The following is a 68,076-nucleotide window of genomic DNA, read 5'->3' on the forward strand; positions in this document are numbered from 1 at the left end:
TCCTCTAATGGCCTTGTTACTGGGCTGCTCTGTTAAGATAATTTTCTGTTATTTATTGCTAGGGAATTATCTTTCTGTGCCATTGTGTCTGTTGCCTTTACCTCATCATGTCGAGGTTTGATGTGACCCCTTTTACACAGCAGTAGCTGCTGCTCTTACTTGTTGTGTTGATGGGATAATGGGAGGAATTATGGCGTCAGAGGGCGAGAAGGAAAGAGATGTGAAAAAAGTAATGAGAACAGACGGAGGGAGGCTGGGGGGGGGGAGGTGTCTGTGCCAGCTTTCTCTCTTTATCCGATATTTATATCATCTAATTTCAGCTCCTTTCACTGCACCACAGACCCTCCAGTGCTCCTATGTAATGCATTACATGTCCCACTATGCAAACTGTGAACTAACGTTATAGATGAGTAAGGTAAGTCCTATACTAATGATTAAACAATAGTGATACAAGTAACACTGTTATTGTTCGATACCACAGCTCTGTCTTTCCCCTTCCTGTTCTGTGGGGCACCCAAGGCTCTTCACCTCTTCAGTGAGGTAGGTCCTATGCTAATGCTTAAACAATAACAACACAAGTAACATTGTTACTGTTTGATACCACAGCCCTTTCTTTCCCCTTTCTGTTCTGTGGAGCACCCAGTTCTACTGACTTCTCCAATGAGAGGCCAGTTGTTGTCCATCCACTCCTCAAGATCCTCAACTGAGGGGTTGGGGATTTAGCTCCAGGGTAGAGCACTTGCCTAGCAAGCTCAAGGCCCTGGGTTTGGTCCCCAGCTCCGGGGGAGAAAAAAAGATCCTCAACTGAATTAAGCTGATCAAAAATTATGTCTTAACCTGATTATCTATGTACTCGTGGCTGATTCTGAACTCTTAGCACTCTTGTTTCTGCCTCCCAAGTGCTGGGACTGCTGGTGTGTGTCACTGTGCCCAGCTTAAAAGAATGCATTAGGGGGCTGGGGATTTAGCTCAGTGGTAGAGCGCTTACCTAGGAAGCGCAAGGCCCTGGGTTCGGTCCCCAGCTCCGAAAAAAAGAACCAAAAAAAAAAAAAAAAAAAAAAGAATGCATTAAGGGTTGGGGATTTAGCTCAGTGGTAGAGCGCTTGCCTAGGAAGCTCAAGGTCCTGGGTTTGGTCCCCAGCTCCGAAAAAAAGAAAAAAGAAAAAAGAAAGAATGCATTAAGTGGTAGTGATACCAAGAACACTGTCCTTTATTCACTGCATCCAGCTTTCCTGACAGGCGTGTTCAAATACACAGTTGTGCCTACTTGTCAACCACAAAGTAGAGAAGAAAACCAAGATCTTTTACTGTCATTGTGGAATCTATAGCTGTATTATTTACTAAGGCACCCCAGCTCTTAAGAGTGTTTTTAGCTTCTGACATTTCCTAAACACTGAAGTTTAAGGAAGGGTCATTAGTCCTTGTGGCACAACACCTCAAGCTAGTAAGTAGGTGGTAGTGTTGTACTGGCAGAAAAGCCAATGCAGCATACCAGGGCAAAGTGTTTCCTCACAAGTCAAGATGGTGAAAGAACAGAGAAACCACTGTCCTGGTGTGTGAGGCAGCTCCAGTTGCAGCGAGAAGAGAGCTTACCGGAGTGATGGGTTGTGTTGAAGCTTAAAAGAGTTTCAGTTCACAGTTGATTGGCCTTGTGGCTTTGGGGCCTCCAGTGAGGCAACCCATCGTGGTAGAAATATGAGACAAGGAGAAGCTACTCACATCATCATGTGGTGACATCAGGAAAGAGGAGAAGAGGAGGGAGGAGGAGGAAGAGAGGCAGAAGTGAGATATTGGCAGAGAGGAAAGATAACAAGAGACAGAGTGACAGAGAGGTAATCAGACTGAGAGAGAGAAAGAGAGAGAGAGAGAGAGAGAGAGAGAGAGAGAGAGAGAGAGAGAAGAAATATGGGGTGAGCATGTAGATCAGGGAGAGACATACATAGAGATATCCCCCTATTTAAAGACTATGAGTCTTTAAATGGATGTATCCACTGGTTTGGTCTGAGCCACCATGCTCCAATTACGTCCCAAAGACCCCATCTCTGAACTCTGTTGCATTGGTTCCTGAAAACTACCTGTGAGCTTTCAGGGTCATTTAAGATCTACCCATAATGCCCATTTGACTCTGATGTCACTGTGGGCATGGGCTCTAAAACCTCATCCTAGCTGCCTGGAAGCCAGTCTTCCACTAGCAGCCTTCAGATGAAGATGTAGAACTCTCAGTTCCTGCCCCATGCCTGCCTGGATGCTGCCATGTTCCCACCTTGATGATAATGAACTGAACCTCTGAACCTCTAAGCTAGTGCCAGTTAAATGGTGTCCTTTATAAGACTTGCCTTGGTCATGGTGTCTGCTCACAGCAGTAAAACCCTAACTAAGACAGCTGGGGTTATTAGTGAGTGCCAACCTACTAATAGGAGAAGCAATAAAAAGGTCACTCTATGGAGTGCACAGGGTTTAAGGAGAGAAAACACAAAGGCAGAGGGTACATGCATTTTATGTGTCTTTGCCATGAATGGAAGCTATTGGCTTACTAATCTCATATGCACATACATATGTGGACGTACAAGAAGCTTATAAAGGCAGCTTGGCTTTTCTGTTTACTATGTTCCCCTTATCTACAACTTGAATAGAAAAACTGCTCACCGGTGCAAAATGCTTAATCATTACTTAGTCCTCTTTGAGTGGCTTTTGTTGACACAGATGAATACATACCTGAGCCCAGATGCATACAGGGGACCACTTTTCCTGACTCTCATCCAAAACCCTAGGAAGATCCCTGCAGGCTGAGACAGGCGGATCACACCATGCTGAAGAGGAGAGCTATTTCCCCCACTGCAGATGGAGACCTTCCTTCCCAAACAGAAGAGCTGCTCTGAGACCACTGCTGGGCTCTGCTCCTCTCAGAGCAAGATTTGGAGTGATAGCGCCTCACCTGGGGCTTCCCCAAGCAGGAGCAATAAAGGACAAAATGAAGTCCTAAGGACCAATGACATGCCACCATCATCCCAGACGAAATCCCGCAGGTGCCGGCAGCGTTTTGTTGGGGGGTTGCCTTCTGAGAAGGGAAGTCTTCTGTTATTTGTTTTAAGAACTTAAGATCGATAAAGCAGACAAAACTTTATCGGCTCTTTCACAGCTCGTAGGGGTTTAGCAATCGCTCTGTAAACTTGGCTCTCTTTCTGTTCCTACCTTCCCTTAAGCAAACAAATTCTGACCCCACAGATCCTGGGCTTAATCCCAAACAGTAGCATTTTCTAACTTTTATCCTCAGAGCTTTCAATAAAATCTTTTTTTTTTCGGAGCTGGGGACCGAACCCAGGGCCTTGCGCTTCCTAGGTAAGTCAATAAAATCTTAGAGTGCTGTCCCCAAAGTGAGTTTACTGAAGGAGGCAGGATTTTACTGGAGCCAGACAAGGAAGAGCAGCGCCCCCTGGAGGACGATGTGGACATGCAGCTGGCTGGGAAAATACACAGGTTTTAAGGCTTGAGGACCTCCTTAACATAGCTTGGACGGAGTCTAAAATAACATACAGATTTGAGTTCCTCAACTACTTTTATCTAAATCTGCATTCGTGTCCATATTTGGCTTGGCTCTTTATATAACCGGTGAGAACCAGTGCAGACGTTGGAATTGTGACGCTACGTAATTAAAATTAATCTCAGCGGTTTATGCTGACTTCGTGGGAAGAAGGAAAAGGGTATCACTCTCTTACCACCCAGAGCAGTTGCCCCTGGGTCTGTGCAGCCCTCTTGGCCTTCCTGTAAGGTGGCCTCTCGCCTAATTACCTACGATCTGTGGGTGGCAAGTAGTACTACTGAATAACTGAGAACTAGAAAGTGTATTGCTGAAAACCTTTAATTATACTCATATTTTTATAAGTGTTTAAGGACTGGCAATCCCTTATTTTCACCCATTGCAGCCAATAGAGGGTGTCAAACCCCCTTGAACTGGATTACAGATGTTAGCCGTCACGTGGGTGCTAGGAATCAAACCTGAGTCCTTTGTGAGAGCAGCCAGTGCTCATAACTGCTGAGCCGCCTCTCCAGTCCTTATTTTTATTAGGTTTTAAAAAGCACACAATGGAATGGGCTTTGCTATAGCGTGAGACTGCATTTTTAAATCCCAGTTCCTCGAGAACTGATTCATGTAATCTGCCTGTATTTATCGCTTTTATCCTCCATGTAATATTGACGTTGTTTCTAGTTTTGTACATTAGCAACTTCCTCAGAGTCACCACATTGGTTTTTCTCCCCATACAAAAATATTTAGGGGTGGGGTGTCACCCAGTGGTAAAATCCTTGGTTAGCATGTGTTAGCTCTGGGCTCAATCTCCAGCACCATATAGATAGGATAAACATTTGTGACCTAGCAGCTGGTGTAACATGAGTCCCTGCTGGTCTCTCCTGCCAATTTGGCCGAGGCCTGGATGTCTCTGCTAGGACGTGCTACTGCTGCTGATTTGTGTTTGCTATCCCCACCCACTGAACTGGACTGCTGGTGTTTTCATGAAGTGTTTGCGAGTGGATCGAGCTGCCGCTGCCTATTCCTGTGAACCAAACTGCTGATTTCCTGACAATGCAGATTGGATTAGCTCCAAAGAACCATTTCTACACAGGTCCACTTCTCCCGTATCTTGACCTTTCTTTCCCACTACTTCTGGTCAGTGGTGGGCTAGAAGGGCAGTTAAAGCATTTAAGAACCCATATTAAAAGTGGGTTTTGAAAAAAAATCTAAGGCAGAGTAGGAGAGGCATCGGCACTGAGAAGCAGTTGCTGCTGTATTGAGCACAATATGGGTGGGAGCAGCTGGACAAATCAAGGATGGAGGAATTCTGAAGAGCACGAAACAATCATGGGCATTATAGGAGATTCTTGAACAGGGGGTGTTCTGAGAGAAGGTGGTCCATAGAGGCAGCTTCTGTCTTCTTAGACAATATACCACAAAACTTGAGGCCTGGAGAAAGCTCAGTGACTAACAGACTCTGCTATTCTTGTAGAGAACCTGAGTTCAGTTCCCAGATGTTAGCATCAGATGCTGTTTACAGCTAGTCTCCGAATCCAGCGATGACGTCACCCCTAGGCAACAAGGACCCTCCTGGGTCTGTTGCCATGGTAACCACCACACATTCCCTGCACATGCCTCACCCACATCACCTGTGCTGTGCCAGTCATTACCTGGGTCACCTACCTGGGTCAAAAGACAGAGACCCTGACCCATCGTTCTCCAACTCCCCAACCCCCATCCCTCCTCCCCCGCCTTGCTTCTTCTCCGGCTTCCAATAAAGGTCCTCTTTCCTGGGAACTGTGCTGGTTTGGCATAATCTGTCCAGTAATAAGTAGCTTTTCAGCTAACACCTGCACCCACACTATGGCTCATAACCCTCTCTGTAACTCCACTCCCAGAGGATCCAATACCCTCTTCTGGCACCTATACATACATACATGTGGTACACACACACACACACACACACACACACACACACACACCTTTTAAATAAAATAACAAAATATGGATAGGAGGAAAAGTGGTGTCAAGGCCATTCTGGGGTGATGTCAAGGCCATTCTGGGGTGGTGTCAAGGCCATTCTGGGGTGATGTCAAAGCCATTCTGGGGTGATGTCAAAGCCATTCTGGGGTGATGTCAAGGCCATTCTGGGGTGGTGTCAGAGAGAGGTCAGGAGCACAATGTTAAAAAGAGGACATTGTATGCAGTGGTAAAGAACCTGGATGCAGCGCATCTGTCTGGGAGCTTTTGGTGGCAAGTAGAACTTGCAAGGAAACAGATCAAATATTTTGCTAAAATTTCTGGGCAGAGTGCTGAAGGGGTGGTGTGGCTTCTCACCGTTTTTCATACAGACGGTTTCTGACTTAGGACTTTTTTTTTTTTAACCTACGATAGATATTTTTGACTTAAGTCTTTTTGGTGGGAATTGTGCTTTGAATTTTGATCGTTTACCTCAGATGAGCAAACTGAGGTGCCAAGCAGTAGCAGTGAGCCTCCAGATGGCCAACGACAAGAGCGAGAACCGATGCCCCACTGTGTGCTGTGTTCCTAAGCTAGCACGCCCATGGCTAACAGACTCTGCTATTGCAGAGGACCTGAGTTCAGTTCTTCAGCATCAGAAGCTGTTTACAGTTAGCCTCTGAATCCAGCGATGACTTCGTCCCTAGGCAACAAGGACCCTCCTGCATCTGTTGCCATGGCAACCACCGCTCATTCCCGGTGCGCACCTCACCCACATGGGTGGATACCGGATGCTTTTGTGACTCAGGGTATTTTCATCTTTCAATGATCAGGAAGTGTCCATTAAAACCTGAGGAGCAGCTGTGTGGTAAAGGTGAGCACAGAGAGAATTTTAAGGCTTAGCTGTTAAGCAGAAGGTACCAGAATATGAAGGCTTTGGACATTCTCAGCCTATCAAGATGGCAAGGAATGGGAGAATACATCGCAGAAAATAATGGTGTGGCTCCTCAACCGTGGCGTTCGTGGGGGTGTGAGCTCTGGTCCTAAATCAGTCCTTTCTACAGCTCTGCATCTCTAGAGCTATTCTTGGCTGCCATCTTGACTACATCCGAATGAATTAAGACCCAAGCAGCTGGGCACACCACTGAGGGATTTGTCTTAATTTAATCTGTATCTTTGAAGTAAAAAGTTCCACTTCAGTCTGGGCCACATCTTTCCTGCTGGTAACCTCCATAAAGAGCATAGGAGGAAGCTCACTCTCTTTGCCTGCTTGCTCTTTCTGGCAAGACCATTCCTCTGTGGCACTAGAGCCTTCTTCAGGATTCTTCCCCAAACTAGATCAGCTGAGGTATCTGGCCTCACACACTGAACAACTACAGGTAGATAACCACTGCTGGAGTAGCGGGACCATAGTTTGTAAGCCATGCTAGTAAATCAACTTTCCATATTTATGTATGTGTGTATGTATATATGTACATATGTGTGTATATACTCTATCCATATATCCACACATAATATGGATATGTTGTTGTGTATACATTGTCTATATGTGTATATATGTCTATATGTGTCATATATATATATGGATAGAATGTACATACACATACACACACATTCTCATACATATATAATATACCCACATATAATGCACACACATACATATATGGATAGAATGTACACACACACACACACACACACACACACACACACACACAGAACAATATCCTTCCCATCAGTTCTATTCCCCTAGAGAACCGACTAATACAGAGGTCAGGAACAGAGATAAAACTGCCTGCTAGCCTCAATGGAAACAGACAAAACCAGGCCAGAGGGGAAAAGGCAGGCTGCTGCAAACAGCTGGAGTGCATTGAGGAAATCAGGGGCCCCACAGATCGGAGCTGCTTCTTGTCCTGCGGCCACAGAGGAACCAGCGGAGGCTGCCAACACCAGAGGGCAAGACCAATGGCTTATAGTCTTTCATGCACTTTCCAAAGCTTTAAGCTGAAGCCGAAGGGGATAGGTCCATCCTCAGGGCTGTGAGGGTGACTCTACTTCCCCAGTGAGTCTATGAGGTGGGTGCACTGCTCCCTTCCTGAAAACGATGGCTTCTCAGCCACCAGACCCCGTTAGATCTGGTGTGAGGGTCTGATGAGAAGTCTGAGGTCAGGCTGGGGGGTGCAGTGCTCCCTCTGTGCTGCCTCTGAGCACTGTGGGAAGCAGAGTAGCCAAAGATTGAATTTGGCCATGGTCCAAGAGCCCGGAGAAAGGATGCCCTTTCTCGAATGAAGAGGAAGAGGAGCATGATTTTCCAAGACCTTGGGAGAGGGGTATCATGTTGAACCACTCTGGGGATGTTGGCTGTTTGGGTTCAGGAGCCATGGTGTGTGGAGGTGGCCTGTTCCAGACGTACGTATGTGGTAGAAATATTTACTTGTTTGGCAAAGTTTGTTAGGAAAATGACCAGAATGCCAGAAAGAGTAAAGAAAGACAAAACCAAAAACAAACCAACCAACCAACTAAACAAACAAACAAACAAAAAAACCCCGAACAAATGCTGCTTTAATCAAGACTAACTTGAAGGCCTTAACTCCATACACACACACACACACACACACACACACACACACACACACACACACACACACACACATTATTGACACTGTCGCCTGTCAAAAACAGGAGATTGCTGATCAGTAATTCAGGCCTGGAGTGATTTTCAAAGCTTTGCTAAAACTTCACGAACAAATAACCCAGCATCATGTTTGTGGCTATGTCAGTTCACCAGGAAGGGTTGAGCCTCCTTCCAGTCCATAGCCCCTTCCCTGGTCCCTTCCTTGGCTTCAGGCATTACCCGTGGCCCTGGAGACCCCTCCCCTGGGAATCATGGGTCAGATTTGGCACACATTTTAAATTTTATTTTACTTTCACATTTACAAGTTCAGGAAAGGCTTTTTGAGAGTAGGGCTGTCACCTCTAGGAAAAACTGGCACAATTCCTCTCAACCCCAGGCAGATGCATGTGCCAGGGACTTACTCAGAGAAACTGTCCCTCCATCTTTAATAGCCCTTTGCTGCTGGTTGGCAGCTGTGACAGCTGCTGTGGCTTTCTTGCTGGGGCTGGCCTCAGTGCCACGTTAGGTGACTTGTCACCTGGGGCGACATCACCGGAGGCGGCCTCACCCAGGATTTTATTGCTGACGAATCTGATTATCCAACTTGCGGGTCTTTCAGTCGAGGACAGTGGCACTATTAGATTCAGGACCGTAGGATCCCGTCTGCCGACATGAACGGACTTGACAGTCTGCAGACAGCACTGGACTCCGCAATGCAGGCACTGCACGCCTGTGCGTCATCACGGCACGTCGGCATGCGCTCGTCTCTGTCCACCGGAAATGCTTTGTCTTCTCTCCCCTCTCAGGACAGGGAGGTGCGTTCAGGAGAGAGGTGGAAACGCCCCTGCTGCTCGCTCCCTTGGGGCCGTCGAAGACAAAAGCAGGTGTCAGAGACAACGGTGCACCCAGAGTTCCCAGGACCGGCTGGTTCCTCCTTGCCCATGCCAAGTTCTAGGTCGTCAGAGATGTTCTGATAATGCCCTCACTTTCCAGAAGGGATCTCTTCTGCAGAATTAAGCAGGTACTTGTGGGGTCAGAGGTCCGGAAAAAAGAGCTAGCCTGGGTCCCGAAAGATCAGAGCTTCCAGATTGTTCTGTGATTACCACCACCCAGTGTCACAGGGCCTCAAGCTCAAGAAGTGACTGATCTGTGGCTAGTGTCAAAATGGAAGGAAGAGGTATCATTCTGGCTTAGATTCGACTCTGCATGGGCCCCAGTAACCTTTGCAGCCGTTCAGTATCCCCATCTCTCTTGAAAGCGCTGGGTCTGTGCAGTCCACAGGTCATGGGTGACACCACCCGACTACAGGCAAGCTGACACAGCACCAAGGACAATGTGACAGTTGAAGGAAGCAGGCTCCTCTGGGTCTGTCTACCTGTCTGCACACGTCCAGTCTTTCCTAACCTTTCGTGGGGGTGACACAGGCTGGGGAGGGGAGTCATCAGAGCATTTGTCACCCGAGTGAAGCAGGTAATCAGCGCCCAACATCATCCATGCACGGAACCATGGGACAGGGTAGAGGTCCCATGTTCTCACATCTCCACCTAGCCATCCCCGGAACTAGCAATATTCAGGAGTCTGATGCCTTAATTTAGCAAAAAATCTGGTTTCTGATACCCAAAGAGCTTGAAGTCCCCTTCAAAACGTGCATAGAGACGCCGGATGTCTCGTTTGCTGATGCCCAGGAAGTACTGCTCCACCTTGGTCCTGTTGTACATGGTGATGCCGGGAGGGATAGTGGGGTACGACACCAGGTGGTCAATGCCAGCTTCTTTTAGGATGTACGGGGCATCTGCCTCCAGGGTCTCGTGGTGTCCAATCACACTGTACTTTATCTCACAGGGTGCACAGAGTTTTACGTAGGTCACCCAGTGGATGATATGGTCCCCAAACTGAAGGTCTAACCACCTGCGGTTTGGATCACCCAGGTAGCGCACAAAATCTTCAAACTGGATACCCCGGGTCTCTGTCCGGTTCTTCCGGTATTTCCTAATAATGCCCGGGGCTATCTCGTGCCTGTACCAAGGTTCAAATCGAGGATTGTGAACAAACTTATCCTTAAAGGCAGAGATCAGTCTTTCAAAGGGATCCCTCACAATAAAAAACTTGAAGTATGTTTTCAATCTGAGGAAGGAAAAAAAACAAGGTCAGAGATGAGACAGATGCTCCAGCAGGTAATGGACGAGAGGGCAGGAGAGGGAGTAACACCAGGCTGGGCCCTGAGGAGCAGAGCGTGTCTCATACACGCAGTGCACTCTGAGTGCCGTGAGCTGAATGTTGCTATCAACCCATTCTCGAGGTGAGGAAACAGAGGCTTAGCAAACTAGACTGCTTGAAGACTCCGAGGTTGGTGTGAAACTGTTGAACCTAAGGTTTGTTTTTCTTGGCTAATTCAAAACTTCAAAACCTTTTACAAGTTTGGTTCCTGGGCAGGAAATCGCCCGGGCTGGAACTGTGAGTCTGTATTTACTGAGGCTGGAGGCTTACTTTATGGGCATAGCTTTAAAGATTCCATCCCAAACTCTCAGGGGGTAAAAGCCAGGGTGCACACTTCCAATAGAAAAGTGCCCAGGGTGAACTGCAACACGGTAGGGGCATGGGCTTGAAGAACATGTGGTGGCATGATGGGGACAACGGTGAAATCACCACGTCTGTGGCAATACTAACCCCACAGGGCGCTTACCTGAAAGCCAGAACTGTTTGTTGTCCATAAGCTGCCTGTCTTAATTCATGGAGTCTCACGAAACCCCATGAAGATTCCCTGAGAGCCCAGTCCACACCCAGGACAATTTCTGGCATAAGTTTGTAGAGTTGTGAAGACTGAGTTACCCAAGGCCAGGAGGGCCAAGCCCAGGCTGGACCTGACACTGTGGGGCAGCTCTTGTATTCTTGTATCCCTCAGTCTGGCTCTGAAAAGCCACCTAACGGCTAAAAGGAAGAGCTCTGCCTCTCATTAGTTGCTGACTACACTGCCATAGTCAAAGGGGCTTGTCTCCTTGTGAGGGACCTGCTCATACTACTACCCTAGTGGGAAGTACATGCAGAAGTGGGCGTGGCACCTTGGTAAAGTGTGCAGCACTTTCTTTATAATGGAGAAATGATCCTATTTAGTAAGGAACCCATAACAACTTAACAAAACCAAAACACAAAGTGCTACTCACTCCTGGCAATAGTCTGATGCACACTTCAAGGGCCTTTCTGACAAGGTGGGGAAAGGAATGCTGAGGTTCTCAGGAGGCTGAGATTTGCAGTGAGCAGCACACGAAGGACAACATTGGCGCTGCATGCCAACACAAGAGCTGACCCTGTGGTCCCTGGAGCCATGAGGACCACACAACAAGCACAGACTGAGCCTGGAGCCCTGTGGACCACACAGCAAGCACAGACTGAGCCTGGAGCCCTGTGGACCACACAGCAAGCACAGACTGAGCCTGGAGCCCTGTGGACCACACAGCAAGCACAGACTGAGCCTGGAGCCCTGTGGACCACACAGTAAGCATAGACCAAGCCTGGGTTTTTGCTAAAAAACACCCTCCCTTCTTCCCCTCTGAAGAAGTTGCTCTTACCGCTTCTGAATTCCTATTTTGCTGAAGGAAGAGAGACGTGGAAGGCCATTTTTCTCATGGTCATGAACCACGTTTTCTGGGATCTCTTCAATAGAAGAAAATGCTCCTGGGGGGACAAGAGGAGACGGTGCATGGGCTACCGCAGTATGACCCTTAGAGATGCCCACCGGTGACATCCCAGGCCCCACAATCTCCACAGCACACACGAGAAGCCCACAACCAATGTCCACAGGCACACCCCTGAACTCCTGCTGGTCTGTGACAGAATGGAGAGCAACTCTTTTATCCCTCAGCTGACTGGAGGAAAGAAAGTTCTGTTGGGGAAGGGGAGGAAACAGAATACTGAGCCCACAGTAGACCTGTATCTAGGAGGCTAAGTCTTCCTAAAGTCAGCATTGCTTGTTCTATCAGCTCTCTCAGACGGCAGGAGATGCTGCAGGGATGTGACATGGAGCAGTGTCTTCCCATGCCCCCAGCACTGCCAAGGTCTCCTCTCCATGGCAGACAGTGTGTCTCACGAACCCCATGGCAGCCAACATGGCAAATTACAAAATCTCTTGATTTGTAGGGGCAGTTCTGACACTAAGGTCCTGCTCTCCAATTGGCTTTTGATCTGTCAATAAAGAAGCCATGGGCCAATTGCTGGGCAGGAGTGATGGGCGGGACTTCCGGGTCCCCAGAGGCAAACAGAGACAAGCAAGGAGAGAGATAAGAGTTCGCCATGGGGCTGGGGATTTAGCTCAGTGGTAGAGCGCGTACCTAGGAAGCGCAAGGCCCTGGGTTCGGTCCCCAGCTCCGAAAAAAAGAACCAAAAAAAAAAAAAAGAGTTCGCCATGCTTGCAGCCATTTGAGATCTCGGGCAGAATGGCCATTCATGCCGCTCCTACAGGAGGGAGGTCAGGGGTGTTTAGCTGGGACTAGATGTAACCAAGTAACTAAAGTTGAGGTCAGGTGGAGAGATGCGGAAATAAGAATATTGATAAGGGCACGCTTCTCCAAGTGGAAGATAGTAGAGCCCCTAGATCTCTCCTTAAAAGGCAAGTTGAACCAGAACAACTACATGTGTCTTTTTATCTGTCGATTCTAGGGAAGCTACGTGGGGGACAGTAGTGCAATCCATTCCTGGAGCTTAGGCAGGGTAGCAAAAGCTACATGCAACACTTGAGAAGAACTCCTAGCTGGCATCAGAGCCAGGGAGGACATGTCTGAGGAGGCAGGGACCAGGGTTCTGTAGAGGATGGGGGAGGGGAAGACTTTTCTTTTCCCGATGGAGACAAAGGGTGATGGGGCCCTGAAGGGCTTAGCCAGCTTCTATGACATGTTACATCTGTCCTTACCCTGATGCAGTGCTGTCAAGCATTGAGTCCCCACAAGGAGAAAGCTCTCTTGGGCCACCCATGCAAGAGGCACAGTCTCCACTCACTCACTCACTCACTCACTCACTCACTCATTCATTCATTCATTCATTCATTCATTTCTCTTCCAACCACTTAAGCCCTGGTCCAGAGCACTGTGATGTGCTGTGGTTGGCACACTTGACCATGATGAGGGATATCAGATCCTGAGGAGATTTTGATTTCTCCAAATTCTGGTGGTTAGAAAAAAAAAAAAAAAGTCAGCACTCCTCAGGAACTTGTGGAGTCATTCCCTTACTGCACACAGGAGGGACAAATGGCTATTCGTGGTGCGCTTTAGGAAAATCTGTTAACATAGCAAAGCACAAGCTACCTCCAGGCTCCCTAAGTGGTACAAGAACCTGTCGTATGTTTCAGAGTCCATGCTGGGATCATAGTTCTTCTTGCCTCCTCCTGACCCTAAACTGCCCCCAGCTCACAGACTCTCTGCCCCCCCTACCCCAGCTACTCAATTCTCCTTATAACTCTGCTATTCCTTCAAGATGCCCTCTCTCTTGTCTTCTCTTTGGCTCCCTCTCTTTGCCCCTATCCACCACCACCCTTACTCTTCCCCTGCCTCTCCCATTGCCAGGTCCAGTCTACTGGCCATAATCAGTCTACTATTTCCTCTTTCTGCTCTGGATTCTTCCACATGCCTCTGGCTGTCCCCTCTCATATCCATAATAAAACCTCCCCTTAAACATCCCCAGGAGCCACCATGCCATCAGTTTATACAAGGAGAGAATGGAAGACCCAGTGGCTTGGACCTGTGCCTGGGTCTGCTGACTGTCCAAGCACAGTGGGGGCTGAGAGGTCAGCCGAGGCCGGCCACGAGGACCTCCTTGCTTTACATGGCCTGGCCAGCCATGACTAGACTTTTAGCTCTAGTTTGTTTTCCTCTTCTTCTGTTTCAGGAGACAGCACTGGGTGAGTCCACATGGTTTTACAAGCCAACGAGCTGACTTTTCCTGCTAGACAAAGCAATGAGTCGGATGACAAGAGGAGCTTTCCTAATAATAAATTTAATTTTTCTTCTCGCTGATCATTTCGAGGGGTGTCGATGTCAAGAAGGGTTCTTTGTCTTCAGGTTAGAAAACTTTGCAACTGCACACGCACCTGCTGAGTGACTCTGACCCACTCGGGACATTTGCTGTGCGTTTACTTGTGAGTCCCAGAGCTGTTGAAAGAAGCTACGCCTGTAGGGTGTGTTGACACACATATTTCCTGTAGCCTTCTTCTATTCTTCATCCCGCCCTTGTGAGTGAGTTATGATGCTTCCCAATGCCATGGTCCGTATGTGAGCCTTTCTGTGCTCTCTTTGTTTTCGATTTACCTTGTAGCCTTGGTTTCCCATTCAGAGATCCAGCACACTGGCATACTATTCTGGGGCACATTAACTTCATGTATCCAGAAGGCGAGACCTTGTCCTTTTTGCCCTGTGACTGACCTGGACAACGTGCAAACGGCAGCCAACACTGGCCAGTAATGCCAGGAGAGGGCTTGGGAACTGTAGGCACAATGCTGAACCCCAAGAACCTGTCCCACGGTACCCAGGGTGTCACTTCCGCACGTTGGGATTCAGTGAGTTGGAGCTGAGTTTTAACAGACACCCTGTGATCATTTTTGGCCAGTTTAGACTAATTGGGATAGAAACAAACCTGGTGTCTAAGCAGAGCAGTGAGTAATCAGAACCACAGCATATGAACTCATTTTCTTCTACGATTTTACTCATTCCCTGGTAAACATCAGATTTCCCTGAAGCTACCTACCTTAATGTTTTGTCTACAGCAGAAAACATGGTGTAGCTTCTCTCTCTCAGTCAACCCAGAAAGATTCAGTGTACAAGTGAGGCTGCCTGAGGCCCAAGAGGCAAGAGTCTCTTCCCAGGCTCTGGCTATGGGTTCTTTGACTAGAGGGTTCTTCATGGAATGTGGGAGCCTTGCAGTACTCAAGACAGACCCCAGCATTACCACAGAAAAGAAAAGGACTGACAGGGTGGGCAAGCTGAGTGAGACTGGCCAGCTATGTCTGTGAAAACCCAGGAAATCCTGCCCTTGGTTCTGACTGAAACAGCTCAGTTAGAGCCACCCGTGGACCAGAGCTCAGTGGTAGAGAGCTTGCCTAGCATGCACACAGCCCTAGGTTTTGTGCCCTGCACTGTAAAAACAAAACCAAGTTAACCCCACCGATTCTTACAGCGTAACAGGAGTATGGAAAACAGCACAGAGAACCTTCAGGAAGGTCGAGCATCTTTTCAGAAGAAACCACCCTGTCCTCCGATGCCAGCCTCTACCCCTCTCTCCCATCGCAGAGGGACCCCCCCACATGCCACACGTACCATTTAAGACGATCAGCACTTTCTTCCACTGGGTGTTGCCCACTTTGGGGGTCTGACAGAAAAGAATCTTGTGCTTGTCACAGACAAAGATTCGATCCAGGACAAACTTAGAGACCTCGGTGTGGGAGAGGTTCCGCAGAGCCTCCTCCTTGCAAGCGTTTCTGATGAGCTCCAGCCGCTCCAGATAAACCGGGGGCTGATCAGGATGGCTCTCCGAAAGCATCTTCCCAGTTGGCTGTGAGAGGGATGGGGAAGACAGAGGGATTATGGGTATGAAGCAGGAGGAGCCCCCAAAGTCCCCTTCTCTTGCTTTCCTCCCATCTCTACTGGGACAAACACCATCTCCTGCCATTTCACAGAGTTCCCCCTCTACAGCTGTGCTGAGTTCAAAAGACAGATGGGGACAGGTGCCCAGGAGAACTGATGTCTACTTGGTTCCTGTGGACCTCCTAGGAGACTGATCTGATTAACTGAAGAGATAAGTTAGCTGGAGTTCCGAGTGAAGAGACAGCCTAAGGAGCTTACTTCACAACGGGAAGAACATCCCTGACAGGAGCAGTCCTGGACCCAAGCCCTCGCCCATCTCCCATGTCTCTGAAGGCCAGCAGGACCATTCATTCCATAGCTGCTGAGTCTTGAATGGGTATGAGACAGCAAGGTCTGACGGGGATACCCAAGAAAGCCTTAGCTGGCTCGAGTGTGTAGCATGGAAAGAGTGTGTTCCTGTCTCCCTGTCTGTCTGTCTGTCTGTCTGTCTGTCTGTCTGTCTGTCTGTCTCTCTCTCTCTCTCTCTCTCTCTCTCTCTCTCTCTGTGTGTGTGTGTGTGTTTGTGTGTGTGTTCTCTAAGAGGCATTTTGAATTTGCGAGCGGCCACTACAGGGTAAGATGTATTTTCCCTGATGCAGTGTCTTTTCAATGGGGGCCCTCACCTTGAACTGCTTTGCCAATGGCTTACCCACCCTTGTGGTATTCTCTATTCATGTATTTAAAGACTTCCCTGCCCTACTCCCCCAAGTTATCTCCAAGGAGCTTTGCAGACCTGGCCTTTCCTACGTGAACATCTTGCTAAGAAACCGCAACAGTGCCTTTGCCTCTGACTATGATGCTTCTGCTCTTACTGGGTTCTAACTTGCCATTTTTCATGCTGTGAACCAGGCAGCACCTGCCCTTTGCCCCAGACTAGTCCAGAACTGACAAACACCATTAGCGATGGACACGTCATCCTTTCTAGCCAAAGTGTGATCTGCACTTTCCAGACCCAGCATGAGGATTGTCAAAGGGAGGGACATTCCTGAGTGTGCCCCTCTCCCTGGACAGAGAACAAGGAGAGTTATGTGTAGCAGCCCTGCAGAGGAATACATGGAGCCAGAACCAGGCATTGAGGACTCCATGTAAGCTGATGGCTGGGCCTGTTATCTGCTATGGCATCTGGGGGCTTCTCTCTTGCCTTGGACTCAGCTGCTAAGCCATAGAGTTGGAATCTGGTCCCATGTTCCTCCGACCCCAGAATTCCACTCTGGGTCAGAATTCTTTTCACACTCCCAGTTTCTTCCTGACTCTGTTCAACACTCTCCATGCCCCAGTGAAGCCCAGACTTCATCTGTCAGGAAGGGATTCTGCACAAAGGACACCTATAGAGAACCCGTGATGGGGGATGTAGCATAAACTCACTAAATCCAAGCTAAAGCAAAGAGCGGAAACAAAAAAAATAAAGGAACTCCAACTTGAATAACTCTTGCTGTCCCATTTACAAAATGAGATATTTTAGGGACTCAGGTCCAACCCTGAAATTCATTTGTTTAATATACATAGCACGGTAATTGTATACAATTACTGGGGATTACTGGGGATTGAGACCTGGGCCTCATACACATTAGACAGTAGCTGTGGCTACTGTACAGCCCTAGTCATACAGAATATTTCAAATAATTCAGTGCATGTGACAAAGCTTTGCGGCGTGGAAATTTCTGCTGCAGCACCATTTCTGATTGTTCGCTTCTCATATATTGGATTTTCAGATTTGGAATTCTCAACTGGTACCATAAACGAAGCTGCAATGACACAGCCAGGAACCTGGGAGAGCCACTGGGGAAGCCACTCCCACGTGCGGTGTTCCCAAAGGAAAGCAATATATATCCCTGTCGGAGGACAGACCTTGTGCTCACCTTCATGACTTCAGAAAAATGCTTCTCTCCTCTTAGCTTCTCTGCTTCTGGCATGGCCGTCAGGAACACAAACTCCTGTTTGGCACTATACCCTGGAGGATAGATTCACATATGGTCTCACAGAGGGCAGGGCACAGCAATCAGTGGAAAAAAAAATGCTACCCCATCCAGCCATGTCCTGCTGGCTTCTGGCAAAGGCTACCCAACTCGAAGGTCAGTCTATGTGAGAAAGAGAAATGGAGCACGTGGACCTCAATGGACAGAATGAGCTAACACCTAATCCTCACTCACACCTTTGAAAAAGAACTCAAAACCATCCAGGGTCTTACCTGTAAAATACGAAGCCGTGAAAGTTTAAGAAGAACAAACAGGACAGAAGCCTTTAGAAAACTGAATTTCATTCAAACTTAAAACCTGGGCTCTGCAAAGGTCTATCTGAAGAGGAGGCAAAGATTAGCTGAGGACCGGGAGAAAGCATTTCCAAGCCTCATGCTTAACAGACAGCTTGTATCTAGAAGACTCAAGGAAGTTAACAGATGAGACACCTAAGAATCAAGCAAGCCAATGTGCACAGGAGCGAGACATGCGGAGACGGCTCACTGAAGATGACCACCAACACTGGCCACAAGGCAAACAAATCAAAGTCACAGGAAGAAGTAGCGGAGACCCATCAGAATGTGTGAGAAAGAACAGGGACGGAAAGCTGGTATGTGGAGGAGCCTGCTCATGTATACACTGTTGCAGTGCGATAGGTGGAAAGGGGTCTGGTAATTTTCTTGAAAGGAAAAAAAAAAATCAATATGGTAACAAGACCTAGCAATTGTGTTTCAATGCATTTAATCCAGACAAATTAACATTTAGTTATATGGAAACAAAAACCCATATGCAAATGTTCATAGCAGCTTCGGGGGTAGCAACCTCAACCTGGGAAGAGCCCATACAACCCTCAGTGGGTGCACGGTTAACAAAAAGCTACATCAATACAGCAAGACACAACTGAGCAGTGGAAACCCAAGAGTCCCAGCTAACACTTCAACCATGCTGGGTGAACGCTCAACTGAGTCAGAAAAGGCAACCAGGTCCCCGGTACAAGATGTTCCTGAAATGACACAATTGTATAGAGGCTTGGGAGCTGAGGCTAAGGAGGGGGCTTGGATACACTAGAAAAGACAACACAGGCACATATACTGCTACAATTCCTGCACTCCAGAGGCCGAGGCAGGAGGAATGCAAGTTTGTAGTCAACCGGGGCTATGAGACTTGAATTTAGATTGCAAAAAAATCTAAACCAGTACCAAAAGACAACAGTCACCAAGGGTGATATGATGAATCCTCACAGTGACATAGGTTGTTCTGTGCCTGGCCCATGTCCCAACTGTGACAGTGTAGTCAGGTCCGTGTGCAGTTATCATGTGGGCCAGAGGGTAAACAGAACACATGATTTCCCAGACACACACACACACTCTCTCTCTCTCTCTCTCTCTCTCTCTCTCTCTCTCTCTCTCTCTCCCTCCCTCCCTCCCTCCCCCTCCCTCCTTCTCTCTCTCTCTCCTCTCTCTCTCTCTCTCTCTCTCTCTCTCTCCCTCCCTCTCTCTCCCTCCCTCCCTCTCCCCTCCCTCTCTCTCTCTCCTCTCTCTCTCTCTCAACTATAGTATGATTTTTCTGCTTACACGAGTGTTTGTGTACCATGTGTGTTCCTGGTACCCAAGGATCAGAAGAGGGCATCTCGTGCCCTGGAAACTGGAGTTATACATGCTTGTGGGTTGCCAATGAGGATGCTGGGAATTAAATCTGGGACCTCCTATAGAGGACGCACTGAGACAGCCCTCCAGCCCTTTTGTGGTATTTCCTACAACTGCATGTCACTCCTCAGCGATCTCCAGACAGAAAAATTAATTTACAAACAAAAAGACAAAAACAGAACTCCAGCAGTCAGGTTATAATTTCCATGTTCACACCAGACATCATGTGGACTGTAAGTCAGACCAGGGGGCAGTTTACAAGCCACTCAGTCAAGCAAATCTTGAAAAGATCTTGTAGGAACTATTCAGGTACAACCTGGACAGAATCTATCACTTTCTGAAAACAAACATGCACTTAAAAATTTTTTTCAAAGTCCCACAGAAGCACAAATATACAATAAAAGCACATAAAATATATAAAAGTGTTCTTTAATTTAATAAAAACTTCCCCCTCTTGAGGAACACCTATATGGTGCCTGCCTTACTCTAGCCCCAGGCCACCCCAGTCTAGCTATTTTTTGAAATTTATTTTATTATTTTTGTCTTTATTTGATTTTACTTTGTATGGATGGATGTTTTGCCTACACATGTATCCGTACCACATCTGTGCCTGTGACCCAAAGGCCGAAAGAAATGGTGTGAAGAAATGGTGAGCTGAGGCAGTACTGGTGTTGGGAATTGAACCTGGATCCTCTGGAAGAGTGGCTATGCTATTAACTGCAATACCTTCCCAACTGAGCCAGTCACGCTAGCTAACAGCTGCCTCTGGTTTGGTTCTTGCCTGCACAGTGAGTTAGAAAGCTCCCTACTGTGCCTCTCTGCTCCATACCTCAGTTACTGGGCTCTCCTACAATCCCTGCTGCACAGCCTCAAAAACCCCACAGCCAACTTTTGAGTGAAAGGATAAACCTGCTTGGAGCTACAAGCACAAGCTGTTCTGAGCCTGCCAAAGGGTAAAGTGTGTGATGCTTGGTGGAAGGCGGCAAGTAGCCACCCAAACAGGGCTCCTGGCTCCCTGCAGTGGCCCTGACCCCTAAGCTGACTGGTCCAATCTCCACTGACTCAACCTGTCACCTTTGGAAGCTGACATGCTAAATGGCTCTGTGGAACCTGTGTTCCCTTGTTCTGTGCATAGGGAAATGTGTTCTGTATGCTGAATAACCGACTTGCCAGTAACTTATAGAAGGCAACGTAATTCCCATGCTTGGGGCACTGGGAAGTCACTACCCTGGTGTGAACATTTTCACAGTTTTAAGCTCCACAGATCTCTTCTAACCCTATCTAACTAGAGACAAAGGGGAAACACAGCATGGCCTAGTTTGTCTTTCAGAAGCTTAGCTGGTGGGGGGTTCTCTTCAGCAGCTGCCAGCACCCCTGCTGTGGTCAGATGCCAGTCCCTCCCACCTCTCTGCCTCTCAGAAGTAAGTCTCTGGCTTCAGGGTGGAGGGCTGAGAGGCTGAGGCATGGCTGGGCATCTTCATGTCCAAGATGAGGTCTGTTAACAGTCACAACGATGGCTGTTTATGGGTTTGTACCTACAACTGTAAATGGAGGATGGCTTTGCTTCCCCTTTCTAAAAGTTGTCACAGTCATCTCCTCACTGCCTGGCATGCTATTTAGTGACACTGCACTCTGGCTAGCAGCTCAGCCACAAGCCCATGCTACAGGCAGAGTGTGGAGATAATCAAAGTCATGCTTTCTGCCCCTCTGCCACTTAGAAGCAACCTGAGGGGCTTCTATCAGCCCAAGGACTGGCTGAAATAGAAAGTCCAACAGATAAAGAAAACAACGTATCCAAGTATCCAAGACCGGCTCAAGGGTTGGTTCGTATTTCCTTTTTTTTTTTTTCGGAGCTGGAGACCGAACCTAGGGCCTTGAGCTTGCTAGGCAAGCACTCTACCACTGAGCTAAATCCCCAACCCTTGGTTCGTATTTCAAATCTTGACAAATCACCACACTAAATATCTATCACTGGGTTGGATTATTTTTTTTGATACAATCTGGTTATTGATGCCAGATTCTTGTTCAATAGAAAAAGAAATTTGCTAAGGATAGGTTGTTGCACAAATGTATCAGCGTGGCTTTACTGCTGAGCAGCAAAAGTAGCAAGCTCTGAGGTGACAGCATCCTCCACTGAACTTCATGTTGGGTAAACAGAGGCTAACAGAGCTCTTGGCTCCGAGGGTGCCCAGGAGCACCCTGGGCTACCCAAATGTCAGCGCATAGAGGAACTGCCTCCTATCATTAACCTTAAGGTAGAGCTGTTTGGTGAGTTGAGTTAATGAGTTTTGCCTCAGTGAAAACATTGAAGGCCAGGCCAGCAAGGTGGCTTGGTGGGTAAAGGTGCCTGCTGCCAATCTTAAAACTGAGCCCAAGATGGGACTCATACTGTGGAAGGAGCGAAACCACCTCCTACAAGTTGTCCTCTGACTTCTAAGGAAAGGTTGTCAGTTTTCTCCTTGGCTTTTCACCTCTAATGTCTCTTAAGTTTTTTGCCATTCCTGAGAGCAGCTAGCATAAATAAAGCCATGGCACTGCCTTTACCAGAACCCACTGGGAAGGTACTCCTTAAAAGCTCCTATCAGAGAATATTAAAATGCAAGAGTGTATTCAAAGAAAGAAACCATATGATCATCTCATTAGATGATGAGAAAGCATTTGACAAAATTCAATATCCCCTTTTGATAAAAGTCATGGAAAGATCAGTTATCCAAGGCTCATAACTAAACATAGTAAAAGCAATATACAGCAAACAAGTAGCCAACATCAAACTAAACGTGAAGCAATTCCACTAAAATCAGGGACTAGACAAGGCTGCGCAATCTCTACCTATCTATTCAATATAGTACTTGAAGTCCTAGTCAGAGAGGTCAAAGGGATACAAATTGGAAAAGAAGAAGTCAATCTGCACTTTTTGCAGATATGATAATATACTTAAGTGACCCCAAAAATTCTACCAGAGAACTCCTAACCTTATAAACAACTTCAACAAAGTGGCTGGATATAAAATTGACTCAAACTAATCAGTAGCCTTCTTCTATTCAAAGGATAAACAGGCTGAGAAACAAATTAGGGAACTGACACCCTTCACAATAATCACAAATAATAGAAAATACCTCCGTGTGATGCTAATCAAGCAAGATCTGTAATGACGAGAACTTCAAGTCTCTGAAGAAAGAAATAGAAGATCTCAGAAGATGGAAAGACCTCCCAGTAAAATGGCCATCTTGCCAAAAGCAATCTACAGATTCAATGCAATCCTCATCAAAATTCCAACTCAATTCTTCATAGAATTAGAAAGATCAATTTGCAAATTTTTTTAGAATAACAAAAAACCCAGGATGGCAAAATTTATTCTCAACACTAAAAGAACTTCTCAGGGGAATCACCATCTCTGACTTCAAGCTATATCACAGAGCAATTGTGATAGAAAACTGTATGGTATTGGTACAGAGACAGGCAGGTAGATCAATGGAATAGAACTGAAGACCTAGAAATGAACCCACATACCTATTGTCACTTGATCTTTGACAAAGGAACTAAAACCATCCAATGGAAAAAAGACAGCATTTTCAACAAATGGTGCTGGTTGGACTCGAGGTTAGCATGTAGAAGAATGCAAATTGAACCATTCTTATGACCCTGTACAAAGCTCAAGTCCAAGTGGATCAAGGACCACCACATAAAGCAGATACACTCAAACAAATAGCGGAAAAAGTGGGAAGAATCTCGAACACATGGGCACTGGGGAGAATTTCCTGAACAGAACACCAGTAGCTTCTGCTCTAAGATCAAGAATTGACAAATGGGACCCCATAAAAGTGCAAAGTTTCTGTAAGGCAAAGGACACTGTCATTAGGACAAAATGTCAACCAACAGATTGGGAAAATATCTTTACGTCTGATAGAGGGCTAATATCCAATATAGACAAAGAACTCAAGAAGTTAGCCTCCAGAGAATCAAATAATCCTATCTTAAAATAGGGTACAGAACTAAACAAAAAATTCTCAACTGAGGAATACTGAATGGCCAAGAAGCACCTAAAGAAATGTTCAACATCCTTAGTCATCAGGAAAATGCTAATCAAAATGACCCTGAGATTCCACCTCACACCAGTCAGAATGGCTAAGATCAAAAACTCAGGTGACAGCAGATGCTGGCGAGGATGTGGAGAAAGAGGAACACTCCTCCATTGTTGGTGGGATTGCAGACTGGTACAGCCACTCTGGAAATCAGTCTGGAGGTTCCTCAGAAAATCCGACATTGCATTACCTGAAGACCCAGCTATACCCGTCCTGGGCATATACCCAAAAGATGCTCCAATGTATAACAAGGATACATGATCCACTATGTTCATAGCAGCCTTATTTATAATAGCCAGAAGCTGGAAAGAACCCAGATATCCCTCAACGGAGGAATGGATACAGAAAATGTGGTACATCTACACAATGGAATATTACTCAGCTATCAAAAACAATGACTTCATGAAATTCATAGGCAAATGGGTAGAACTAGAAAATATCATCCTGAGTGAGGTAACACAATCATAAAAGAGCACATATGGTTTGCACTTACTGATAAGTGGATATTAATAGTGCAAAAGCTTGGATTACCCAAGATACAATTCACAGACCACAGGAAGCTCAAGAAGAAGGAAGACCAAAATGTGCATGCTTCAGGGGAACAAAAATACTCACAGGAGGAAATATGGAGACAAAGCGTGGAGCAGAGACTGAAGGAAAAGCCATCCAGAGACTGACCCCATGTGATCCATCCCATATATAGATACCAAACCCAGACAATATTATGGATGCCAAGAAGTGATTACTGACAGGAGACTGATATAGCTGTCTCCTGAGAGGCTCTGCCAGAGCCTGACCAATACAGAGGCAATGCTTACAGACAAACAATGAACTGAGAACGGGGTCCCCAATGGGGGAGTTAGAGAAAGGACTGAAGGAGCTGAAGGTGTTTGCAACCCCATAAGAACAACAATGCCAACCAACCAGAGCTCCCAGGGACTAAACCACCACCCCAAGGGTACACAGGGACCTATGGCTCCAACAGCATATGTAGCAGAGGATGGTCTTGTCGGGCGTCAATGGGAGGAGAGGCCCTTGTTCCCGAGAAGGCTTGATGCCCTAGTATAGGGGAATGTCAGGGTGGGTAGGTGTGGGATCACCCTCATAGAAGCAGAGGAAGCTAGCAGGTTTCTGGAGGAGAAACCAGGGAAGGGGATAACATTTGAAATGTACATAAAAATATTCAATAAAAAATACAATGTTTTAAATTCATATTTTCCCTTTGGGGTGCGTGTGTGTGTGTGTGTGTGTGTGTGTGTCTGTCTGTCTGTCTGTCTGTCTGTCTGTCTGCTCTTTTGACATTGAGCCTCACTTGTGGTCTATCCACTCTCAGAGGCTCAGTCAATCCCCAGCATGAGTTTCCAGAGAAGCTAAGGTAGAAGGTTTGTGTCACCAGGCTTCAACTATCAAATTCTGACTGACAGACGTCTCACTGATGTGTAGCACACGCTGTCCTGGTTCTTAAAACAAACCAAACTTCAAGCAACTTCATCACGTGGCTCACCCTTCCTCACCAAGAGATAAGGTCAGGGTTCAGAAGTCACATGCTGTTCTCAGCACTGTTCTCTCAGCTTTTCAGCTGTTCCACATTTGGGGCCAGTGCCCATCTCAGAAATATGAATTTCATCTGTCCTCAGCAGAGGATTACAAAGCCCGGCAGGTGACTCCTGTCCTCGTAAGAGGTCACCAATATTGACTGTGCTGAAACTGCTCAAGCCTCCTCTGATTGTGACACAGAGATTTGAAACCCAATCTTCCGATGGAGCCCCTGGTTCCAAACACCCTGTGATGGCCCTGGATGTCCAATACAGTAAGTGTGACACCCCTTCACTGGGCTGTGCCGACCCCATCAGCTGTCTCACAAGGACTTCAAGAAGATGATGAAATTTGTAATGGCAGCCAAGTGGTGCCCTGTGTTAAGTGTCTGTAGTCATCCTTTAGGGCAAGCCATGCTGAGGACCACCGCCTGGCTCACACCGGGCTTCCCCATTCCCCCTGCATGCCTGCTTCCAGTTCTATTTCTCTGAAGTAGAGTGGAACAGAAGAGATGGAGAAGGCGGTGTGGGGATCAGAGGCCCTTAGAATAGCTAGGAACACACCAGGAGTTCTTGGGGATAAAGGAGCCAATAGCCAACGCCGCAAACTACTACGTAGGCTGCTACAGCCACTAGAAGTGGGGAACAGTGCTGCTAGAGACGCCTCTAATGAGCTGTGAACCACGGAAGGATGCACAAGGCTCTGTGCTCCAGCCTCCTGAGGAACTGCTTCTCTGGCCAATCAATGCTTGGAGCCTGGGGACAGTGTTGAGGGAAGGACTCCGTTAGCCATAAATCCATTCTGCCATGAAGCACACCTACCATCCGGGTCTTTGAAGGTCAACGTGATGAACTTGCTGGCCACCATGAACATGAAAATCACCCAAAAGCATGCAGCCAGCAGGAGCCACTGGTGGTGCATGTTGTCAAACAGGGGCCATCCGATGATCCTTCCTGGAAGACACAAGGGAGATGCCTCTGCCGTTTCAAGCAATAAAATGTGGTACTACGACATAGGCGGCTTCAATTAAAAGGTCCAATATCAATGTGAACACTTCTAATTTGCTACAGTGGGTATTTGGACTTGACAGTTAACATTTCAAATTTAATGAATCCTTCCAAAAGGCCCATCTCACAATTAAATCAACTCCCAACACCTAGTAGAGGGGAATAACAAGGAACAAATTTTATCCCGGAATCCCTGAGACTTTGCTGTGGTAGATCTGCCTCCTGAGTCCTGTCTCCCAGGTCAAGGTCACAAGAAGCTCATAGAAAGGCTGACAAGAAGCCATCCATCAGACCAGCCAAGGGGTAGAGGGCAATTCCTGCATCCAGACAGAATGCTGATGCAAGGAGGGGATGCTGTCTGGTGGACTGGGTGTATCCCCACACAGAGAATCTAAGAAAAATAACACCCATGCTTCTATAGCCCATTCGACTTCAAGGACCAGTGAGGGTGGGGGTGGGGTGTCATATTATCACTGGGAGTGAGGTGTGGCACATCTGTTGGTCCTCACTTTCTTGTGTGTAAGGACGTACAAGGGACCAGGGAGCCACTGCCAATCCTCAGCACAAGATGGGGGGGGGGGGGGGCAGCGGCGGCAGACAGACAGACAACCAAGCATATTTCAGTCAAGTGGCACTTCTTGAAGCAAGATGAGGCCATGGTAAGGGACCAAACTGGGCTGTTTTCTCCCAGCTGACTGTGATCGGCCATCAATATAGGCAAGAGAACAGGTCTCCCGCTTGCTGCTGCGAACTGTGGGTGATTTTGGTGAGAGCTTCCCATCCCAGGCTCAGCCAAGACCCACAAAATAATAACCCTCCTTCTTTCCTGATGCTGTATTCAAGAGCTTCGCTGGGACCAGGCATCTGCAGCCCAGGTCCCTCCACAATACCTGTGAGTGGTCCTCTGATACCCTCTTTGAAGGTATAAATTCTAGACACGTCCTAAATGTTGCATGGGACATACCTAAAACAAAAAGAGAGAGAGAGAGAGAGAGAGAGAGAGAGAGAGAGAGAGAGAGAGAGAGAGAGAGAGAGAGCCATTTGCCTCTTCTGGTTCTGGAATGTAGACTTAACTGAGTGTCTGCAGTTCAACCGTTAGAATACAAGCCAAATCCTTCAACTGCCTCGGGGCTTGCCACCTCCCACGCCATGTGTGCCTTTCTAGGGTACCTTATGGGCACACTCAGGCAACCCAGGAGTAATGCCCAGCCTGATTCCTGGGGTCTTCAAGCATGGGTGCCAAATTATGCATAAGTATAGGAGACCAGTTAAGTTTAAATCTCGCACAAAAAAATGCACCCACAGGATCTACTCAAACACACACACACAGTCTCTCTATTTTTCTGTGCTTGTATATTGGGCCTAGTGCTTCTGGCACATCCCCAGGCAAGGTCGCCAGAGTAAACACATAAAAATGTAACACACCGTATAAAGTTTCTAGGAAACAACATATAAATTCTAGACACGTCCTAAATGTTGCATGGGACATACCTAAAACAAAGAGAGAGAGAGAGAGAGAGAGAGAGAGAGAGAGAGAGAGAGAGAGAGAGAGCGCCATTTGCCTCTTCTGGTTCTGGAATGTAGACTTAACTGAGTGTCTGCAGTTCAACCGTTAGAATACAAGTCAAATCCTTCAACTGCCTGGGGTAGGCCACCCCAGTCTTATGAAAGTCTCTTTCTCTCTCCCCTCCTCACTGGGGTGGCTCGGTGCAAAGTGGGATCCTAAACTTCCCTCTAAGCCCAGCCTGTGCCTGACTCCAGGCTGGCTCTCCCACTAGGTTTCCTGATCAATCTCCCTACCCCACCTCTGACACGAAGCCTTCATCTACCCAGGATCACCGTTAAATGAAACTGAGTCAGCAAAGGACTAGTGTTGAAGGCTGGATAGGCCCAAGGCTTTCCCTGAGGCCCTGCTGTATGGAGAAAGACGCAGTTCCTTCTCTACACCAAGAGCCAGACATGGCCTGCGCCCAGGGCCTTGGGGGAGCTGTAGCCACAGATCCCTCCTGCCCACTTCACAGCTCACCTACTGCCCTCCTTAAGCCACAAGGGGGCTCCTCTGGGGCATGAAGGCTTAGGAAGTGTATGGGCACAAATGCTCACCCCTCTTCAAACTGGTCCTCTGAGAGGAACATCAGAGCCAAGCTCTTACTGGTGTCTCAAGAACAGATGCCCAGGTTAGACGGCTCCTGGTCCGTGACCTCATGTCTTGCCATGGGCTCTTTGCAATTGATGTTCAAGGTCTGCTCCCGACAGCATGAGTAGAGGAAGGGCCAGCTTCCTTCATCACTGGCTCATTGATGTCCCAACATTGGTCTCTCTCATTTGGCAGCCCCTGTCTTCGGCTAGGCACTGCCTGCTGCCCCTTCCCCCTCCCCATGTGATCGGCTCACGCCAACCAATTAACACACCAGCAACTCAAGTGGCACCTCATGCACGGAGACCTCCAAAGCAGCTTGCCAATGTCTGCGTCCATCTAAAGCACCATGCCACCTTGAAGACTCGGGACTCCAGCGTCCATAGGAGAGAGGCTGCCAGTATGATGCCCAATAACTGACACCAGAACACGCACAGCTCTTAGAACTTCAGCATGACGTGGAATCAAATTATACTTTCTAAGTCACAGTGTGTGCACATACTCGAGTCACCATGAATTTACAACACGCTACTGATTTGGGGAGACGGCTCAGCGGTCAAGAGCTTTTGCTGTTCTTCCAAAAAACCCCGAGTTTGGTTCCCAGCACTCGTGCCTTGAAGCTCGCAATCACCTCGCAACCCCAGCTCCAGGAGATCCTACCAATGCCCTCTCCTGTCCTCCATCAATACCTGCCCCCACGTGCACATGCCCACTTGGACCCAGACGTACACATAAATAAGAACAAAATGAAATTTAAAAACACTGAGGGAGGAGCTATGAGATCATTTGGGAATCCAGAAACTTCAAATTTTGAAAAAAACGCTATGCCATGTGGCAAGCCTACTGGACAAAGGCCGTGTGGACATATAGCATCAGTGCGTAGAAAAGGGAGTTACAGGACTGGTGCTGATCCTATTGGTTAATAAAAACAACATGCATGCATACTACATGAGAGAAGGTGGCTACATGCTATGCACACCCGTAACACAGAATAACACCCTGAGACGGTGAAGGGAGAGTTACTTTTACTTTAGACATATTTGTGTTTTAAAAGTTTTTTTTTTTCCAGTAGCACATAACCTTCTCACAGTTAAAAAAGAAAAAAGAAAAGAAAAGACAAATAAATAAAAATGTCAAAGAATGCCACCTATGCGGACGTACCTGATGCTTTTAGCTGCTGGCTAATTCTTTCTACTTCACTAGTATTGGCCACGGTTTCTTTCTTTCCCTAATACCGTTTCAGAAATGGAAGTCTTCTAGCCAGGAAAGTGTGATGACCTGGCCAAGTTGATGTGCACCAGGACATTTAGCAAATACATAGTTTTCTTCCTTAGTTCTTATTTGCTTAAAAGAAAACTGAGCAACTGAGCCTAAACTGCCGAGAATGACATGAGAGACGTCCTTCCCAAACATTACGCTATGGTTTTTGTTGAAAGTATTTGGGTTTTCTTTAAAGGAAACAGGGAGCTGCAAGCACAGTTGGAACCCCTCCCTCCTCGTGTCTGAGTTGCTTTCTGTTAACCGTTAACCGTAGCAGACAAAACCTCAGGTGAGGCAGGTGGGGTTTTTCTCTCTGACAGGATAGGCCAAGGAGGCAGTGAAACCAGGCTTGCAAGGGAGACTGCGTCGCCCACGGGGCTCACCGGAGAGACACACAACAGCAGGTGAGACCAGGGAGGGGAGACACACAATATTTGGCTTCCCACCTCATGGTCTATAGTGAGAAAACAGAGTGCTTAACAGAGACACAAGGAAAAGCATTGCGAGTAAAGGTAACACGGTTAAAACATAAACCGGGCCTTCGACCTCAGGGGCGTACAATGTGAGCCAGCCAGTGTGACTACAGACTAGTCCTCTCTCAAAGCACTCACCCTCGGGTCCTCTGTCAGTCCGCTTTATAACAGAGGGCCCTTAGAAGTGAGGTGGTAGCTGGAAAGTTCCCAGAAAAAAAAAAAAGAATAAAACCAACCACATCAATGTTAACTGTTCTAATTTAGAACTCAAATGAGGGCCTGCGGATACGGCTCAGCTGCTGGGAGAGCACTGGCTGCTCTTCTGGAGTTCGATTCCCAGCACCCACGTTGGGCAGCTCCCAGTCACCTGTAACTCGAACCCCAGGGGATCCAACGCCCAAGTCTGGGCTCTGAGGGTACCTGCACATGCACATAAAAGCACACAGACACACCCACACACAGAGAAATAATAAACCTTTTTAAGAAAATAAAATAAGTGACTACAGAGAGCTGCACTGTCACAGGTCTCCACGAAAATTACCTTGGACTATCTTCAGCACGCTGTGTACTCACGTACATCCCAACTCTGTGTAGGACCTCACATGCTTGTGACTGTATAATCAGACCCCTCGCTGACACCAACTGGAAGGCTAAAAATGTCACCAGATAGCGTCGGAGGCCTAGACTGTCCTACTTTGCCACAGCCCGAACAGACGGTGTTGATGTATCTGAAAACAGTCTTGGTGTGTGGCTTTCTTTGTTCTATAAACCTTGATCAAACTGTTGTTAGCTAGAAAGTTGTGCTTGAATCGCTTGTCCCCTGGCTATGGTCATTCATACTCATTCCTAGGACAACTATTTCTTTTCTTTTTTTTTTTTTTTTCGGAGCTGGGGACCGAACCCAGGGCCTTGCGCTTCCTAGGCAAGCGCTCTACCACTGAGCTAAATCCCCAACCCCAACTATTTCTTTTCTCTTAAAACTTTAATGATTTATTTTTATGTACGTGGGGTTTTACCTGTGTGCAGGTGAGGGTGTTAGAGTCCCCCGGAACTGGAGTCGCAGACAGTTGTGAGCTGCCATGTGGGTGCTGGGAATTGAACCCTAGTCCTCTGAAGAGTGGCCAGTGCTCTGAACTGCGAAGCCACCTCCCCATCCCCAGAACAACTATTTCTCGTTTCCTTTGAAGTGACAGCTGTGTTTGACTTTATCTTTTTGGCAAGGACATATGCTTGTGCATGTACATTTAATGGACAAAGTAATTAAAAAAGAGATCACTCTCCAATTCACCATGAAAACATATGTTCTTTCCGATAGAAATGGGGTTAGAGATAGGACCATCTCACGTGTCCTTACAGAATCTCAAAGTCTAACAAACCCACAAGAAGCAGAAAAATGATGATCTTGGAGAGAGATGGTACTCTAAGAAAATACAGGAGGCTGTGACCTGGGGAGAGGGTTCCACTCCAGGGAACACGGGATTAACTTAAGAGGAAGGAAGACTCACGTGGATCAAGGTGCAGTTGAGGCAGAGTCAATGCGACTCAGCAAACACTGGCCCTAACAGTTGTGTGGGATCCCGTTTTTTTTTTTTTTTCCCTGACATGGAAGAGAGGCCTACAGAAAAGGGTGGTGGTGGAGGTCTGATCCTAAATTTTGTTTTAAAGCTCAAAGATATAAAAGGTGAATGTCCATTTGACAACAGCCTATTTCCATTTGTGGAGGAGGGGGCATCCTCATCAGCGTAAACCAACCTGACCAAGTGCTCGGTCCACACCTCTATCTCTATAGACCAGAGTGAGGCGCTGGGGAGAAGCTCAGTCAGCCAAGTGTTTGCTGCATGGGGACCAGAGTCAGTGCTCCAGGACCCATACAGAAGGGCTGGGAACCTACTTTGACATCACCTCCATTGACTTGCCTGGAGATGCAGGCTTGCAATCCCAGTGCTAGGGAGACACAGACAGCGAGGCCCCTGAGCATGCCGGCTAGCCATCTCAACTTCCTCAGTGGGTTCCAGGTCAGTGAGAAATCCAGTCTCAAACAAAAGCAAAAGCAAAGCCAAAACAAGGTAGGGGCTGGAGAGATGGCTCAGCAGTTGCTGCTCTGGCAGAGGACCCAGGTTTAGTTCCCAGTGTGCACATCTATTTACTTACAACTGCTTCGAGCTCAAGTTTCAGGGGCATGGGATTCCCTCTTCTGGCTGACCCAGGCACTGAATACTAATGGTTCGCACATACACATAAATTAAATGAAATAAGTTATTAAATAAATCGATTAATTAAAAGTCAAGGAATGACCTCTGTCTGGGCTCAATATGTTTGCGCACACTTGCGTGCACAGCTGGCCCGACCCGTCACACCAGTGGGTGAGCTAGTAAGCTGACCCACAGTATAGAGTATGTAAGGCTTTTGATGGGTCCTGGAGAAAGGCGTCCCTAGCTCACCATGGTGTGATGTCCTCTCTGGTTACAGCAGCATCTAACTAATGTTGAGGCCAGTGGCTCAATGTCAGTCGTGGCTGTACGTTAGAATCGTTACATTGATCTCAACGAACAGCAATGCACCAGGGATGGGCAAGTCAATTGCCAAAGCAGGTCCCCAAGCTCTGCACGACCCTCTCACGAGCAGAGCAGCCGAGACAGGGACCCGCTGGTCCAGCCGCCCTCTACCCAACAGGCTTTCCTCAAACTTCCGAGTCCATGTGAATCCCCCGGGGATCTCGTTAAAATTCAAATTCTTGGCATATTCCAGAGTAATGGCTACTCCCCCTCCATTTTCAGGACTGGCTGTAAAATCTCATGGCTATCCACCGATGCTCTGCATTAAGTGTTCTTGATAAATGGCTGAAGAAATGTTTAATTAGAATCTAAGACCATCTTCCATCACTGCCCCGAGTAGACTCCTTTACAGCTCTCCCATCTACGGGTGAGTAGACACTGTAGAGTTAAGATTTGCTGCCCACGAGGAAAGAAACCCTATGACAAGGTGCCCTGTTTTCTAAACTAAAAAAAAGTACCCCCAATTCCTTCAGCCTCACTTCTCTAAGTATGCACTGTTCTCTGAGCTGTGTCCCTGAATACAGATCTTCTCCCCGGGGCTGGCCACCAACCAGAGCTGTTAAGGTCCAGGCTCATGATGCCCATCTACAAGGGGACCAGGACAGAGAATGGCGCTTCCCTTCAGGGTTCCACTCAAGGCCAGTGAGTGTGTCCCTGTAACCAGGTGATAAACAGCCTTCAAAAGACCTGGCATTTGCTATAATTAACTTCCTGTCAAGGAGCCAATTCGACCCACCCCGCCAGCCCACTTGCAGCTAATGCTGGCGGCAGAGTTCAGTGTGCCTCACACTGCTCTGGGCATAGTGTGCTCCTGCACACAGAGTCCCAGCCCTCCGGGAGCTGGCATATCCATCTTCAGAGCCTTCCTCCTTCCAGGCATGAAGTGGTACACATGTCAAGATGCCAACAAGCCAGAGGATGGGCTCTGAAAACCCACAGACAGAACCCATGGCTGTAAGGAGGGAGAAAGCTGGGGAGAGAAAAAAAAAGCCAGTAGAGCCCACAAGATGCCTTCACCTCTTTTCTCTTTCAAACAAAAGGGAGGCAGCACCACGCATCAGAAAGTGTGTCCTCACCATTGACAGCCCCAGTGCAGGTACTACTGCCTTTGGATGCACCTTTCTCTCTCCTGCATTATAAGAAAGGGATGCCTGTAGAGCCATTCGTCTCAGCTGTCCACATCCCCCACTATGGAAGCACAAAGGCCCTCCTACCACGTGATCCAGTCAGATCCAGTCAGATCCCATCCATCACTTTCTGCTTAGCTGGTTTAGAAAAGGCTCTTTAAAAAGGTCCTGCGGCACACAAGCCCCGTCATCTCTGTGTGCACAGGCTTCAGCCAGTCACTCATTCAGGAGCACATTCGTAGCCCTCCAGAACTTAGCGACACACACGTTCGGAATGCTAATGGAGAGGCTGATGCGCTAGGTGAGAGATCTGTACAGATCTGTGATGGAGAAGGGTAAGGGTGGGAAGGCTGGGGCCAAGGGGAAAGAAAGGTGGTAAAGGTAGCAGGCATTCATTCTAGAGAGCTGGGTTTCGGGGAGATGACAGCCACCACTCTCAACACTAGCCACGCCCACTTGCAGGGACACCATCTCTGGGACACACCCCGGCACTGGGAGCAGTTCAGTGCCTTAGAGCAAGCATGCAGAGTGGCTGGCTACACCGCTCCAGGGCAGAGCACAGAGACAGACAGGTGTGTGCAGGGAGCAAGCAGTCCACAGGGCTAATAAGGCTCGGCCATTCTCACGGAAGACTATCTCAGGCAGCACCCTAATAACAGAGTGCAAGGCCAGATCCTGGAGCCCCTGTTAGTTCTATAGGATGGGAGCTGACCAATCAGCTCTCCGACTGAGATGAGATTTCTGGGTTTTGTGGTCCTTGTCTTCTACCACGGTTCACTATATTCTCAGAGATAGGGGGGGAAATGTTAATTAAGTGGGGAATGACCTAGGTGCTTTGTCTTTGTTTTTGTTTGTCTTTGTTTTTCAGTACTAGTTTAAAAGACTTAAAGTTACTTTGCAGCGGTGTTGCCCCAAACACCAGCTTGAATACATTTATCACCCAATGGCTCCTTTTCACATGCTGATAGGGCTCCGGGGACTTCTGGTACAAACCTTTAGCACTTCACTCAGTAAGAGGCTGACCTGTAGCTTCTGCTCAATGCAGCTTCTTTGCTTTAGTGTTTGGGTGACTCTCAATTCTTTGACCCCATCTTTAAAAATCCACAAATTAGGGGTTGGGGATTTAGCTCAGTGGTAGAGTGCTTGCCTAGCAAGCACAAGGCCCTGGGTTCGGTCCCCAGCTCCTAAAAAAAGAAAAGAAAAAAACCGCACAAATTAGACCAGTGAGATGGTTCAGGGGTAAATGTGATTGACAGGCTTGGCTGAAGACCGGAGTTCAAACCTTGGGATCCGCATGGTGGAAGGAAAGAACTGATTCCCAAAAGTTGTACTTTGATCTCCACAGGCTGTGCCTTGCCACAGTCATACTTGTAAACATGCACACTCACAGACACACACACACACACACACACACACGAGTGCACACACGCATGCACAGGGTATGTGTGAAATAAATAAGAGTAAAAGCATGCACAGATTACGAACATGGAAAAGAATAATTCAATCCGCCAGCCCGGACAATGACCCTGAACACTTCCCCCCCACCTCCCGGAGCTGAGGACTGAACCCAGGACCTTGTGCTTGCTAGGCAAGAGCTCTACCACTGAGCTAAATCCCCTACCCCCCTGAATGCTTTCATACCAAGACTATAGGCAGATTTCAGCTCCATATTTACAATGAATCAATCTAAACGCTTGGGTAAGAAAAAGGACTGAACCTGCATCTTTGAGTGTATACTGTGCTATTAGAAAGCCAATTTTGATTAAAAACAAAACATGGTGACAGGAGAAATGGAGCAAATAAGGAAGAATTGAATGAGAAGTCTGGGGTCTAGAATTCTGAAAGCTACAAGGAGGGCAGTGTCCCTGGTAAGAGAGCAAAGCTGCCAGCAGTGGATGCTGTGGAAGCCGGATCCTTACCCCATCACACATACCTCAGGCTCCACAGTTACAATGTTGAATGTTTGTAACACTTCCAGACACAGAGGAAACCTCATACAACCTGGTAATGTCAAGGGGCTACTAGGCTTGGAAAGACACTGGGGAGAAGAGAACCAGACCCTGAGGCTGGTACAAGGGGATATTATCAGCCCTGCCATACTTTTTGATTTTGAATTGTGATGTAACAACAAATTTATCAAACTACAACTTATTAAAGCACAGAATAGTGTATGAATGCGTCTACACAGACAGGTCTATTACAGACCACTGAGCTTTTAAATTCCCAGTGCAAGCAGTTCAGATTTTTTTCTTTGTCTTCTCTGCGCCATTCTTCCAACCCTGCCTTAGAAGGATGGGTTGTCCTTGGTTAGCAGAGGAAAACATTCTAACTGTCCAGTGAGTGGCTGAGGCAGAAGCTTGGAGTAACGGAGAATGCTGACAGACTGTACAATCGGATACTAACCCAGTGCTGGCTGCAATGCATGCTCCTATTATAGTTACAGAACCCATTTCTAAGCATGCAGATACATACCCATCACTGGGTGCTTAAGTTCCCTAAGATGTCTATACAGGAGAGAAAGGAGGCTCTATAGATACTGGATAGCCATGATCTTAAATACCTGTCGGGTTCACATTTTCCATCACGGACCATCTGTGGCCGGGGTTTGGAACTGTCACATTCCCATGCTGTACTGGCTCCTCATGAGGTTTATGGTTCCTCTGTCACTGTGTAGGATAATTTGAAATAACAGTGAGAATTCAAGACCATCCTCAGCTGCACAGCTTGAAGCCAGAATGCGCCACATAAACCCCATCTCATAAACAAAAGACCAAAACTGAAACCCAAGTAACAAAACCACCAGTTTTCTTAATATAACTTAGTTTCTACTTGGAATACCAGTGTATATTTTCTATAACAGGTTCCTCACAGAAAGCAGGTAGCATCTGTACTTCTTGATAAGCAAGAATATATTTCAAATGTGCCATAAGAGCCAGCCATTTAAGAGCCATCCCTGTGACTCGGTATAAAAATTAAAATCCTTAATGAAATATTTTTTACCAAGGATAATCCAATCCCACTGTTTTATTTGCTAGATGTTGGGTAAATACTTTTTATACAGCACCATGAGTTATTCCAATGACAGATTCACTCTGGGTTCTGTCAAGCTTTAGCCCCTAGCAGATTCTAGACAAAAGTCATTTGATAAATAATAATGGGATAAGCGTCAACCTCACAGGATTAGAGAAACCACAGATTTAATAGGTTTGTAGAATAAGCAAACAATGGACTTTATTCTAAAAAAAAAATCTCAGTGTTAAAATTAAAGGTAATTTCACTTCACATAATTTAAACAATTCCAGACTGTGTGAAGAGGAAACAGACTGGTTCAAAAGGTCTCAAGTTTAGGGTCTTGCATAGTCCTTTCTCCCCACTGTATTCCTGGCTCCCTCCTAATTCTTCACTGTATAATCTCCTTGAGCTTCAAAAATGACCCAAATATTACTGCAAGTGGCACAGATTATTTGCAAATGTTTCCTGATGTCCTTTGTTCAACTTTGGTAAAACAAAAAGCAAACAGACAAACAAACAAACAAACAAACAGAACCCTATTTTCCTTTCCGGGAAGGTAAGGTCTTGCTAGGAAATTTCTTCTGTTCTTCAGGGTCAAGAGCAAACATTCAAGATTTTTCTTTTCAGCTTGAAATTCCCATTCTGCTTCAAGATAAACTATGTCCTAATTATCCTGGGGGCCGCGGAACGTAGAAAGCCATTTCTCTCTTTGTGTCTTTTCTTTTTAACCCAGTCACTTAAAAAAGAAAGAAGTCGTGGCTGGTGATCAGCAAGCTGGAACGAAGCTGGGCTGTCTCGTTTTAAGAAACATTCCCAGCTCTGGCAGTTCCAACAGACCAACGCAATAACCCAGCTCCTTGTGGCTAACCAGAACCTGGCTGAGCTACTTTGTATTCACTGCCCTTCCCTTTCCTGCCTTGAATGGACTTGGAGAACGAGAAAGCACTGGCCTTCGGAAAACCTGTTTCATCTTTCAAGCCAGAAAGTGCAGTAATGGATGCTTAGACCTCCAACTTCTATGGGGCCAGCACGCAGAACCTGCTGGCTGAGCTCCTTCCCCTCAGCTCCCAGGGAGCCAGGCTCAACCAAGCGCTCCCTAGGAAAAGCTGCACAGGTTCCTCCCTCTCATCCTCCTTCCCCGCACGCTCCCGGGACCCAAGCGGGAAAGTGTTCTCCTCTTTCCACCCCGCCCCCAATTAACAAACGCAAGTCTCCAGCCCCGGAGGGCAACCGTAGACGATGGATGGTTCAAGTGTCACCGATTCCATTCATCACTGCATCCGGCACAAGGACGCCGCCTCGTTGCATAATTAAGAGATGAAGGCTCTTCCCAGGAATCTCCATCCAGCGACGTCTTTAAGTCGCCCCCAGCACATACCGGGGTAGCTCGCCAAGAAAAACCGACTCCACCACCCTTCTGTCCTCCCGGCAAGGGGCTGGGGGACCGCACCTCATTGAGACCCTCCACCCCGGGTTCCCGGCTCACCCTCCGTGCCCCGGCGCTCGCGCTCTTCCCCGCCGCCGGCGCTCTGCTCTGGCCTCGCAGGGCCTGTGGGCGTCCCCGGAGCCCGGGAGGCCCGCCCCGCCCAGACCTCCGCGCCGCTACCCGCCCGCCGGCCCGCTGGGTGCCTGAGTGCAGCCACTCCGGAAGGAGGAAACTGGGTACGTGCGAGCTCCGGGGTGCAAGACCGCCGCCCACCGCAGCCCACCACAGCCCCGGAGTGTGGGCCCGGTCCTGCGCGCCGCCGCCACCGCCGTGCACGCGCGCGCGTCCACGTTGCAGGAAGCCCGGAGGAGGCACGGTGCACCCACCATCCCAGGCCTCCTGGTCCCCATTGGCTTCCACTTAGCGTGCCTGTGGAGAAATTATACAGATGCACCAACCCAACCGCACAGTGCCAGAAAACACCTCCGAGAAGGCAAACGAAATCCAAAACTTAGAAAAACGCAACAATGTCAACGATAATAAAACACATAAATAGATCAATAATCATTCTTTTTTTTTTTTTTTTTTTTTTTTTGGTTCTTCTTTTCGGAGCTGGGGACCGAACCCAGGGCCTTGCGCTTCCTAGGCAAGCGCTCTACCACTGAGCTAAATCCCCAACCCCTCAATAATCATTCTTTAAAGAATTTTTTTTGACTTGGTTTTGAAAATGTCAGATTGCTTGAGCTTTGGTATAGAACGAAGCTTTATTCTTCCTTAGACAGTTATTTGCTTTTATTGTTGTTGTTTTGTTTTGTTTTTAAAGACCATACCTCAATGGAGTCCAGGCCTGCCTAGAACTCACTGGAAAGGACAGGTTGGCCTCCAGCATGAGGTAATCCTCCAGTCTCAGCCTCAGGAATGCAGGGTGGGGTAAGTGCTAGGTACCATACTTTCCACCATCCCTATTTTCTTTTAAAAAAAATTTGCTTTTATTATTTTTTAAATTACGTTTGCGTCTCTATGTGGGTGTGTGTACTTGAATATAGGACCTACAGATCAGGAAAATTGTGGAATCCCTTCCAACTGGACTTAAGAGGGAGTTGCAAGTTTACTCAGTGTAGGTGCTAGGAACTGAACTCGAGTCTTCTCTAAAAGTGGCGCCAGTTCTTAACTACTGTGCCATCTCTCCAGCCCTATCCACAGTTCCTCAAGGGCCCTAATTTTACTGGGTTTTATTAAAGCTTAAGAAACAAGGGCGGCTATCTGGGCATGGTGGCTCGCTTTAATCCCACCATAGGGAGGCAGAGGCAGGCAAATTCTTGGTCTACAGAGCAAGTTCCAGGACAGCCAGGGCTACACAGAGAATGTCTGTCTGTCTCTACCTCTGCCTCCATTTCTTTCTCTGTGTCTCTCTGTCTCTGTTTGCTTCTCTCTCTCTCTCTCTCTCTCTGTGGTGTATGTGTGTGTGTGTGTGTGTGTGTGTGTGTGTGTGTGTGTGAGAGAGAGAGAGAGAGAGAGAGAGAGAGAGAGAGAGAGAAGAAATTTCTGGAAAAAAAACTTTACAAACTGTCAGGGCTGGATTCTCAGTGAGCTGATCTCAGAAGGAGTCATCTGCAGACAGGGAGCCTCCTCATGAGCACAGCACAGGCAGTGAATGGGGAGCAGACCCCCAGAATCTGTAAAATTAGCTCAGAGGCTATTTTCCTGCCCACGAGTACTGGACCATGTTCTGAGGATGCAGCTTCTGTGTGACTAATCCGACCATTTTTCTGTACATTTAACTCAGAGGCTGTGAATTTTAAAAGGTTAGGATCATGACTGACTGACTGGCTTTTGTTCTGATAATGGCTACCCAGCCCTTGCCCTCCTCACTTCCTGCCTCTTCAGTCTCCCCTTCACCTTTCCACCCCACCTCTGTTCCCATGTCCTTGGAACTTCTGGTGAGTCTTCTTCAGCTGGTCTCCTACCATCCATCCAGCTTTTCCTGAGTTTTGGTCTCTCTCCTACCTTTTTCCTGCTGAGCCAGACTCCCCCACATCCATTCACTTCCGACAGAGAGCTCTACCCAGTCAGGCTTAATTTCTGGGTACCAAAGGGGGTCCAGCCAAGGCCAGATTGGTAGATCCCTTCTGAGTTCCCTCCCTCGTAGGAAGCAGCTTCTCTGCCTCGATAAGGATTTGTGAGCTTTTCTTCTCCTTGCTTGTCATTCTTTGCAACGTTAAAACAAGGGCCCTGGGATCCACTGCCTCAGAGTGGCAAGAGTGGCTGTTGAGTCTCTGGAGCCCTAATTCTTTGAGTTAAGCCCACCTGAACCAAGAAGCAGGCTCTGTCTCATTCAAAGACCCCAGGGAGACCCAAGCTCATGTTTGACTTGGGTCAGGATGTTCTCAAGGACGGTCTCTGACACCGTTGGGTACAAGATGGCTCAGCTCCATGACCTACTCAGCCTTACAGTCCCTGTTGCAGTTGTATTTCCATACTGTCCTGTTACAGGTTATTATTCCCATAGTTTAGCTAACAGAGCAGTAGGGAGTTCTCCACCACACACAATATTCTTGAAGTAAAGAGGCTGTCCTCTAGGAAGTGTGATTTGTCCTGTGGCCTGTGGTGTTTTAGCACCAATTCTATTGCTGTAACATGATGATGATGATGATGATGATGATGATGATGATGATGATGATGATATCCTAATATAAAGTAACTTAGGGCCTCCTGCTAACACCAGCAGAATGAACTCCCAAAAGGTGACCCAGCTGCTGCCCACATCTGCAAAGGAGCTCAGTCCAGCCGAGGAGCTTCCCAAGTCCTGTGGACAACAGGCTATGACAGGAGCCATTCAGACAATTTTTTCAAATGACTAGAGACCATCCATGAAGCTGATACAATGAATGAAGATCCATGAAGCTGATACAGTGAATGAAGATCTCTGAAGTTCCCCAGTGGCTACCCTCGTCACATGGCTACCTCCTGTGTCTGCATCTGCATGAAGTCCCTAACACTGGCAACCACTCCAACAACTGCCTGGCCATCTGCAAATAAGTAGTCTGATTTGTATGCCACCAGCACCATCTTGCTCCCCATGTAGCACACACTAACCTCAACAGCCCTTTTAACAGGTTCTGCAAAACGCTAGGGAAACTCATGGCTCTTAGGAAGTCCCTGCAAGAAATCTACTCAAAGCACATCTTCCTGATCCAAGCTGTCGAGCCTCTCTTCTGGGTAGTCATTTTATTTTCTGCTTAGATAGTCAGTCCTTCCCTTGATTTATACCTTGTACCTTGAACTGTGTTTTTATAAAATTAAGTCTAGTTGAACCCTTAGCTGTGTATGGTTTTGATGATTTCCATATGCTCGGCCCAGGGAGTGGCACTATTAGAAAGGTGTGGCCTTGTTAGAGGAAGTGTGTCACTGTGGGGGTGGGCTTGGAGGCCCTCCTCCTAGCGCCTGAGGATGCCCAGTCTGTTCCTGACTTCCTTCAGATGAAGATGTAGAACTCTCAGCTCCTCCTGCATCATGCCTGCCTGGATGCTCCATGCTCCCACCTTGATGATAACGGACTGAACCTCTGAACCTGTAAGCCAACCCTAATTAAATGTTGTCATTTATAAGACTTGCATTGGTCATGGTGTCTGTTCACAGTAATAAAACCCTAAGACAATGATGAATAAGAATGGTTTTTACAAAAGAAAAAAAATCAACAAATTAGAAAAGCTTTCTGGTTTGGATGAGAATATCCCCCTCAAGAGTTTGAATCATTGGTCTCTGATGGGTAGAAATATTTGGGAAGGATGAGGAGGTGTGGCTTTGTTGGAGGAGGTGTATCACTGAGGGTGGGCTTTGGGGTTTCAAAGTTTTATTCTCAGTTATTTCTCTCTCTGTTTCCTTGTGGATCAGATATAAGCTCTCAGCTTTTGCTCCAACGCCATGCCTGCCAGCCTGCCATGCCCCCAGCCATGATGGTCATGGACTCTAACCCTATGTACTGTGGGTTCCCAATTAAATGCTTTATTTTACAGGTTGTCCGGTCATGGTGTTTTATCATGGTAATAGAAATATAATTAAGACAAAGAAATTGACTTTGTTTTGACTTAACATCCTGGAGGGATGGAATGCTTTGTGGCAGGAGAAGCTCAAGGTCAGCTGGTCATCAGACCCCTCAGCCTCAGCGGTCTGGAAGCAGAGAGAGGATGAGTGCTTCTTTATGCTCAGTACCTTCTTTCTGCTTGTAGAGTTCAGGACCCAAACCCAGAGAACTGTGCTCATTCCGATGGGCCAGTCTTTCCCTCCCTCAATTAACACGATCAAGACAGTCCTCTACAGACATACCCAACCTGAGCTGGATAATTCCTGAGACTCTTTTCCCACATTTTGTCAGGAAAACTAGCCATACAGATGAGAAGTGTGCAGGAACAGTCCTACCTCACGGCAAAGGGTGGAGGTTGTCGTCCAGAGGTGACACATGTCAGTGAGACTTTGCAGTGTAAACAACTGTTTTGGAGCTAGGATTTGAGCCCAGGGCATCATGTGATCCCCTCAAAGGTGTTTTAGTGCCATTGTGTTTGCCAAGTAATTCATAAATTATGGCTACTGGATCTGAGAGATAGATGGACATTTCTTTTCTGAAATGAATGAGACGGGCCTCTTATTTCAAATGAAAATAAGTGATATTCCTTGCCAGTGACAAAATTTAATATCTTGTGTTAATTTAATCTTTTGGAATACTTTCATCCTCCACTTTGAACTTAACAAAATTCCAAAATGTAAAGATACTTTTTTTCTGTTGATACTGGCAATATTATAACTATTATTCTTTAAATATATATATTTATATTATATATATTATATTCACATATATATGATATTATATATATATATGTGTGTGTGTGTGTGTGTGTGTGTGTGTGTGTGTGGTAACACGTAAGGGATGTATGCTTGGCCTTTGACTGCTTTCTGACAGAGAGATCCTACCTCCCTTAAGGCCTCCTGGAAAATGGGAGTGTCTTTTGTTCTATTTAAGCAACTCTCTCTGGGCTCAAGAGGGCTGGTTTCCGGAAAGATGGCCCTGACTAGAAGGCAGGGACTGTGAGAGTTATCCTGTGGGAAGGTTGAGAGGGCAGAAGACTGTGTAAACAGGTGAGGCCTCTGTTATGGAACCTCCATGAAAACCTCTGGGTTTTTTAGTTTCCTGGCTGAAGAGAAAATCTAAAGGCTGGAAAGTGAGTTGTCTAGAGAATGCATGGAAGCTCTAGAAGCTCAGTGTCCTGTACAAAGACAGACAGACAGACAGACAGACGACAGACAGACAGAGACACACACACAAGCTTGTCTAATGCACCACCTCCACTGGCTGTTGATGAGTTACAATGAACCCTTATAGTCAGTAAGTCGTTTCCCTGAGTTCTATGAGCTGCCAAACTTGGGGATGTAGAATTATGGCTTGAATGATGAGCGCCCAGGATTGTCTCAAAGTTGTTGGTCACCAAAGTGGTGGAGCTATTGTGAGAGGCAGTGGAAACTTGGGGAGGTGTGGCCTTGCTAGAGGAAGTGTGTTATTGATAGCAAAGGAAAGTCAGTCTTGTGAGACCAAGCTGTTAACCTGAGCAACTGAACCCTTAGCCCTATCTAGTTAGTTCACGATTACATTGATTGAGGATGCCTGTTAGTGTCTCGGGAATCAGAGAATTCGTTCTGTTAGGTTGATGAGTTTGCAAGTGGTTACTCCACCAATGATTTAATGTCACAGAATACAAATATACTCATTGATAAGGGCTTGGTTTCCATGTTGTAGTAACAGTTAAGGAGCCAGCCCTGCTGAGTGTGAATGTTAAGGAAAACTCAGGCCAAATTCCCTAGAAATAATAAAATATTTCTTTTTCATTCTACTTACCTAGGGGAAGAATTTTCTTCATATTCCCAGCCTAAAATAATGTGTTGCAAGAGACGACATGCAGAAAGAATTGTACAAACCCGTCTGTTTGCTCCTATGTTAATCATTAAAGAGATTTGTAAAATTGTATACAGCGAAAATATGGCTATTTTCTTTCAAATAATCATTTCTATAATGGGCATAATGGGTATATTCATTTTTAAATGGCTTAACATCTGCTTTAGGCTTGCATCTTTGACTTCTAGCAAATGTGGACATAACTGAGATTATCAGGAGATTCAGGGTGTCCTTGAACATTTTTAAGAGTGTAAATGGGTCTTAGATGATAATGTTTGAGAACCAAAAGACACTGAAATTCCGAAAGAAACCCGAATTCTTTATCATAAAAGAAAAAAAAAGGGAGGTCTGTACTGGACTCTTTAATCGTGTTTTCAAATTCAAAATTGGAGGTATCTGTTTTGGTGGTAGTACTAGGGAACACACGAATTCCTCATCAGCCCACATGCACTATAGTGCTTACCAAACCATGATCCTTCCCGGTATCGTAGTGACATGAGAGAACAGATGCATCTAGGGAAACAAAGATGCCCTGAGGAGGTAATGGTGTGCAGAGTGGAAGCCACAATCCTCTGTGAATAGGGAACTGCCAGCCCCTCCAATGTTCTGTGGCATTAAGATCTTATCAACTCTCTTCCATCCTTCACTTTGGGTTAAGCCCTTATGGACTAGAGGTCCTCTAGGTGTGTGTGCTGAAGTTCCTGTTGTTCCCCTCTTCCCTTTTCCCCATGCCCTAGTGATGCCAGGGAGACTCTTCTGCAACTTTCATAAACAGTAGTCAGCTTTTTGTTACTGTAACAAGCACCCAAGATAAATCAACTTTTAGGAGCTTGTTTCTTTCAAAGACCTTAGTTTCTGACTTTAGAGGTGTGTCCTTATTTGCTACATGGTCTTTAGCCTAACGGCTTGAAAGGCATCATGCATCATCTTAGTGGGGACTGTTTGCTGGCCTTGAGATAGCTCGGGCATAAGAAGAGACGTTTGTGGAAGTAGGATGGCCACACATTAAGTCTGGAGTGCAGGGACAACGTTCTGGCTCCAGAGTAACCCTAGCCATTCATATGGCTTGCACTTAAGAATATAGCACATGACCTGCAGTTTTCTCCTGAGAAGTGCCACATGTTAGACAGCAGACATGGTGGTTGCCCCTGAGAGAGTTGTCATCTTTTGGAAGGAGTTGCATTGCTATCATGGCTGAGACAGGAAAGCAATCATGTCTATTCTTTGTTACTGTTTGTTCAGCCCAGGGTAACATCAGTATCAAAACCTACACCCTTAATAGAACACCTGCCCTAACATAATAGCCTAATTTAAGGGAAGGCACATAGGACTAGGTGCTGGAGAGACAGCTCAGAGGTTGAATACATGCTGTTCTTGCAGAGGACCAGTTTGTTTCCAGCACCCATGTCAGGCAGATTATTACTGCCTTGGGCCCCAGCTCCAGATCTGACATACTCCTCTGAGCTCTGTGGCTCTGTGGTTCCTTCTCTCTCTCTCTCTCTCTCTCTCTCTCTCTCTCTCTCTCTCTCTCTCTCTCTCCCTCTGTGTGTGTATGTGGGGGGTCATGTGTCTGTCTGTCTCTCAGTCTCTGGCTCTCTGTCTATCTCTGTCTCTCTGTCTCTGTCTCTGTCTCTGTGTCTCTATGTCTCTGTCTCTGTGTCTCTGTGTCTCTGTCTCTATCTCTGTCTTTGTCTCTGTCTCTCTCTGTGTCTCTGTCTGTCTCTGTCTCTCTGTCTGTCTCTCTCTGTCTCTCTGTCTCTCTGTCACACACACACACACACACACACACACACACACACACACACACACACACACACAAATTTTTTAAAAAGATCATGGAACTAGAGCCCAGCATGAGGGGGACTTAGGAGGCTAAGGCAGGAAGAACAATGAATTTGAGACCAGCTGGGACTGAATGTTGAGACCCTCATCTCAAGAACAGGTGAACAAATAAAAAGAAAAACAAACAAACAAACCCCCCAAACATCACTGGATCAAAAATCAGGAAATCAGGTCTATGGCATTTCACTACATATAAGAAATTGCTGAAATGTTGTCTTCAGACATGACCTGGCTGTCGCACCAACAGACTCACAGCAGCTGTGAATACCTGCGTGAGTTGGTTCTGTACACGATCATGACATCTAAACTTTCAGCATGGAGGTGGGAGGAGCTATTGGCAGTTGGCAGCTGCTGGTGTGGGGAGCATCATTCCTCTTTGGGGACATGGACAATGATAGGTTGCGTCTGCTCCAGTTGACAGCCTCAAGCCATGCACATACGGGCAACACGAATTAGACTTAGTGGTTTACCAAACAAAAATGAAGACAGGAAGTTGGGAGGGGAACATGGTAATAGAGATTCAGGGTAAGTTGGAAGAGAGAATTGAGAGTAGACACGATCATATTTTGTTGTAGACGCATATGAGATTCTCAGAGAATAAATTTGAAAAAAGAGAGCTTTCTGACACTTAACGGTTTTTAACGTTGGGGAATGACAATGCCATGACTCATTGTACTATTTTAAATTTTGCTTTGTTTTTCTGTCCTTTCATCAGCAAGCTCATAATGCTGTTTTGACAAAGTCCCTTCCCATCATCCTTTGCTACCCACTTCCATATCTCATCAAGTCCCTGCTTCTCAAGTCTCCTCCCACTTTTGCGTGCGTGTGTGCGTGCGTGTGTGTGTGTGTGTGTGTGTGTGTGTGTGTGTGTGTGTGTGGTGTTAGTGTTGGTGGAATAAAACTGCTCCATCTCCAGCAGGGAACAAAGGAGAAAGAGAAAGTAGATGGTCTCTCTGGGATCTTTGAAGTCATATCTGCAATGGCCCTTCTTAGCCTCTAAGAAGCAACCTTTGTATCGGGGTCACTCGGAGGGCCGTGCCTTTAACACACAGACTTTCAAGGAAATATGTGAGAACTAAAGTCTGATGCTAGCTGAGTATTAAGTCACCCAGTAATTTTGCCTAGCTCTAATTTGCCTACTTTTCAATCTGACAGAGTAAATATCTATAGGATATCTTACTCTAAAGCATCAAAGTATGCGTTATCCTAGACTTGACAGATCTCTCTCTCTCTCTCTCTCTCTCTCTCTCTCTCTCTCTCTCTCTGTCTACACACACACACACACACACACACACACACACACACACACACACACACATTAGGCCAACCCCAGAGCACACTGAATTGGTGTTCAGCTCCTAGAGCATGCCTTAATTCATTTCTTACTTCTAAACATTTGTTTAAGATCTTGGCACCTCCCACATTATGCCTTCTGCAAATAGAGTTTCACTTCTGTTTTCCACACGAATGACTCTATTTCTTCTTCTTGCCCACCTGTTCTCACAGGCACCCAGAAAAACAATGACATAGGAGACTGAGGCTGGAGTCATAAGTTCAAGGCCTCCCTGGGCTGTATAGTCATTTGAAATAGTCAGACTTTAGTTAAGGTATGACAGTGGTTTTTAAGGTTGGCATTGAAAGCACAAGCCACAAAGGAAAACACAGACGTCATTCAAAGTTTACAGTATTATTTCCTTTCCCCAGAAGATATGTCTTGATCTGGTTTTGATGCTATGACTGCACATTACTGGTTGGTTAATTTATAAAAGAATGGGCACTTTTTATATCACAATTCTAGGTCCTAAGAAAATACTAAAAGCAAGGTGCCGACATCTGCCTAAGGTAGGGGCATCAGGCAAGACCATTTCTGCTGTGCTACAACACAGCAGAGAGCCTCACATTTGTGCTAGAAGGGATGGGAGCTTACTCTTACAACAAAATGAATCTCTCAAGAGCCAACCCTCCACAATGGATCCACTTATGGGTGCGAAGGTTATCACTGATCTATTCATGAGGACATTCAATCACTTCCCTAGGGATCCAACTCTAAATCCTATTAACACATGGCTTTTGGGATTAAGGTTCTAACACATGAAATCTGGGGTACACACATCCACGAGATAGCAAAAGGTCAAGGGACATCAAAGAGAAAAGAAATCAAATCTATCTATCATCTCTCTATCATTTGTCTGCCTTCTTACCTGCCTATCTATCTTATACAGAGAGACACGTGATAAAGAAATATGTGGTATCTTCCTGTGGCTATGACAAAATACATGAGAAAATCCACATAAAAGGAAGAAAGACTTCAGAGGGGTCAGTCCAAGGTTAGAGGGGTCAGTCCATGGTCAGAGGGGTCAGCCCAAGGTCAGAGGGGCCAGTCCAAGGTCAGAGAGGTGAGTCCAAGGTCAGAGGGGTCAGTCCATGGTCAGAGGGGTCAGCCCGTGGTCATGAGTTGTTTCTGGACCTATGGTCAGGTTTTAAAAAAGCATTATGACAAAGAGAGTGTGGTTGAGAGTTTATGGTGAGTTGGGGGGAGGGAGGGAACGAGGGGGAGGGAGAGAGAGAGAGAGAGAGAGAGAGAAAGAAAGAGAAAGGGGGAGAGTAGTAGAGGAAGAGAGAGCTGTTGTCAAGGACCAGAATAAGGCATATCCTTAAGACCATGGCCCCATCTAGCTCCAAGTGCCCATCTACTTCCTAATAGCTGTTGACCCTCCAATGGCTCCTCAGACTCACCGCCAAGCCCCTCCCATATGGCCAAACCATGACAGACTAATACCTACATCATCTACAGGTTTCTGAAATTGAATAAGAAAAATGCAAATAGCCTCGTTTAAATGTGAGCAAAAGTTCTGCATAGACATTTGTCCCGCTGTATCAATGTGCCATAACTGTGGAAGGACGCTCACCATCATTATTAGCAGAGAAACGAAAATCAAAGTCTTAACGAGCTCTCATCTCACAGCCACTAAAAGGACTATAAAATCACTAGAAGCAGTGATTAGCATATTAACATTATAAAAAGGAACTTTCATGTATTACCAGTGAGAGCGCACAGTAGCAGTCGCTTTAGAAAACTTACTCCGTTCTCACAGTGTGGAGTGTAGAGTTACCAATAACCAAGCAAACCAGTGCTCAGTATACACTCTCAAAATACACTCAAGAGAAAGCAAAACAAAACCGGGTCTGTGCAAAAATGTGCGAGCGCTCACATAATTACCCACAGTACTCAAGGGAACAATACAATGCCCTCTGCGCAGAACAATGACTGCATTTTAAAAGTAGTTTATCCATACAGTGGAATATCTTTCAGCATCCAAAACGGATGAGGCACTTACATATGTATAACATATATGAACCTATAGCACATGTATATAGAACCTTAAATATTGCGCTAACTGTAAAGACACAAAGGACCGCATACTTTACGAACCTGCATGAGCCATGTGGAGGAGGAAAATCTACACAGGACATAAGCACTTCAGAAGGCTCAGAAATTGCAAGGAGCTGATAATGACGCAGCAGTCGAGGGTAGATTATTTTGTTTTATGTCACGTGCCTAAGACTAACTTCATTTAAAAAAAATTTCCCCTTAGGAAATTATACTGCCCCCCCCCCCCCGCTTTGCTCAGAGGGGAAAAAAAAATCTAAAACCATGACAAACAAAATCCTGTTAAGTGACTGAGTTCTTTACTCGAGGCAGAAAGGGGGAAAGCACATAAAACACAGATTCCCTCACGTCTCACAGTAATCGATCATTCATTTGTCAGAACTGGGATACCTGGTAAATTTTAAATACTGTCAAACTACAGGCCAAGAACGTGCTATTCCTGTTATCTGGTTAAAAGAAAAGTAATGAATTTATCTATCGAAAAGCTACGGGGGTGGGGGAGGGGCACAAGAGACAAAGGTCATATTTGTCCAGACTGAAGAGAAACGGAAAACAACCCCCAAGTAACAAAGATGACTCCGGTCCCAGAGGCAAACGTGACTCCAGCACGTGAGCCTCCTGCCTCTCCTCACTACGCTTCTCTTCCAGTTAGCCTCAGCTATCAACTCGACACAGACCAGCGTAATCTGACTGAATCTGTTAGGAAATCGTCTCCATCAGATTGGCCCGTGTGCATTTCTGCGGGGTGTTTTGATTGCTAATTGATGTAGCACCACTACGGGCGGTGCCATTCCTAGGCTGGCGGTCCTGGGCCATATAAGAAAGCTGGCTGTATCAGAATCGTAGGAGCGAGTCGGTAAGCAGCCTTCTTCGCTGATTTCTTCTGTCCTGTCTTCCCTCAGTGATGTGCTGTGACCTGGAAGTGTAAGATAAAATAAACCTTTCCTTCCTCGAGTTCCCTTTCGTTATGGTGTTCATCACAGCATCAGAAAGCCAACTAGGACAGCTTCCTTTTCTCCACATGAAAGCCTTTCATGCCTTTGAGTTCACAAGGTGGGGAGCTTTGAGGAAGTGCCTCTCCATCCTCAATGACCCTAAATAAGTCTGTGTTCCTTACGCCCCATCTACCCTCATCTCCAGAACATTGCCTTTTGAGCAGTGAACACCTGGAACTGGTCTGCTCACAGCATATTAGCCAGGAACTAATAGGGACAAGGGAAACATTCTGTGATGGTTATTCACAAATCTGTGAACACACCGTATTAATCACTTTGAGTGGGTGTTGTTGTGGGAACTTAGAGATCGGGTGGAAAGTTTTCCGGAGCTCAGGGCCAAAGAGTCTGCCGAGATGATAACAGCTCACCGGTGCCTTGTGGCCTCGACGGTGCCCCGCATAGTGTGGGATGGTGTCTTTTTTTATTATTTAACGCTACAGGGTATATTTGGTGGTATATGAATTAATAGCTCCATAAAAGAGCTAATATATGTGTAGGTATAATGTTTTAAATAAATACTCTCATTTTGATCATTAAATGTATTAGCTGAGTTGCCTAAGCTAAGGGGGAATTCCAAGATAACTCATAAACTGTCAGTCCTGTGTGTTTCTGTGATGGTGTTTCTGGAAGAGGTCAGCTTTTGAATCAACAGAAGAGAAAGTCCAGACTCACCAGAGCTGAGAAATCCATCAACTATGTTGTGGGGTTGGATGGGATGGGAGTGTGAGGAAGGCGGGCTCTCTTTGATCTTGAACTATGAGACATCTGCCGTCTCATTGGACATTAGGACTATGATTCTTTACCCTTTGGATTTGTGATAAGTTTTACCATCATTTTTGGTGGTTCTTCAGCAAGAGGCAGGACTTCTAGGCCTCCATAGTTGTTTAATCCAATTCTGACAACCCTTTCTCTGACTCTGTCTTACACACACACACACACACACACACACACACACACTCATGAACACACACACGTCTGCTATTTTCAATAACGGTTGTGTTCCCATTTGACTTTACATTGTCTGCTCTTCTAGGGAAGCCAAACGTGAAACTGAAGCCTCTGTGAAATGTATACATTTATTTCAGGCAAGGGGAGGAGCTTATTGTCCAAGGAGAATGTAAAAGTATTTATTTAAGAAGAAAACCAAAGAAGGAAACAACAAGAAATGAACACGTAGATTTTGTATATGTAGCCTAGTTAGGAAGTGACTACCTCTAGTTGGTTGAAAAAATATAATTACTATTTTGTCTCCGATCGTGGGAGGATAGAGCCTCCTGCTTCTGTGCCTTAACTTGTAAGAAGAGTAAAAATAGAAATAGCATTGCTAGAGCAAGGTGTAGTATTTCACACCTATATTCTAGCAAGAAGATTGTGAGCTCCAGGCTAGCCTTCACTACATAGAAAGGCTTTGTTTCAAACAAAGAAGAAAAAAGAGATAAAGCTCATATATATATATATATATATATATATATATATATATATATATATATGAGAGAGAGAGAGAGAGAGAGAGAGAGAGCATTTGAGCAACAGCGAGTTGCTCAAATACAACAGTAGGTTCATTTCTTATAGTAAACTATTTCTGGGTTGACACTTTGAAAAATTGGTTCTATTTCTTTTCTAATATTGAGTTCATACAGCTTGGAAAAATATAACCCTCACAGATAAGGCCTATTAATAATGAAGCGTGCCCAGACTGTAAATAGCAAGCCCCTGCTTCCGGATGGTTGAACACATTTTAGAGGGGTTCTCAGAACGGAGGGGAAAGCTGGAGGCTCACCATGAACATGCTGTTTTCCTTACCATCCAAGCCTCTCCCTACATAAGTCCGGTAAGAACAACATTTGAGAATGCTGACTCAGTCAAGACTCTGAGTTCCTGGATGCTCCCAGTTGCAGACATCTCTAACCGTATAATGGTATACTAATTTAGGAACAGCTAATATGAGGACAAAGCAGAGAGATCATGTCATAATTGTCAGGAAACTCATTTTGCTCAGCGGAGAAAGTCACAGATCTCCAAAGTCCCGTCATTCCTTGCAGCAGGGCCATATTCCGAGTTCTGGCCTGCGCCCTCTTGGTTTCCAGTCTAAAGACTTCCCTAATTCTCTGGCAACAGCAGAGAATATCTTGGAAACCACTGCCATTAAAAACCTGAGTGCGTGTTCCTGCCTGCTTGAGAGCTCTTAGGAGGAGAGACTCTGAAACACACAAAGGAATAGAGGCATCTCATCTGCATTTCCCATTTGAACGGAAACGTTTTGTTTACCCGAACTCTTCTTTGGATCACATTACGCGATGCTCAAAATGCTTTTCAAAGTTTGCTGTATGATTTTGACTCCAAAGTCCAAGTTATTAAAGCTAGACTATTTCAAATTATACAGACTGTAATAACGTGCCCTCATTCTGGAAATCCTGTGAGAGATGAGGTTGGCTGGTTACAGCCTCTCTTAAACTGCCTCGATGGATAATCTCAGAGACACAATTTCAATGCTGCGATGTCTATAAGCCCTTTCTTTTTTAGTGAAGAGAAGGATCCAAATTCAAGGTAAACTTCAGCCACTGAGCTACGAAAGTGATTTCCTTGGAATGACAGATGCCGCACATGCATGAGCGAGTGCGCATGCGTGCGGGCGGTGGCGCTTACACCCAGCTTCTCTTCCTCCTGGCGGCCGGCAGATCTATTGTACTATTAATTTTAAGGAGCTAAAATGGGCCTAGGCAGTGTGGGCCCCCATTCTTTACAAATCAAGGTTAAGAGTGCCTTTCAAGGCCATGCTGTGCGAGCCCTGTACTTGAACGCAGCGGCTAAAGGGAGCGGTCATCAAAATTCCTCATTCGTAGACAGTTATCAGATGCTACATGTCCGGCTTTGTTCACAGAGCATAGACTGATAACAGCAACGGCAATAACAGCATGCGCCTGTATAGCGCCCGTGCATGACATGCATGCTGTGGTTTTTCAGGCTACCCGTGACACTGGGTGAAGAATTCAATTTAATGCTCTGCTGCCATCCTTTAAAACAATAGCACGGACTGGGAAATCATGCCTGTTTTCTATGAAAGGCGACAATCCTTTCACAAATGGTTGCTGTGCACACATGCAGACCCAGACACCCATGCACACTAGGTCACAATACAGTGCGCGTTTCCTGTGGTGTGTGTCTAAGCATCCTTAAGACTAGTGAAACATTACAGGGAGGAAGAGATACGCCGTTTCACATTTATTTGTTTCCTCTTTGAAGGCCTCTATCATCTTTGTAAGATTGGATTCGAGGGCATGTTCTTGTGCTTCGGCTGTGTTAGGATACCCAGGGCCCGCTGTGGAAGGGTGACTATGCTCTGTCACATTGCCCTGGTTGATTGTGCTCTTTCCAGAACCTTTAGCCATCTGGATGACTCTGGTCCTTGGATGTTCCTTTTGTGGTAATATTGGAGGGAGGGGGTCAACCTTGATGGTCCTGGTGTGGTAGGCCTCCAATGAGTACCCTTGGGTTGTATCATTCCAGATCTGTGGGTCTGTGTGGTTCAGGAGCCACAGATTCGATGAAGGTGGGGAAAGAGATGGGGGGAGAATGGAGGTCCCCTGGGAGAGCAGGCTGCTCACGCAGGTTGGCTTGCTCCAGAGGACTCAGTAAGCAGAGAAGATGGGTGGGGGACAGGAAGCTTACGTGTATGGTTCAGGCTCGGTAGATCTGATGAAGGTGGGCAGAGAAGTGGCCGGGGGAAATGGAACTGTTTCACATTTCTCAAACCAAAGCATGCTTGGTTGCAGTGCTCTAAGCTCCCAGACATCAGGCCCTGCCCAGGGCTGCAGCTCTCCTGATGAGTAAAGTGTGCTGTCACCCTCTAGTCTCCCTTCCCTTACAGCCATAAGCCTAGCCATTCCCCAAACCCAGGCTCAATACAGCCATGTGTTATGACTTCTCATTTACCTAGTGGCTTCCTACCATTGGCATGTAGACTAGGTCACATGGTATGATTGTCTCTGGTCCAGAAAACCAGAACAAAAAACTTCTTTATTTTCTAGAATTGAAGGTTATCTCCCTTTAACACCCTGTCATGTGATTCCCCAAACACTGTCTCTCCTACTAAAGCTTGGAGTGAAAGGTTCTGTCTCTCTCTTCGGGGTCCCATCATGGCTGTCAGGAACACAATGTTTTAATCTCCCTCCAATAAAGCTCATTGGATGGCAATTGATCCTATTTACCAAACCTTCCCATCAAACCGTTAGAATGTATTTTATTTATAGCAACGTGAACCTTACATTATAAGAGAAGCAATTATAGATCATTATTTCTCAAGACAATGGGAACATCTTAGCAAGATAATGGCAAACTTAATCCTGCAGTATATGAAAATGATAGCACAGCATGAAGAAGTGTGCACCGTCTTGGAGTAATACAACAAAGGCTTAATATTTTTTTAAAAAAATCATAATTCACATTGAAAGAGTAAAAATCATCATCATCATCATCATCACCATCATCATCATCATTGCACTGTGGTAAAAATTAAAAAGGAACATTTTCTATTAATTCTCATGAGCCAGATCTGCTCACTCTGGCTGCTACTCTGTCACACAGTCTGCAAGCCGCCCTCTCCCAGCTGTTTCCCTTTTAGCTGCCCTCTCCACACAGTCCCCTAGGTGGTAGTTACCGCACCTCATACACACACACACACACACACACACACACACACACACACACACACACACACACCTCGTTCTGCATGGGCCATTGTGTGTTCTCACTCCACTCAGGCAGCAGAACCAGACTCGCATGCTCCAACTGCCTCTCAACCACTTCTTTCACACACTGTCCTCTAAAGAGGCCTGGGTAAATCAAAGTTTCAGGAACTTGTAATTCAGCAATTAGATTTACATGTTAAATTCTCAGTCCATGATTCATCCACACGATGAATTCACTATCAATTGATAAAGATATAGACCGACCACCTAGACAAGATAAAATCGATCTAGTTCACCTAAATCTGAATCATCCTTCCCTGTAGACTCCATCTTGATCTCTTGCTTCTACTCCTCCTCCCTCCTTCCTAGACTTTTTCCCCACCTACCCTTCCTTCTCATCCAATGATAGGCTTCGCCTTATCCTGGCCCCGCCTTGCTACGTAATGACATCATCCTACAAATAATAATTAAAACGGAAGGAAGGGAGGAAGGAAGGAAGGAAGGAAGGGCATTTACTGCAATTCGGTGTTCACTCTTGGAAGACAGCTATATATAGTGCTTCAACATCAATACAATGCTCAGTGCCCACTCTCAGTTAGCAATTCTGGCTAACATGGCCTGAAAGGGAATTTCAATAATCTAATGAAGACCATCAACAAAAATCTCCCCAATCCCAGAGCTAATACAAAAATTTTTAGAGCTAACAGCAAACTTGTTGAACGACCAGGCAGAAATTTATACACAATTGGCGTGTCTGTGGCAAAGAAATCATACCGTCTTTACTCATGGACAGAATGGGTGTTGAGAAAAATCCAAAAGATTAGATACACTGTCAAGTAACGTTCACAGCACCCAATAGGGTAGCTGGAGATTTTACAATCTACCTCTCCTTTGTATGGTTAAAGAGAAAACTGGTACATTGATTTTTTTTTCTAATTACTGTGATCAAACACCCGACAGGAAGCAATTTAAAGGAGGAGTGATTGACTCTGGTTCACAATGCAGGGGCTACTTCCCATCATGGCGCTGATGGCTCTCAGCTGTGGCAGCAGTAACGGGTGTGTTTGCTCACGTCTAGCAGGGTAGGCAGCAGAGGGAGATGGATCCCAGCTCATCTGGTTTCCTTACAGTTCATCTGGGTCCCCAGACCACTGAATATTGTCACTCCATAATGGTGTATTCTCTTTTCTCTGTTGAGTCTCTCTGGAAATGCCTTGGACAACCCCCGAGTTATGCCTCTTAGGTGACTCTAAATGCAGTCAAGCTGACAATGAAGATTAATCATGACAAGTTAAAACCTTGTCAACCAGACACCTGAAGACATCACTTTTAAACCATAACATTTCTTCCCTGGTTCACAAAGCCTCATGGCCATCTCATGATGAAAAATGAAAAGTTCATCTTCAAGAATTTTCTAAATCTTAACCATTCCAACACTGTTTGAGAAGTCTGAGTCCAAATCTGTTCTCATACTCAAAGTAATCTCTTAACTGTGATCTCCTGTAAGATAGTTACATATTTCTAACATACAATATCAGAGTGGTTATTAATATACCAGATAGAAGGAACAGGGGGATAACAGTAAAAGACTGGACCAAAGCAAGACCCAAACCTAGCAGAGCCAACAGTAAACACTTTAGCTACCCTGGGCATTTGCAGCTCTTGGTGGCATCCTCTGGGCTCCAATAGGTAGGTTGGGATGGACCCAATCTTCCAGTCCTTTTGCCACTGGCACATGAGATCTCTCTCTCTCTCTCTCTCTCTCTCTCTCTCTCTCTCTCTCTCTCTCTCTGGCATTTTCTTCCATTTTCCTCAGCAAAACTTCCCAGATTCTCAGCGTCTTCCATATCCCAGGGTCTTCATCTACCTTTTCAGCTCACACACAGACAACTTAGGAAATTCTTTCAAGGAATTCAACCCTGTTACACACTTCCTGGCCTCAGCAGCTTCCTGGGACATTGGTGCAAGCCTCTTGGAATCTCTCATTCTTGCATCTTTCACATCTACAGAAACTGGTTCTACATAGATGGTGGGAACTTATCCTGTCAGCCTCAGAGAGCATGGCCGTCCTGGGTCACAGCCATGATCCTTTATGGCTGAGCCCAGATAAGCCTGCCTAGAGGAGCACACTAGAGTCTCTTTGTTCAAATACTTCTTTTTCAGTTTTTTTCCCGAGAGAGAGAGAGAGAGAGAGAGAGAGAGAGAGAGAGAGAGCGCCCACGTGTATGCACACATGTGTATGTATTATTTTTTAAAATATTTCTTTTATTTTTTGAGATTATAGTTTCATCATTTCTTCCTTCTCTTTACTTCTCCTTCAAACCCTCTTATATGCCCTTGCTCTTTTTCAAATTCATGGCCTCCTTTTTCACTAGTTGATGTCACAAACACACAATCACACACATACTCACACATACATACGCACAGTCACACACACACTCACACACACACATACTCACACACACACTCACACACATATACACACAAACATACGCACTCACACACAATCACACACAGTAACACACAGTTACACACACATACACACACAATCTCTCTCTCTCTCTCTCTCTCTCTCTCTCTCTCTCTCTCTCTCTCTCTGTCACACACACTCCTAAATTCTTGGATTCTTGGGTACAACTTGCCTACTCTGCATAATGTGACGTATATGTATGTTTTGGGATCTGACAATTTGGTATCAGATGACCAACTGGTGTGTGTTTCTCTGGAGAACACCATCTCTCCCTTTCTCAGTATTTCCTGTTGCCTGTTCTTGGTGTAGGGTTGAGGTCCCTGGAGCTTTCTTCCACCATGTCAGCTTGTCTACTGTAGTCCTTGTTCAGCTCATGTTTAGGCAGTTGCGTTGGGAAACCATGTAGGTGTAGCTTCTAACATTACTAGAAGGTCTCACCGTAAACTCCACGTTCCTCTGGCTCTTAGAATCTTTCTGTGCCCCGCAATACCATTTATGCAACAGTACTGGAGCATTAGTTCAAAACCTTCAACACCAGGCATGAGAAACCCTCTTTTTTCTTTTCTTTTCTTTTTTTCGGAGCTGGGGACCGAACCCAGGGCCTTGCGCTTGCTAGGCAAGTGCTCTACCACTGAGCTAAATCCCCAACCCCGAGAAACCCTCTTTTGAGTTGTTCATCAGGGTTGTCCAAGAGAATCCCAAAACATAACAAGCTGTTTCTACCTGCCCTTGGTTGAACCCTAGAGAGTAAGTGTCTATTGTTGAAGACACTGTGTTCTCTGAACATAGGACTCAGAGGCCCCCTAAAGTGGAGCTGACCTGAAAGTTTCCTTCCCAAGGACTAACTTACATGGTAACAGAGGTACCATGCAAACTTCCAAAGGAGGACGGTAACCAATAGTCCTACCCAGTTATGATGCCTATGAGCAGCCACAATGACCAGCATGGCATATCAACCCTAGTGGTGCAGCATTGACACACATACCTTGGCAGTAACCAACAGCTTTATAATTGAACTTAAGGCATGCTCAACAAGAAGAAATTTTGCCTGGCACTGAAAACTTAGCCAACTCTGCAGGGCTAGTGAAGTCATGGATCTTGGAGGAAAACCACTTTTCTAAAACTCCACAATCCTTAACTACACGATATGTACTTATTCTATACCCACAGATAATTGTAACTCTGCTGCTCATCACGGAAACTGCTCTTTGCAACAAAGACAGCACAACCAATCAAAGTGCAGAATTGTGGAATCCAGACTTAATAGATGTGTTACATTCTTCTTCTTCCTCTTCCTCTTCCTCTTCTTCTCCTCCTCCTTCTTTTTTCTTCTTCTTCCCCTTTTTATTCTTCTTCTTCCCCTTCCTCCTCCTCCTCTCTCCTCCTCCTCCTCCTCTTCTGATTATTGTTGTTGTTGTTGTTAAGAAAGTTTTCAAATGGGCTTGCATTTTTGTAAAATAGAGCTTTCAATGGGTCAGGTTTTGACCTTAGGGTACCTTCTCTATGATCTCTAACAATCAATGCTGATCTGTCTCATGGCCATGTCTCCAACTTTACTTTGGCTCAGGCTCCTTTACTCATTGAACTGCATGAATGTTTCTCAGTTTTTCTTCTCAACACTCAGTGGTCTGTCTCCCTCTGTAAATCTTCATAATGAAGTAAGCAGTGACTGTCACCCTGAATGTTCTACTAGCTTGGACTTTCCTCTACCAAAGAAATTAGTTTGACTTCAACCTCACTCAAATTTACAGAACAATGGCTAGATTCTTTGCTACAGTGTAACATGAGTGGCCTATAGTACAGCTCCAGGTTCTTTGTTACAATGTAATGTGAGTGATCTATAACTACAGCTCCATGTTCTTTGCTACAGTGTCACATGAGTTGCCTATAACTACAGCCCCAGGTTCTTTGTTAGAGTGTAACACCAATCACCGCTACTCCAGTTCCTGACTTGGTGCTTTCTCCTCTCTAGCTTATGAGCTTGGGTGATATTACATGTATTTCTTTTGATATCTTTGTCTGACCCCACACAGCCCTCACTTCTGATCTCTGCATACATATCTCAGGGCTTCTTTAGCCCATGGCTCCAAATTTTTCTCCACTCTTCCTACAAACCACTTCTGAAGTCCTAAAGCCAGCTGGAGAGGTGGTGCAGTGGTTAGAAACTCTAGCCAACTGCTCCACTAGAGGACTTGAATTTGATTCCTAGCAAATACATGGTAGCTAGAAGCTGTCTGCAACTCCAGTTACAGTAGATATGATACCTTCTTCTGCTATCTTTGGACACCAGGTATACACATAGTACACAGACATACAGACCGGCAAAACACTCTTATATATTAAATAAACAATGAATACATCTTAAAAACAATAAATGACAGGGCTGCACAACTTGCCCAGGCTGACTTTGAACTTGTGTCCTTCTTGCTTCATATTCCCAGACAATTAGGATCACAAGCCTAGCTTCTATACAGCTCTTCTATTTTTTCAAATATTTGCATTTAAACTATATATTTCTAAATGTCAACTTTGTTTGCGTCTAACTTTTGACACGCAAGGGCAACATTTAGTACTCACTCTTTCCTCCTTTTCTAACAGAGTTTGGCAGTCAGCAGCCATAATACCTTCAATAAAGCATTATTGAATCACACAAGGCATGAGAGAAAACCTACTTAAAACTAGAAAGTCTCAAGAAATGCAGCAAAATTCACGAGAATATCAGAAATGAAAGGGCAGCGGAATTTCAAAGTAAAGAGAAAGTTAGTAACATAATGATGAACCAATAAACAATAGATTATAGGAAATGAAGGAAGTAAAAAAAAATCAGAAGGGATTAGAAAGAAAAATAGCAAATATTGACAATAACAGTGATCTACTTTCTGGTAAAGGACCAGATTTTAGCAGGAAGAAAAAAATATTTAAGCACTTAGAACAGACTGTTTGTGGCTTCTAAGGGAGATAAAATTAGATTATTATTAGATTTTTTTGGCATCAGTATTTTGAGTTATAAGAAAATAGAAGAGCATGTGCTATTCCTGGATTTACCAGGATTCAGTTCTCGCCATAGACACCCCCCCCCTTTTCAATCAGCTTCCAATGTGGGGTTTCTCATGTGCTTGTTTCTTTACAGTGGACGTCTTGACTGGCATAGCTCTGCATGGGTGGAGGTTTACTAATTACCCTTTGTAATTCAGTCACCGTGGTTCGTGTCTTTTGTCTTTTCTGGCAATTGGCAGCTAGCCCAGAGGAACAGACTGGACTAGAATGAAGTTCAATCCCTTGGGCAAGATTCCGAGCTGTTTCATCTTGGAGGGTACTGATTTCTGGTTCTCTTTGAGATCATATAACACTGATGTTCTATTACTCTAGTTCTTTTATGAGTTTCAAAATAAGATGTTAAATTATTAATGTCCCTTGTTCTGTGGTTCTCTAGAAACAGAACTCTCAATAGAACTTCCATTCATGGAGGACGGGATTCATTAGACCAGCCCTCACAAACACAGAGGCCACCCGAGGAAGCCTGTAACCTCTCATTCCAGAAAGTCAGGAGGTTCCAAGTGAACAATAGAGCCACACTAGAGAGTGTGGCCTGAAGACTGGAGGGACTGCTTCTGGTGGGTTTCAGCACACTGACCTTAGCTGCAATGAAAGCTTAAATTGTCTTCTCTTTGGTCTGCTAAATTTTCCCAAGCTGGTTCTGAGTCTTGTGGGCATGACCTTTGCAGTGTTTTAGAACATCTTCACTGTCTGACACTGTAACATGTTTCTCTTCATTTCCCATCTCATAGCTGGAGTCACAGCTCCATGATGTGCTTCCTTTTTTAATAAATGACAGTTGAATTGCACTGGCTTGCTCTAGACTTATAGACAATCAATGAACTAGACTACAGATGGTCACTGTTATTTCACACTTTACTTCAAGCTAAGGAAAAATGTAAGGGAAATGCATGTACACATTTCAAATATAGCCTTTTATTTTAACATTTAATGAGCATTTATTATTATGTGTATGCACGGTATATGTGAATGAGCATGGGTGTGAGTGAGTATGAGTGTGAGTGAGCATGGTGTGAGTGAGCATGGTGTGAGTGAGCATGGGTATGAATGAACATGTGTGTTAGCATGGGTGTGAGTGAGCATGGGTGTGAGTAAGTATGGGTGTGAGTGAGCGTGGGTGTGAGTGAGTATGGGTTTGAGTGAGCATGTGTGTGAGTGAGCATGGGTATGAGTGAGCATGAGTTTCAGTGAGCATGGGTGTGAATGACCATGGGTGTGAGTGAAGATAGTGCGAATGAGCATGGATGTGAGTATGGGTGTGAGTGAACATAGTGTGTGTGGATGAGCATAGGTGTGAGTGAGCATGGATGTGAGTGAGCATAGGTGTGAGTGAGCATGGGTGTGAGTGAGCATGGGTGTGAGTGAGTATGGGTGTGAGTGAGCATGGGTGTGAGTGAACATAGTGTGTGTGGATGAGCATGGGTGTGAGTGAGCATAAGTGTGAGTGAGCATGGGTTTGAGTGAGCATGGTGTGAGTGAGCATGGGTTTGAGTGAGCATGGTGTGAGTGAGTACAGTGTGAGTGAGCATGGGTGTGAAGGAGCATGGGTTTGAGTGAGTACAGTGTGAGTGAGCATGGGTGTGAGCATGGGTGTGAAGGAGCATGGGTGAGTGAGCATGAGTGTACTCATTCTATAGCACACATGTGATTGTCACAGAACAACGTCTGGGAGTCAGTTCTCGCCTGTTTTCGAGGCAGGGTTTCTGTCCCACTGTGTTTTCTGTGTGTGTAGCTGGCCCACAGTTTTCTGAGGATTCTCCGGCCTTTATTCCCATCTCACTGTGGTGCTCTGTGATCATTGATGTGTGTCCCTGCATCTAGCATTTTACACAAATTTCATGGATCAAACAGAGGTCACCAGGCTGGAGTGACAACCCTTTTACCCAGTGAACCCTCTCACCAACCCTCATAAATAGATCCAGATTCTTTCTCTTTCAATTTGGAACTAGAGTTTTGTTTTTTGTTTTTTTAACTTAGTGACATCTAAACTTCCTTTCATATGGAGAAACAAGACAATAGTCTTCAACTAGGAATGCGTGTGAGAAAGCTGTGGACAAACCCCAGTGGCACAGTTAAGAGTCAGGATAACAGTAACTCATGATAGGTTTAGGTTAGTGTTAGGTTAGGGTTAGGTTAGGTTGGGATTAGGTTAGGTTAGTTTTAGCTTAGGGTTAGGTTAGGTTAGGGTTAAGTTAGAGTTAGGTTAAGGTTAGGGTGTTAAACTTAGGGTTATGGTTAGGTTAGTGTTAGGGTTAGTGTTAGGTCAGTGTTAGGTTAGGTTAGGTTTAGGGTTAGGGTTATTATAGGTTAGGTTAAGGTTTGGTTAGGATTTGAATAGGTTAGGGTTATGTAGGCTTTTTGAATAGGGCTCAGGGAGCTCATGTAGGGTGATTGGTAAAGTTTTTTTTATATCTTGTGTAATAATCCATCAACTTCTTTTATTTGTGAGGTTTCTCTGTTTTTATTTGTATTATTTTTCTTGCAGAGGGCCTGTGTTGGGTTCCCAGCTCACAACCTCCTTTAACTCCAGTTCCAGGGGATGCAATGCCTTCTGCTGACCTCCATGGGTACCAAGCACACACAGTGCACACACATACATGTAGGCTCTCACCCATTCACATAAAGTTAAACTTTAAATAAAGTTTAAAAACATTTCCTAGGCAAGCAAGAATGTCATCTGAACATGGAGGCAGTGCTGTTTTTCACCTTCAATCTGTATGTGTGTCTTTTATTTCCGATTGTTGTCCTTCTGCTCAGATAAAACTCACAACACCGTGTCAAGTAAGAGAGGGAAACGTCAGGAATCCCTGGGTGCTCCAGGTCTCGGAAGAAAGCTGTTCTGACTTTCATCATTCAGTGCAGGGTTGGCTGTGCGTCTGCTGTAGAAGCTCCTTTGTACGTTGGAGGAGATCCCATTATTCCTATTATTCTGAGTTTTTAAAAAATGAATTTGTCACAATTAGTGTTCAGTTTGGTTAAATATTTTAATATAAAGATTGCCAAAATGTAAAGATGTTCTTCTTCAGCTTGTGTGTGTGGTGGACTGCCCTGTCTGAATACTCCAGATTTTGAACCAGCCTTGCATATATGGAGCAAATTGTCTTGTTTCCTTTCTTGCTTGTTTGTTTGTTTGTTTATTTATTTATTTACTTACTTACTTATTTACTCATTTACTTACATACTGGCTTTCCTGGGCTGCTGGTTTATTCAGGTCAGGACTCAGTTCAAGTCCTAGGAACTTGCCAGTATGTCAATCCTTCAGCCCTTGTTATCCTAAATCCTCCTTTATACCTGTTGGGGACCCACTTTTCCAGTGATTGGTGACATCGCTTTCATCAAAAACCCATACAGGGAGTTGGGGATTTAGCTCAGTGGTAGAGCACTGCCTAGCAAGCACAAGGCCCTGGGTTCGGTCCTCAGCTCCAGAAAAAAACAAAAAACAAAAAACCATACAGGCTTAGGGCTCCCTGTGAACAAGATAACTTCAATACAACCATAGACAAACACAGGCAACCTCGGTTTTTCACTTGGTTGATGGATTTTTTTGGATCACCAATAATAAAAATCATCCAAATGCTTAAGCTAGATGTTAAAAAACAATTTTTACTTTCCATTCGATGATGAATTCTATTCTTTAAAGATTCCTAAGACAGTTGAGTCTTTTCAAACACATGCTTCAAGTGACTAATGGCATGAAATGGTTTTAAAGTTAGGAGTTTCTGTTTCTGACAAACATGGTAGTGACTGGCCTTATAACTGGGTAATGTATAGCTAGTATATCACAAGAATTATATCGCCTCCAGCCTGTAGGAAACAGTCAGTCTATGGGTTGGTGTGCAAGCAATCAACAAAGAAAATTGCAAGCATGAAAAATAGAGGAATAAATGGGCTGATCCCATTCGATTTTATATTCTGAGAAGTGACTGCTTCCTCCGCGGTGGGTATGATGAATGCCTCAGTGCATTCTGGGAGCATATCCTATTCTGGGTAATGAAGACGTGGAATCCAGAAAGATACTATTAGAGTGTAGGCTAAAGGCTTTACAGTATGGCCCTGAAATAATGAAGAGGAGGAAGGAGAGGGGGAGGGGGAGGGGGAGGGGGAGGGGGAGGAAACCTGAGCCTAAGACATCTGACTAAGAGTGAGTGTTCTGCGAGCACTGTCACAGTTCAGCTTTAAGACCGAAAGTCAGAATGCGGAGGAAGTGGAAGGACTGGTGCTCAAGGGTGTTGTTTGTAGACTGCTTCTAGAAATGACAAATTCGAGTCGTACACACCTTCCTGAGACGTCTCATCCTCCAGGCGGGGGTGGGGTGGGGGTGGGGATGAGTACATTTAATGTGGAGTGGCAGCTGCTCGGCTCCTGCAGGTGACAAGAACTGGAGCCAGGTTACTGCAGAGATCGCCCAAGTTATCTCCCTCCACTTCGGAGGACTGTTCTGCTATTTAACTTCTTTTGGCATAAGATGTTGATAACACGGACAGAAGGCAGGTCTCCAAAGGGAGTAGAAATTGAACTGTTGAGCAAACAAGAGAAATTGCCTGACTATGCTCAGACTGGGATTATTAACCCTGGGTCTAAAACCTTATAGACAAGGTTTCTAATGCTCGGCTTTTTAGTAGAACCCCCGACAATGCTGCTTACAAAGCAGCCCGCTGCTCTCTGCACCAAGGCATTGATCTAAGAGCTAGGGCAAGGCATGGGAACCTACCATTTTTCGGGCACATCATCAAGAGCGTTTGCTGACATCAAGAGTGTGTGCTCATGCGGTTCATAGGGAAACAAGGAATTGAACCAGAGGTTGTTCATGTTATTTCCCATCAAAACATTTAACTGTACCCACTTGTGTCCTTAGAACTGGTATGTAGCTGAATTCAAAAGTGATGGGTGTATTTGTTTGATGGAAGAGATTCCAAAACAGTATTTTAAGGTTGCGATATATAACTACTACTTCATTCACCCATATTTACAATGTATGTAGTGTGGGTGTGTCTGGACATACATGTGTCTGAATGTGCACATGTGTGTGCAAGAGTGTGACTGCATGTGTTCGTGAGCGTGCATGTGTGTATGTGTGCATATGCATGCATATTCGTGTAAGTGTGTGCATGTACGTGCATGTGTGCATGCTTGTGTGTGTGTGTGTGTGTGTGTGTGTGTGTGCTTGTGGTAGGGTGGGAGAGAGGGAGAGGGGCACAAACATGGATTGGAAAGAATGAAAATGAGTGTGATTGGGTGAGGAACTTGAATTTGGCCAAGTTGAGGGGACATTATGACCATGATTATTAAGACATCAGCAACTTTAAGAAGAATCTTCACTTATACTTGGCAACAAGAAATGTACTTTGAGAGTGAGACCACCTACCAAGAATTCCAAGGTATAACAACGTAAACTCATAAGAATTAAGAGAGCCCAGATGAAGGAAGGTGTTTCAGGAGTTCTCTAGTGGAAACAGTTACTGATGGAATGTTTCTTCAGTCTCAGCCATGAAGCATACAGTTGATTGTCGCTGTGTTTGGTTGTACCTTGGCAACTCCCTCAATCCCTAGCTCATTCCTATTCCTAAGTATCAGCTCCCAGTGTTCATACCTTTGTACTTGGAATCCCCAATGGCCACACCTGGCAGAATCTCAGGAGCTTTTCCTAGCAGGCAACACAAAATCACCACAGCCTCCTATGGACCAGAGAAAGCAACAGAAATCAAGGAACAGAACACCCACCCAAAAAAGGCAAGACAGACTATCAGTACCTGAAGTTACAATCTTCCCAAACTCAGATGCCTGGACACCAGCTCAAAACCCATGAATAACATCCAGGGCAGTATGTCCCCATTAGAGCCAAGCAACCCTACTGATACAGACCCTGAGAAACACAACATCACTGAAGCACAAGTAAGGGCCCTAAAATAGACCTGATGGATAGGGGAGAGGTCCTTAAAGAGCAGATGAATAAACCCAGTAAAGAAATCCATACAGGGGAGCCACAGGGTGACCTGGGATGGGATCCTCCCAGTCTCCAACTGCCCTGAGAGCTGGGGCTGTATCACAGCCCTCAGATAGAAGACCTGCCTGCAGAGAGCTGGTCTGCCAGGAGTACTCTCCCTCCTAAGCCCACAGGTAGGACCCCACTTTCTCTCTACTGACTGTTCTAAGAGAGATCCTCTGGGAGTGCAAAGGGCTCAGGAGATGCCCGGTAGCATGGGACAGGACCCTTCCAGTCTCCATCTGTGCCCAGAGCTGGGGTGGTTCCACAGCTCTCGAACCCAAAACCTGCCTGCAGAGAGCTGGTCTGCCAGGAGCACTCTAACTCCAAAGATCACGGGCTCACAGGCCCACAGGAGGGGAAAGCTCCAGTCAGAGACAGCAAGACCAACTAATATTAGAGATAACCAGATGGTGACAGGCAAATGCAGGAACCTAAGCAACAGAAACCAAGACTGCTTGGCATCATTAGAACCCAGCTCTCCCACCACAGCAAATACTGGATATCCCAACACACCTGAAAAGCAAGATTTGGAAAAGCATCATCTCATGATGATGATAGAGGACTTTAGGAAGGACATAAATAACTTCCTTAAAGAAATATAGGAGAACACAGGTAAACAAGTAGAGCCCTTAAAGAGGAAGAAATCTATACAAACAAACATGGAAGGAAATGAACCAAAGAGTTCAAGACCTGAGAGTGGAAATAGAATCAATAAACAAACCCCAAGCTGAGGTAAATCTGGAAATGAGAAATTTAGAGACTAAGAGGCAAGCCTCACCAACAGAATACAAAAGTAGAAGGGAGAATCTCAGGTGTTGAAAATAATTGTAGAAGAAATGTATACATTGGGCAAAGAAAATTTAAATCTAAAACAACTCCAGCATGAAATATTCAGGAAATCTGGAATTCAATGAAAAGGCCAAATCTAGAAGAAGGAGAAGAAACACAGGTCAAAGGTACAGACAATATTTTCAACAAAATCAGAGAGGAAAATTTCACTAACCTTCCTAAGGAAGAAGATGCCTAGGTACAAGAAGTATGCAGAACACCAAATAGACTGGACCAGAAAAGAAAGTCTCCTCACTACATAATCAAAATGCTAAACACACAGAGAAAAGGAGTATTAAAACCAGCAGGGGGAAAAGATCAAGTAACACTTAAAGGCAGACATTAGACTAATACCCAACTTCTCTATGGGGACTCTAAAAGCCAGAGAGGCCTGAGGAGATGCTCTACAAACTCTAAGAGACAACAGATGCCAGCCCAGGTTACTATAGGCAGCTTTCAATCACAGTAGATGAAGAAAGACATTCCAAAACAAATCCAAATCTAAACAGCATCTTTTCTTTTCAAGTCCAGTCCTATAGAAGGCACAAGAAGGATCATAACTAAAAGAATCCTGAACAATAAAAGAACTTCTGGAGGTATAACCATCCCTGACTTCAAGCTGTACTACAGAGTAGTGATAAAAACTGTATGGTATTGGTTCAGAGACAGGTTGATCGATGGAATCAAATCGAAGACCCAGAAATAAACCCACACCTACAGATAGTTGAATTTTGACAAAGTAGCCAAAATCATACAATAGAAAAGGGAGAGCATCCTCAACAAATGGTGCTGGTCCAACTGGATGTCTGCATGTAGAAGAGTACAAATAAATCCCTATATATCACCCTGCACAAAACTCAAGTCCAAGTGGATCAAAGACCTCAACATAAAACCAGATAGCGTCCCAGTACACTGGGGCTGGAGAGATGGCTCAGGGGTTAAGAGCACTGACTGCTCTTCCAGAGGTCCTGAGTTCA

The 68,076-nt window shown here is 45.7% G+C and overlaps 1 protein-coding gene and 1 long non-coding RNA gene across 10 annotated transcripts; one reads left to right on the top strand and one right to left on the bottom strand.

Annotated features, from left to right (window-relative positions):
- Positions 1–6,213: 6,213 nt before the first annotated feature.
- LOC134480359 (uncharacterized) lies at positions 6,214–14,080 on the top strand. Its single transcript, XR_015629478.1, has 2 exons — positions 6,214–6,341; positions 13,953–14,080. It is a non-coding gene; the product is annotated as an uncharacterized LOC134480359 (long non-coding RNA).
- On the bottom strand, positions 8,361–38,234 carry Chst10 (carbohydrate sulfotransferase 10). Of its 9 annotated transcripts, NM_001431863.1 has the most exon segments (9): positions 8,361–10,202; positions 11,645–11,750; positions 15,377–15,611; positions 17,542–17,633; positions 25,723–25,854; positions 26,799–26,872; positions 34,454–34,644; positions 36,021–36,126; positions 37,959–38,234. In NM_001431863.1, coding segments are annotated over 5 exon segments (1,071 nt in total). In that variant the 5' UTR covers positions 25,823–25,854; positions 26,799–26,872; positions 34,454–34,644; positions 36,021–36,126; positions 37,959–38,234; the 3' UTR covers positions 8,361–9,664.
- Positions 38,235–68,076: the final 29,842 nt, after the last annotated feature.

This window comes from Rattus norvegicus, chromosome 9, assembly GCF_021556685.1.
Source record: "Rattus norvegicus strain SHRSP/BbbUtx chromosome 9, alternate assembly SHRSP_T2T, whole genome shotgun sequence".
Taxonomy (NCBI): Eukaryota; Metazoa; Chordata; class Mammalia; order Rodentia; family Muridae; genus Rattus; species Rattus norvegicus.

What these genes read in the sequence shown, in the direction of transcription:
- Chst10 (XM_087564557.1), bottom strand. Translation starts at nt 25,822, where the DNA reads ATGCACCACCAGTGGCTCCTGCTGGCTGCATGCTTTTGGGTGATTTTC. An exon ending in ATTTTTCTGAAGTCATGAAG is followed by an intron (nt 15,612 to 17,541) that starts GTGAGCACAAGG and finishes TCCCTCTCACAG; the next exon opens with CCAACTGGGAAGATGCTTTC. An exon ending in AGTGCTGATCGTCTTAAATG is followed by an intron (nt 11,751 to 15,376) that starts GTACGTGTGGCA and finishes TTGTCCCCCCAG; the next exon opens with GAGCATTTTCTTCTATTGAA.